This window comes from Macrobrachium nipponense, chromosome 11, assembly GCF_015104395.2.
Source record: "Macrobrachium nipponense isolate FS-2020 chromosome 11, ASM1510439v2, whole genome shotgun sequence".
NCBI lineage: Eukaryota > Metazoa > Arthropoda > Malacostraca > Decapoda > Palaemonidae > Macrobrachium > Macrobrachium nipponense.
In genome coordinates this window covers 45,360,865-45,431,665 of record NC_061087.1, presented here as the reverse complement: position 1 = coordinate 45,431,665, position 70,801 = coordinate 45,360,865, and the positions used below count along the sequence as shown (strand labels likewise).

Sequence of the window (70,801 nt, the reverse complement as noted above, 5' to 3'; positions counted from 1 at the left end):
GCCACCTCCCCGTTGCCGGAGCACTTGTGCTTCGTTTCGAATGCATAAAAGTTTAAGGACTCCAAGTACACAGATGGCGATCAGTATAGCGCATAACATGAATCATTACTATTGGTATAGTATAGCGGTCATCGAAAAAAAAGGTTCATCTTCACTACTATCTTCGAGTGGCGGGACAAGCAATGGACTCCACTGTAGGCGGGATTCGAACCGCCTTATGGCTTCCGTGAAGGTGTCGGTGAAACACCTTTATCGACGAGTTGTAGACACGCCGACTAAGTACCATGAAGAAGTCTGTAAGAATCCTGCAGGAACTGTCAAACAGCTGGGATCCCTGTAGAATGAGCGAATTGTTGTCTCCGTTGCACATAGTAGAAATCTTGCATCTGATGCAGAAGACCGCTGTCGTCATCTCCGTCGATATTACTTGGTATGAATCGGGAATTCTCTAAAGTCACAATGAGTCGGTTAAGTCCTCGTGAGCTAATTCTAGTTCGCAACCTGACAGGTCAATACGTCGAAGAGTAAATATCCGACTTTCACACACATATTATCGTAAACTAACACACATCCCAGTTCATAGTCAACTGCTGAGGACTGGAATTCCTCACCTAATATATACATAACCTCTACCCCGTCCAAACCACTACCGTCCCCTGGAAAGAACTAGGAAATGGCCTAAGTATATAACTGTGAAATGGTTTTTATCGCTAACAGGTATGGTCAACAAGTAACCCCTTATCAGATAACTGTACCTTTAAAAACCCCATAGTATCTATGAAGTAATTCCCCCCACCCGTAAAATTATATTTGATCCCCATTCATATGCTGCGTCTTTTAAGGTTGACTCCAAAGTTCCCAACGGCAACATTTCCCTCGAAATTTTCCTTTTTTGTGAAGCTGCTATAATTGCTTCTACTTGACTTTTGATCTCATTCAACAAAGATTCTGTTTCTTTTTCAATATTCAACAGTGTAGTGTGTATAGTGAAAAATGTTATGGTGACGTCTAGGTCTTCTCGGATCCCTTTTACTGTCGCGTGTAATATGTTACTTGATTTCCTCAAGTCATTAAATCCGTTTTCTAATTTCTCATTTCTCCCTCTTAGAGAATTCAGAGCTTTCCCATGTTCGGCGAGTTCCGCCTCTAATATTCCAACCTTCACCAAACTCGCTATTGCCACTCCTGCTATGGCTGCAATAGCTACACCCCCCGCCGCCAACAACTGCACTGCCCTTTTCTGTCTTCTAGGCGGGTCCCTCCCCCCAACTGGTTTTGTCTCTGGGACCCAAGTGAGTGTTTCCCGATCTTGCCTTGGACCCTGTTTGCAGTTATTTTAATTTCCGTTAAAAGACGTCCCAGTGATGCAGACAAGTTTCTTGTAGTCTCAAGTTCGTCTAACGTGTTTATCAGTCCTTCGACTCTGCTTCGCGATCCTTCGAGTTCTAACCTGGCTGAACCCAAAACTTTCGAACTCGATGCTCAGCGTAATTTTATTTTCAGATGATAACCATACTAAGTGGTCTTCTTCAATTAGCACTCCGGGACCCAGGCGTACTTTCGTCTTTGCAAGCGCCACTAATCCCAGGGCGACGATTAAACAATATTTCAGCATCTGACAGAACGAGAAAGAAAAGAAAAGGAAAGCTGTCAGTTGTTTAATCATCTCGGACGACGTTAAGAAAGAAAAAAAAACATATATAATTCAACATCTTTTCCCAAAAAGGAATGTGTACCGTTACAGAATCTGCTAGCGCAGCAACCCTATCGACAAGAAAAAAAATCCCCTTATATGACACGTTCTCGTGAAATGTTTCATATCGGCATCTCCGAAAACCGTGCAAATCCGAGTCATCAATTCCAAAGGGAAGGTTCGCAACCGGACTCCTTACAGCAACTTCAGCAAAAAAAGAAACCCACCTATGAACACGTCAGGTGCTTAGCATTGCAGCATAATCAGACCCGCGACGCTAGAAACTCATGATTCTCAAAAAAAAATGTTTAGTACTGATCTTCGTAAGCACACCCCCCAGAACCATCTCATTATACATAAACCATCATCTTAATAATAACACCACTCAGGTGACATAAATAATTCCTCTATTTAATTACTGACCCCACGCTAAAAAAAAAACCATCCCGTTTCTCAGCTAAAGCAAACATTTGCCGAAAAATATTCACCCCGAAATCTTACGCCAAAACGCCGCAGACTTACATACAATAAGAGAGAAAAACATTCGAAGGAAACAAAGGAGAAGGAAAAAAATTGCAAAGCCATTCTGTCATCAAATTACAAAAACAGATAACAAGAAAAAAAAAGGAAAAATGAATGCAATTGCACGATCATATATTAATTGCCACAACCAATTCTTTTCAATTTCGAGGTATGTGTTAGCTTCGACTGACCTGTTCGTTCATTTTAAAACTACAAACCTATTTTCCAATTTTCTCTTCAATGACTTTAAAAGGACCTTCAAACTCGGGCCTAGTTTGTAATTTAAACTCATTTCTCACGTTAAGTTAAAAATACCTTATCACCGACATTGATCTTGGGATCAGATGATTTACTAATACTCTTTTGAACCATATCTCTGGTTGTGGACTCGAGATTACGGCTAAGACATGCGTGTCTCTCTCTCGCTGTGGATATCAGCGCTTCAACTGTATCCTCCCCCTGGGGAGGCGTAGTTAACAAATCAAATGTGCCTCGCGCTGGATAACCAAACAAAGCTTCAAAAGGGGACATTTTAATTGAATCGCTAACCATGGTGTTAATGCTATGTCTAACAACGTTAATATATCTGTCCCAATTTCTATCATTACCACCTACCGTTTTTCTGAGCGCTTCGAGCACTTTCCTGTTCGCTCGTTCGCACAACCCATTAGCCTCGGGTCTGTATGGAATAATTGTTACTTTCTGTATTCCCATGAATTTAGCTAAACACTCCAAGGTTTTGTTCACAAATTCCCTCCCATTGTCGGTTAATAGAACTTCGGGTGAACCGTATCTGCAAACGATACCATTGAAAAATGCTATGGCTACTTCTTCGGCCGTTTTATGCTTAAGAGGGAAAATTTCTACTATCCTTGTAAGTTCATCTATTATCACTAGCAAGTACTTGTTCGCGTATCTAGACTCACAAAAATTCCCTAAGACGTCCATATGTATTTTTCTGAAAAGGTTTACTCGGTATGACGTTGTCCTAGCAGGCTTACATGCGTTGCACACAGCACAATTCCTTACGAAATTTTCCACATCTTTACCCATATTTTTCCAAATGTATTTAGCCCGAACCTCATCATAAGTTTTTTCTATTCCCAAGTGAGGACTACCGAACCTGCAATGAACTATATCTAAAACCAACTGGAATTAGGACTTTCGGAATTACGATCTGTGTCGTATCTCCTTTACTTTCACTGGTTCTCAACTTATATTTAATTTTCCTAACCAACAGATTTCCTCTAACTCCAAACCCGAAAAAGGCAAGCTATAACGTTTCTTGACTAATTCCCTTTTTTCCCCTCTCAGAAATGCTTTCGCACTGCTAAGACCTCGTCTTCATCTTGCTTTAGCTCTATGAGGGGTATATCCCATTGTATGGCTTCGTTAGTGACCTGCGCGACTTGGAAACCTTCTGCGTCATGAAAACTCCTGCTCAAAGCGTCCGCGACAACATTAAATTTGCCCTCTATATATTTGAGCTTTGTATCAAAATCTCTGATAGTTAGAAACCATCGAGCTCTTTTGGGAGACAAATCGGGTTTATTAAAAAGATCGAGTAACGGTTTGTGGTCTGTAAGGACTTCTACTTTATTCCCCATCAGTAACATTTTAAAATGAACTAAGCTCGACACTATTGCAAAGGCTTCCTTATCTATGGTGGCCATGGACTTCTCGTTACTGCCTTTTGTCCTGAACTTCCTGCTATAAAAAGCTATAGGATGAAATTTCCCATCAAACTTTTGCATAAGGCATGCACCTATGCCTTCCTGGCTTGCATCAGTCACTAATGTAAAGGTTCCTTAAAATCTGGAAACTTCAAAACCGGGGGATTCATTAGCGCATCTTTAAGTTTTTGAAAACTCTCCGCCTGGGATTCCTTCCATTGAAATTGAACGTCTTCCCGCAACACATCAGTTAGGGGAGCTGCTATGTTAGAAAACCCTTTTACGAACTCCTGAAGAAACCGGCGATACCCAGGAATGACTTAATCTCTTTCTTTGATCTGGGGATGCGAAAATTCGCTATTGCTTTGACTTTATCGTCATTTACTCTAACCCCTTCCTTAGATATGACGTGACCTAGATATGTGATCTGCTTTTTCAAGAACGAACACTTGGCTAACTTGATTTTCAACCCCGCTAATCTAAGCCTCCTAAGTACTTCTGTAAGCACTTCCAGGTGTTGCGCGATCGTGTCCGTTGCGATCAGGATGTCATCCATATACACAAAAAACATTTTTGCCCAATAACCGTGCAAAACTGTGTTCACCAACCTGGTAAAAGTCATCGGACTGCCCGATAAACCGAAAGGCATTCGCGTAAATTCATAGTGTCCCTTTTTGGGGGGGCACTGAAAAGGCGGTATATTCCTTGCTACTCTCGCTGAGAGGGACCTGTAAGAAACCTTGCGCCAAATCAATTGAGCTATAAATATTATGTCCCCCAATTTCGACAAAAAGAATAATGGCTATGCACGCAACTGGGTGAGCGGTCAGGGATCGTTTTCTCATTTAAACGTCTAAAATCGACGCATACACGGACCGAACCGTCTTTCTTAGGTACCGCTAACAAGGGAAAGTTGTAAGGAGACACACTGGGTCTAATGATTCCTTTTTCTTCCCATCTATTAACTTCTTTCTCTACCCGTTCTCATGATTTGAAAGGTATGCGATATGCAGGAATATAAATAGGTTTTGTGTTGCTCTCCAAATTTACCTTATGCTAAATAACATTAGTCAACCCCAATTTATCACCTTGCAAGGCTACCGTATCCCCAAATTCCGCCAAGAGCCCGCTATCGCTTCAACGTGTTCGCTATATCCGCATTAGCCCAAATGTTCACTAAATGTTTGTTTCCTTGATTGTATTTCTGCCTCCGAAACTCAGGTTTCCCCTCTACGATAGCCACAGAACCACTATCGCATGTCCAATCATGGGAGTCTACTATATATGTATTTTTCTGGTATCTCCTAACTGTATCATTACAGTTTAATAGCTCCACCCACGTAACCCCATTCTTGGATACACTGTTCACTGATGCCGTGCTAACAACTCCCCTGAGCTTTTCACTGTTTTCAATAACACACACATCTGTGGGTTTTCTCATTTCCTTCAATTTAACTTTTACCATAACCTTTGAACCTAATAGTAACATAATGTCTTCAAATAAAACACCTCTATATTTGTGGTTAGTATCTCCCCTTGCCACCGCCCCATATCAAAATTTTACCACCCTCAGTATCTGATCACCAGTATTTGTTAGTGATCAGAAACAACATCCATATTAGTATCATCACCAGTATTGTTAGTATCATTGTTACCACAATGAACTCTGATAGAACACCCGTAATCATCTCCCAGATCACCAACGTGTGTTTTAACATAACCTTTCCCCATAACACTCGTAATCACCGGCAAGAATTAATACCACCGAAGCACCTCTCCTCTTTCAATAACCTCCATGTCCTCCATTCTATTCACGTCCTCATATGGTATGAGGTAATTCATTTTCCCGATTGTTATCCCATTAGCACCCGCATGCCACCACTATTACACCCCCTTTATTCCCTAAACTACACAAACTGGGAACTCTTACCTGTTGCCAACGGTGCCCTGTCTGTAAGATGTCACGAGGCTTATTAAGACTGCGTAAATATATAAAAATATCATTTATTTCCCAAAGCAATTGGTTATAACAAAGAACAAAATGATTAACAATTCATAATGGCATAAATACCCAAATCTGCCCATGAAGAAAACCAATAAGATAACATTCTACCTTCCGGACTAAGGTTAACCTCTCAAACCCCAAACCAGTCACATTGTCTAGTATTAGTCAGTTATCAGTTAGAGAATCCCATTCCTAATCAACCATGAAATCGGACCCATCTGTAATAAAGATAATAGTTATATAGACACCCCACGTCACTCTTTTCAAAGTATTTACGTAAAGAGAATATTTCCACACTTCTCTCTCTTTTCCAAAAGGTAACAGATTTTCTAAGTTTTTATAGAACGTGACTTACCTTTTCGATGGGCGTTTTCTCCCGACACTTCGAGCAACCTCTTGTTCTCTCCTTTGCACAAAGAATGCGTCTTCCACAAGTACCCTGAACCAGTAGGCCTGTAATACGCGTACAAACGAATGCACATGCCTCGCAAACGGGGAACGACCTCTGAGACAAGTTGCTTGTTCAGCAAATACCCTTCTCTCCCATGTGAACTTTGCAGTGTACCACCCCTTGTCTCTAGGCAAGCAGAGCTATGTGACTTTATTATTATATAAAACACTTTAAACATATTATTAGCCATTCCCCTCTTTCACCTCTCTCTCTCTCTCTCTCTCTCTCTCTCTCTCTCTCTCTCTATATATATATTATATATATATAGATATATATAGCTATATATATATATATATATATATATATATATAGATATATATATATATATATATATATCTATATATATCTATATATATATATATATATATATATATATATATATATATATCTATATATAGATATATATATATATATATATATATATATATATATATATATATATATATATCTATATATATATATATATTATATATTATATATATATATATAGATATATATATATATATATATATATATATATACATATATATATATATATATATATATATATATATATATATATATATATATTGTGTCTATATATATTATATTTGGCAATGTATGTATGTATGTATGTATGTATGTATGTATGTATGTATGTATGTATGTATGTATGTATGTATGATTGGTATGGGCGGCCGGGCTGTTGGCCTGACGGGACTGAGATTTGGAATAGAGATGGGTTTCCGCCCCAGGAAGGTCGAGACCTACGTTCGGGAGCCCGGAAACCCCCAGGAGCCTGGCTCCCAAATTTCTACTTCCCCCCCTCCGCATGGGTGAGAAGGGATTCCCTGAAACAAAGCTGGTTCTGCCCATGAAACAGGGCTGGCTATGCCCGTAGACTTAGTTACTTTACTTAGTTACTTTCAGTTTCAAGCGCCTTCAGTTCCCAGTCAGGTTGGCTTTTTGTCATGACTATCAATAAAGCCCAGGGACAGTCTCTCAGAGTGGCTGGCATCAACTTGGAGCAACCTTGCTTTTCTCACTGGCAGCTTTATGTGGCGTGCTGAAGAGTGGGCTCTCCGGAAAAAGAAAGAACAAAGTCTACCAAAAGGCTCTCCGGTGAATTGGAATCTCTCTGCCAACACCAAGAATTTTTCTTTCCATATATGTTTATGATGATTCATTTTGATATTATTTTCAGGATGTTGTTTGTTTTGTCAGATTTGCAATCCTCACAATTCAGGTCGTAGTACTGTATTCAATTGTGGCTTGATTTATCTATTTTCTTTTCATATACTATGCTCTGGGTTACACGGACCAATCTAAGTGACCCGGCCGTAGGGATGGTAACCAGTTACATATAATATATATATATATATATATATATATTCTATATATATATTATATTTATTATATATATACATATATATGAATCTATATATATATTATATATATATATATATAATATATAAATATATATATATTATATAGAATAAATTTTATCACATCACTGTGATTCATATACAAGCATACAAGGATTAAGCTTCAAGCATTAAGGTTTTTAGCTCGTCAATCCATCGTCTTTCTTCACTTCCTTCCCCTGCTTTGTTCGTAATCTCTAGGGACCCATTCTGTTATTCTCTTTGTCCATCTATTATATGTCTTGCCCACGTTCATTTCTTTTTCTTACTTGTTGTTAGAGTATCCTCTACTTTAGTTTGCTCTTGTATCCATGATGCTCATTTTCTGTCTCTTAGTGTTATTCACATCATTATTCTTTCCATAGCTCTTTGAGTTGTAACTAGTTTAGTAAGGCTCCAAGTTTCTGATGCATAAGTTAATGCTGGTAGGACCATCTGAGTAAATACTTTTTTTTTTAGAGAAAGTAGCATTTTACTTTTCATAACCTCATTTTGTTTACCAAAAGCTCTCCATCCCATGTTTATCCATCTTTTAATTTCGGTCTCATGTCCTTTGGAAATATTTACTGTCTATCCTAAATTCGTATATTCATTAACAATCTCTAGAGGTTCGTCTATATCCTTAATTTGTTGTCTATCTGCATTTTCATTGAAAATTATCTAAATTTTACTCTTATCCATTTTCAGTCCTACATTTCTGCTTTCTCTGTTCAGATCTTCTATCATCTGTTGTAATTATTCCCCTGATTCACTGAATAGAGCTATGTCATCTGCAAATCTCAAGTTGTTAAGGTATTTCCAATTAATGTTAATTCCTACACTTTCCCAATCTAAATTCTTTAAAACTTATTCTAGGCACTCTGTGAACATATCAGGAGAGATGGGGTCTCCCTGTCTAACTCCTTTCTCAATCAGAAATTTCTCACTGTCTTTATGTAATCTTAGGATTGTTGTACTACCCGTATAGATATCTTCAAGTGTTCTAACATAAGATTCATCTATTCCTTGCTTTTGAGGGGCTTTCATTATTGCCAAATTTTTGATAGAATCAAAAGCTTTCTCATAGTATACAAATGCCCTACATAGTGGTTTGTCATACTCTGTTGGTTATTCCTTTAGCTGGTTAATTATAGTATATATGGTCAGTTGTTGAATACCGGCTTCTAAAACCTGCCTGCTCTCTTGGTTTAATATATATATATATATATATTTAAAAAATCACAGTAGATGCACGTGACTTCATAAATAAGCAAATCCCACAGGAAAATGATAGTCAGAAATCCAAGCGCTTTCGTCTTTACTCAGACATTGTCAAGGAGCTAATGAAGTACAATTGGAGAGAAAGGTCTCAGGTACAAAACAAGTTCAAGAATACCAGATGGTTAATTGTCAAAAGAGTAAAAATTAAAAGAGATAATCCAGGATTATCGTATATCACACGGCCACAAACCTAAACAGATTTGACCCTAAACGAAATTACAAAGTTTCTTCACAGTAGTAATGAAAATTGCCTCTTTTGTTCATTACTACTCCAATCAGCATAAAAATGTTAAATTCTCTGTTTTTTCAGGGATGTTCCTGTAGGGCTTTACGTGTCTGTAGCCCGCAGTTTATTGACGCTGAAATTAAAACTATTTATGATATTGCAATGAAACTTAAATACCCAAGGACTTTTGTAGATGTGGCATGGAAAAGAGCTAGAAAAGCATTTTATTCAACTAATGACAAACTTGAATTTAGTAAGCATAACATTCTAAAATTACCCTATGATGAAAGGTTTTTAGATATTCCTAGAATTTTAAAGCTTTTTAACATAAATGTTGTTTTCAGTAATATTAATGTCAAGAGTTTAGTTATCAAAAATTCTCCTAAAGATCTTCCAGGCTGCATATATGAAATTCCTTGCAAAAAGTGTGATAAAGTCTATTACAGACAGACCGGTAAATCTCTTTCACAACGTCTCAAACAGCATCAATATTCTGTGAGAACTGGGCAAATATCGAATGCATTATTCGTTCATATGAGAGATTTAGACCATCCTACTAACTGGAGTCAAGCCAGAGCCTTAATCCCATGTAATGACACAGTTAAAAGGAATATCATTGAATCTTGTTTCATCAAGTCAAATAATAGAAATGTTCTAAATTTAAGTCTTGGTTTATTTAAACTTGATGTCTTCGTAAATATAAGCAACAAAATTAATATATTCAGTTTTTACATGTTTTGGACTGTAAAGAAATTTTGTAATTTCGGTTAGGGTCAAATATGTTTAGGTTTGTGACCGTGTGATATCCGATAATCCTGGATTATCTCTTTTAATTTTTACCATTTTGACAATTAACCATCTGGTATTCTTGATCTTGTTTTGTACCTGAGACCTTTCTCTCCAATTGTACCCCATTAGCTCCTTGGATTTTTTACTATCATTTTCCTGTGGGATTCGCTTGCTTATATATATATATATATATATATATATATATATATATATATATATATATATATATATATATATATATATATATAGTATGTATATACTATATATATATATATATATATATATATATATATATATATATATATATATATTAACTAACATTAATAAATGAAAACTATACTAAGAGATTTCAAAATTACAAAGAAATGAAATTCAAGATATGTCACTTGAATTTGATAAAACTTGTTGAAAAGTGGTCCTGCTCTGAGAAATATGGAAAATCATACATTCAAACAACGCTTAGGTCGTTAAAAGATAGCTAAGCAGACAATGCTGTATTGTAAACAATGCAAATTTTTTTACGAATATATAATATTATATACATATTAAAATACATAAGTGAATGATTGAGTCAGTAAATAAACACATTCAAAAGTACAGACACAGCTTGTAATTCATAAAAGCGCACATTTTTATTCGATTCCAATATCCAGCTCACTCAATCTATGCCATAACACAGAAGAGGAACTGTAAGACAAGCACCGGTGAGACTAGAACTCCCGACAATCGAAAGCAACACGGACGATATTTGACCACTCGGCTGTCTTTTCTTTATCAAAATATTGTTTCCAGGTCATCATATTATTTTCGCAATAAGCATAACTATTATAGGCAATAATACATTTTATTTTGTGCAATTTGAAAAAAAGTAAACTTTTACATCGTAACATATTCCAGGTTCTGGAAAACGGTGGGTAACATTATTTTTGTCTTCAGTATTCTAACAGAACGTTTGCTATTATTCTGTCAGTGTAACTGTCTGCTAGAAGCTATTTATCCATTACTTTTAGTAAATTAAAAAGAATACTTTTTTTTTTAAATTCATACCTACTAGTCTTCATACACCATATTATTGTTCTTTAGCACATACGTGTTAGAAGAGCTAATCGAAATGAATATTAAAGGAAGTAGTTTAATTAAGCCATGTGTCCATAAGATGAAAATGTCAAAACGAAAACTAGTCTTAATAAACAGGTCTAATTTTCATCTCTGTTTTCTTAAGGGAGTAGTAATAACCAAGCCATGCGGACCAGTTTACCCCATCGGCATAAGATGTGTGGTTTCCAGAGAGATACTGCCCATTAAGGTTCGATGCATGGCAAGACGTGTACCACCAGGCCCCTTTGTACCTGAAAGTATTAATACCAACATAATAAGCACCAAAGCTATACAGAGAAAGGATATTCATATCATAATAACTTCATTAACTTAATCGTTTGAAATGAGATTTAGTAGATATTGGTATTAAAACTATTACTTATCATGTCTCATCATCTTGCTCAGTTATAAATGACTAATTTAGGAAAACAAGATCGGTCTGTTCAGCATGAAATGGAATGACTAGAGCCATTTTCATCAGTATAGCAGTGACCTTACACAACTGAACAGTCTTCTGCAGGATTTCCATTGTTGTCGATGTCTTTGGCCGAAAACTTCGCTCCACTGTGACTTGTAAAGGAATCGCCGGCATCTCCACTGAATTCCACAACCTCCAGTTTGTAAGACGTACTTCGGTCGTGGACATAGAAGAACTTGTAATTGGCCCATCGTTTATTGTCCTTAAAGTCAGCTAAATCAAATCTTATTTCATTCAGTGTCTGATCTGTTAAGGCGTGGATGTTGTCATTTCCTAACCAGAATTCTCCCTTCAGGTTACCAAAGCCAAGTGCATATTCCATCCAGGTGCGATAGAAGTCTTCTCTTGGTTCGATGTCAACCCGACGTTGAATGACCGCCCATCCACCTCCATCTGTCTCCATATCACAGAAGACCTGATTTAAAAGAATATTTGAAACACTCTCGAAGATAGCAGCAACATAAGAAGTCTACAAAAACTTCTAACTATAACACATTTATGCTGAAGGTATGTTACAATTATTTTACCTGAAGAGGGACATCAGGACAACATTTGTAAGGAAAAATCATGTAGATTCCACTAGTGGTGTTGCCTTGTCTTTGTACATCTCGACAGTTACGAATTTGTGGTCCGACATCAAACCATAGAATCTGAGATTTTGGGAAAGCAGAAACCTTCTCGAAATTCATGAGTAATACCATTGTCACTACTAAGGTTGTTTTCCATTGCATCATAAACATCCTGTACAAAAGAAATAATTCAATGATGATACTGATGAAAAAAATGAGTCAGGTTCTTAGATTTGTGTACTAATTTCTTTGTAGGAACTCTTTCACTAATTTGCACAAATATTATTTCGTACCATTTATACAGTTCATGGTATCTCACAGTGGTATGAACATTATCAATAAATAATCTTTATGTAAGGATGCAAAGTAGCATCAAACAAAGATACTTGTAGACTAAGCGTAAGTCTACAAGTGTCCTTGTTTGATGCTGCCTTGTATCCATATGTGAAGGTTATTCATTGATAACATCCAGGCCTCTGCGAGATACCATGAATTTTATAAACATACACACATACACACACTACGCACACACACACATACACACACACACAACTGCACACACACACACACACACACACACACACACATATATATATATATATAATATATATATATATATATATATATATATATATATATATATATGTATAATATTATATATATATATATATGCCAAAATATTCTTGCCTTCTGCTCACTAGAAGTTTTACCAGAACTAATATACTTTTCAAGCTCTCTATAAATGATTATGTTATTAATATTCTTGCCTTCTGCTCACTAGAAGTTACCAGAACTAATATACTTTTCAAGCTCTCTATAAATGATTATGTTCAGAGCTTTAGACCAATCTCGTGTGAAACCAAAATGAATAGATATATACCAGATTCAGGTTGTATGAATACCCAAAATTTCTTACATAGAAAAATATGAGAATTTATTCTTCCCACACAAACTCTTCTAAAGCACTGTAAACTCAAAGAGGAATAAGAAATTACTAAACTTCATGAAAATAACAATATTTATTAATGAATTAAAGATAGCCATCAATGATAGCTGGGGCTAGAAACTGCTTTCAACTACAACAACAAAACACAAGCATTGCCCCCATTCTCCTACACTAACATGTATACCGACAGGAGTAGAGAAAGTTACAGAGGGAGGAAGAAAAAACAACAAACTCACGGGTATTGAAAAACAACACAAACATATGACAGTACAAGGCAAAGATAAGAAAAACAACCCTTATTTCTATTTATAACAACCAAACTCCTGAACCTAACTTACAGTAATGATATAAATCTTTAACTAACACACATATACATAAATCCAATACTGTAGACTATACTTGAAGCTGATACTGCTAATTACCGTCAGCAACTCGAAGCGTCTAATACACCTGAGCGTTACACGTCGATTAAACACTGTTCATTATATGCGCTTATGGGAGGTAAGTCTCCCTACATTTATCACAGTTTACACTTCAAATCGATACTGCTGAATATCAACAATCCGGTAGTGTCAGAGGCACGACAGCGTCGATATTTTCTCTAAACAACTTTGAATAGCTATGCTTAGAGGAGTCAAGTCCCCCAACGAAGAGGTCTGAAAAAAGCTGCTGCTGAAGTGAACGTCATGATCAAAGCTTGCACAATAAATGATGACAGTGCCCTCACACAGTACAGGACTCAAAAGGGCAGACACAGACTACGATTCGTTGAATATTATCCTGCCGCAGAACACCCACAGGAAGCGACCAGTAATAAAGCAGAGTCAAGCTGTGATGCTTTATATTACTATTATGGAATTTATGCCTGTCAGTCACGGCCAAACAGCTGGTTCGATGAGCATGAAACTTGACAGGGTTATAGGGGAGACCCCCAAGTTGGTTTATAATGGGGTTTCATCCTACCTACCCAACCGCCCCCCCTCCGATGGGGGTGGGAGTGAGAAGAGATTCCCTCAAACGGAGCTGGTTCTGCTCGTGAAACGGGCCTGGTTATGCCCATAGACTTAGTTACTTTACGAATTTATCATACATAATTTCTGTATGCATATGACTTATTATTTGGAAAAGAATACTATAGGATAAACATCAATGACATCAAAGAGGGTGGAGTTTGAGAAGAGGGTTGGAAGAGAGAGAAAAAGAGGGAAAGGAAGTGAAAGAGAGTAGGCCTGGTATTGGGGAGAAGAAAGAGGAGAAAAGACAGGGAGGGTTAGAGAGGGACAGAGACAGAGAAGAACGGGTGTTTGGGAGAAGCGAGAGCGCAAGAGAGAGAGAGAGAGAGAGATGGTATTAGTGAGAAGAAAGAGGGAAAGGGTAGTGATGGTTGGAGAGAAGAGAGAGAGAGAGAGAGAGAGAGAGAGAGATATTGTGTTAGTGAGAAGAAAGAGGGAAAGGGTAGTGATGGTTGGAGAGAGAGAGAGAGTTTGAGAGAGAGAGAGAGAGAGAGAGTATTGTGTCAGTGAGAAGAAGAGGGAAATGGGTAGTAGAGTTGGATGAGAGAGAGAGAAGGTTTGAGAGAGAGAGAGAGAGAGAGAGAGAGAGAGATATTGTGTTAGTGAGAAGAAAGAGGGAAATGGGTGTGGTGATGGTTTGGAGAGAGAGAGAGAGAGAGAGAGAGAGAGAGAAAGGAGCCATAGGGAGAGGAAGAGAGAGAGAGAGAGAGAGAGAGAGAGAGAGAGAGAGACCTTACCTTACAGACCTTACATCTTGTTCGGGTTGCCCCAGGTCCCTCAGTGTGAGGCACCTCTAATGTCTACCAGAGAGTTGCTAGTACATCTTCCGGTATATTTTGCATCTTCCAATCTTGGATGGTCTGGGATGCAGTTTAGATATTTGTCGAGCTTATTCTTAAACACATCTACGCTCACTCCTGATATATTCCTCAGATGAGCTGGCAACGCATTGAATAGACGCTGCATTATCGATGCTGGTGCGTAGTGGATTAATGTCCTGTGTGCTTTCCTTATTTTTCCTGGTATAGTTTTGGGCACTATTAATCTACCTCTGCTGCTGCTCTTTCTGATATTTTTAGTTCCATGATATTTTCTGCTATTCCTCTATCTGTTTCTATGCCTGAATTATCATGTAGCGTTCTTCTTCTCCTTTCTTAGACTATATTAATTTTAGTAAGAATTGTAGTCTTTCCCAGTAGTCAAGGTCTTTAACTTCTTCTATTCTAGCTGTAAAGGACCTTTGTACACTCTCTATTTGTACAATATCCTTTTGATAGTGTGGGTACCATATCATATTGCAATATTCAAGTGGACTACGAACATATGTTTTATAAAGCATAATCATGTGTCAGCTTTTCTTGTTTTGAAGTGCCCGTAAACAACAACATTCCCCTTTTTGCTTTACATTTTGCCAACAGAGTTGCTATTTGATCATTGCATAACATGTTCCTATTCATCATCACACCAAGGTCTTTAACTGCTTCCTTATTTGTGATTGTCTCATTATTAGGTCCCTTATATGCATATAGCTTTCTTTCTCTGTCTCCATAATTTATTGATTCAAATTTATCAGAGTTAAATACCATCCTATTTACCTCTGCCCAATCATATACTTTGAGAGAGAGAGAGAGAAAGGAGCCATAGGGAGAGGAAGAGAGAGAGAGAGAGAGAGAGAGAGAGAGAGAGAGAGAGCAGAGGGGGCATTAGGTAGGAGAAAGATGTAAAAAGTGTGTGTGTGTGTATGGGAGAGAGAGAGAGAGAGAGAGAGAGAGAGAGAGAGAGAGAGAGAGCTGGCATTAGTGAGAAGAAAGAGGGAAGGAGACAGAGATGGTTGGAGAGAGAAAGAGAGAGTGAGAGAAAAGAGCAAGAGGGAAGGAAAGAGAGAGCGTAGAAGGGGTGTTAGGTGAGAGAAAGATGGAAAAAGTGAGTGAGAAAGAGAGAGAGAGAGAGAGAGCAACTTTATCAGCTGTCATTCGAGGTTATCCAAGGAGGCAACGGCAAGGCTTGAAACATGCAGCAGACCTCTCGCTCAAGCAAACTGGGGCTGAACTCCTTTGACTCAAAAATATTAAAATAAAGGAAATTTTCCCCCATGGGTGTGTTTCCGGTAACAAGCGAAACACCCGATGTTGGGAAAAAAGGACAGCCAAAACCTTCATTTAGCTGCAAAAAAAGTAAACAAAATTGAAGCATAAGAGTTGTGTTCCTGGGCTTAAAATACTTGTGTTAACTTTTCATGATAATATACATATCTACATACATACATACACACACACACACACACACATATATATATATATATATATAATATATATATATATATATATATATATATATATAATATATATATATGACTGGTAAAAGTGTTCTGTAACAACAGAATTCCATCTAATAAAAGGAGCCCATAAAAACACCAAAATGTAGAGAGAAAAGTACTATATTTCAGAGACTGCTGTCTCTCTCTTCAGGTATATGAATGAGAAAAGTTTACAGAAAAGGGGTGGTATTTATACAAGAGATTCGTCCACAAGTAAGCCAATTTAGGTCACCCCCGCTGATAATCTTCCAACGCTTAAGAAAATTAAAGGAAGATTATCAGCGGGGGTGGACCTAAATTGGTCTACTTGTGGACGAATCTCTTGGTATAAATACCACCTTTTCTGTAAACTTTTCTCATTCATATACCTGAAGAGAGAGACAGCAGTCTCTGAAATATAGTACTTTTCTCTCTACATTTTGGTGTTTTTTATGGGCTCCTTTTATTAGATATATATATATATATATATATATAATATATATATATATATATATATATATATATATATATATATATATATTATATAAACAAATGGGGGTCTTGGAACAACTATACTTTTGTAATATATTCTACATTTTCAAGTTCACACTGAATATAATAGAAGTTGAAAGACATTTATTTACAAAAACAGAAAGGGAGGCGGGGTTACAGCTTGTTAATCTGGGTGGCGTGTTCTTTAAGCGAAAGAGAAAACGAGAGGGGATCGAGGGAAAATTCAGGAAGGAAATTTAAATTCCTTGTTGACGTGGCTTCAATAAAAATGGATTCCAGCAGATTCCTTTTGGCTGTGATCTTTGACATTGCAGATTATCGAGGAATTATCCCAGTTAATAGCATGGCCTGTCTTAAGTCAATGATCAGCAATACTATTATTCGTTAAGCCTCATGATGTGGCATATTTGTGCTGAAAGCTTTTCCCCTCTAGGTCTTTGGACGTTTGTCCTACATCAATTTTATTATATTGTTATATTGTTTGAATTTAATGGGCTAGTCTTGCTTAGTTTATTTCTCAAATTATGATTATATATAAATACTAACTTAATATCAATAGTTTTTAAAATGGGTACAGCAGGAAGGATATTAGGATGATTGGTACACAGAGAACAGTATCAAGTTCTTTATTTACTAAAGTTCCGATTGATGACTCGTTTCAATATTTATCACAACATTTGGACTTGTATAATTTAGAATTACTTACCTTACGTCATTAATAATTTGGTATCCCTTTGTATAATAAAGTGTAAATTCACATTCAATGGTAATTTTTATGAACAAATATTTCGTATGGCTATGGTAACCCTCTTTCGCTAATTTTGCCTAATAATTACATGGAGTTCTTTGAGTCTAGATTTATTCCAAGAAATTTATTCTCTGAGGTATTTTGGGTTAGATATGTAGATGAAGGTTTTTGTATTGTAAAAGAAAATGTAAATATTCCTGATTTCTTGCATACAATTAATGATCTTGTACCATCCATAAAATTCGCAATTGTATGAAGAAAATAATTATATACCATTTTTGGATGTCTTAGGCATTAGCAACAGCATCATGTTTTGTTGTAAAGTATGTAGGAAACCCACGAATAATTTATCATGCATCCATTTCTACTCTAACCATGCTAAACAAATTAAGGCGTCAGCATTTTCCAGTAAGCATCTTAGAGCTCTTAGAATTTGTAGTCCTGAATTTTTGGAAGACGAGTTTAAAATTATTGACAAAATAACACATTCATTGTGTTAACCTCCACATTCTTTGGATATTTGTAAAATTAAAGCAAAAAAGACATATGACAATCCAAACAGTGTTAACAAGGAACTTAATAATATTCTCTGTGTACCACTTCATCCTAATTTCATTCCTGCTGTACCCATTTTAAAAAGTATTGATATTAACTTTGTATTTAAATATAACAATAATTTGAGAAATAAACTAATTAAGAATACCCCATCAAATTCAAACAATATTGTATACAGCATTCCTTGTAAAGAATGTTATAAAATTTATGTACGGCAAACATCCAAAGACCTAAAGGGGAAATGTTCTTAGCACAAATATGCCATATCAAGAGGATTAACGAATAATGACATTGCAGATCATTGGCTTGAGATAGGCCATGCTATTAACTGGGATAATTCCTCAATTTTCTGCAGGGTCTAAGATCGCCACAAAAGGAAACTGCTTTTATTGAAGCCACGTCAACAAGGAATTTAAATCTCCATCCTGGATTTTCCCTTGATCCTCTCTTTTTGTCTCTTTTGCTTAATGAACACGCCGCCCCTTTAACAAGCTCTAACCCTGGCCACCTTTCGGTTTTTATAAATAATGGTCTGTCAACCTCTATTATATTCAGTGTGAACTTGAAAATATAGAATATACTATGAAAGTACTTGTTCCAAGTCCTCATCTTTTCCCTCACCTTTCTACCGTGGATTTAATGATATTCCTAAGCACGTGTTCCTTCGTGCTACATTGGAGATATAGATAGCGTGAATACGTTCGTGAATCGGTTAGTATAATGATCAATTTTCAGCTAGTTACAGGGATGACAGATGATGGGAACAAACCAAAGTAGGTTTTGCTATCAGGTAGGAGTTCTCTCTTTTTAATTAAATGGGTCTTTTGACCCCTAACACACTCACACACACACACACACACACACACATATATATATATATACATATATATATATGATATATATATATATATACGTATGTATGATATAAGTATATATATATATATAGACAGCCCTATACAGATATATCTACTCACTATATTAAACCATGAAAAGTTTAAATCGTTATGATTATACTATGAACAAAGTTACAGCCACGAAGAAGTGAAACTATTGAGATGCATGTACTCTCGTCTTATTACCAAGACATGGTAACAGCAAAGAAAGATATACAGATGCAAGGGCATATTTAATATAAATGGTGAATATAAGTCCTGAAGAAATACAAAAGTTTGGAAGGTTACAGAAGGTTAACGGATCAACATCGAAATCTACCTTTTGGTAATCCTCTTTATTCTGTCTTTCAAATCCGTTTGGAACATGTATTTTATTACAATGTCAAGAGAAAAGTCCTTGGGTTATATTTAGGTGCTTCTACCAGGTCAACTAAATCATAAACGTTTCTAACAAGTTCCTGGAAATACTTTCATTACTTTGTAATACCAAATTAATTTGCTTCCAGTTTATTCACTGGGGCATTTCACTTAGATGCAAAAACAGAGGATTATTATGTCTTGGTAATAAGACGTGGCTATGGGTTCGAGTCTTTCTCCGATCTTGAATAACATTTTTGTGGAATGGTTTGAAACGGAAGAGGTGGGTAAATTAAATAAAGTGAACTTTACTATTATCAAATGAATAAGATGACATCTAGATTATATATAAGGGAGAAAGGGAAGAACTACACAAGTTCCTACAAAACATAAGTAAACTAAATGAGCAAATCAAGTTCACAACAGAAGAAGAGAAAGAAGGAGAAATGCCTTTTTGGAAGTACTGGTAAAGAGGGAAGGGGAAGGTTTAAAACACAAGGTGCACAGAAAGAGGACACACACCAATTCAGACATATGTGTATTCTCAGTCATAGGAAAGAAATCAAAATGGGAGTAATGAACGTTGACCAGTGGGGCTTATAGAATTTGTGGTTCCGAATTCTTGGATGAAGAGCTGGAATACCTGAGGGAGAGTTTTAGGAGCTAAGGATACGTTAATTATTGTTGGGAAGGGTACACATTAAGGCAAGAAAAAAATAATTTGGTGAGAGGCAAGGACTAGAATAGGAACTTTTGAAAGGGAAGAAAATAATTATAGTCCCGGGCAACATCAATACTACACCCATCAACAGGAAGCTAAATAATTTCAAAGTGATAGGAAGTTACAAAAACACCACTAGAAATAAAATAATTGGGAATAAAAAGTTGGTAATAGGCTTGAAGTGTTAGTTTATCCAAACAACGTTTGTGTGCTTACGCTTGTATGAATAGGGATCAGTTTAAAAAAAAGCGATAACCACTAAACCAATGATACGACTATGCTGATGTGTCCAATCAGCTCCTGTGAAATATAAATGAATGTGAAACTTACAAGTATGCACGATTTTAGTTAGACTTGTCTCATTCTTCGTAATATAGTGCTAAGGCATAATCGCTGGAACACCGAGTCTCCGAGCTTACGTTCAAATCTTTCTGCGGAAAGTGAACAACCTTTTTCTCGTGTGGGATTTATGCTTGTCGTGGTCACGCATGCGGAGGACGAGAAGTTCAGGGGTAAGCGGTCGGCATTTAAAGACTGGCAAGCTTTGGACAGCAATAATTTTTTTTTACCTACGAAAACTTATGAATATCTAGAAGTTAGCAAATCATGTGACTATTACAAGCTTTTGTATATATGGTAAGATATTAATAATAGTAATCAGTTGACTGTATATATATATATTATATATATATATATATATATATATATATATATATATATATATATATATATATATATATCAGACTTAAACCATAGACGATTAAACCATATTATACTTTGATGTGTCTCAATTCGGACGATATTTGTATGTAAGCCGGAATAACTCGTTTCCTTCCTCGTGGATATCTTTGACTCATTGCGGCTTTCTGGGAGCGGGCTTGCATTTTGCCGCTGGCGTCAGAATTTCTTCATTTAAGTCTTCATTTGGAACTTTGGCTTCGTAGTGACAAGCGGGAATCGAGAAGTTAAGAAGTAATTGTGGCTACACTATGGGGAATGTATGTGCATTTTAGCATTTATTTATTCCTATAATTAAAATATGAGGTAGATTAGCATTTGTGCAGGATTTAGTGAAAATGAAGGAAAAAGGTAGTCCAGATAGATACTTAAAGGCAGATCACCTGTGGCGAACATGTAAAAAGTACTTCGTTCATTATTCCATATTGCATTTATGGTAAACTGTATTGAGAAGGCCTGTCCATGTACAGGCAATAATCTATTTTAACACCATCTTCAGTTACACAAATTTTAGGAAGCCTTTTATCTGAGAGTTTTTTACTAGTTCTCTGTCTCGCCAAGACACTAATATTGCCTGGTATATACACTGAACTAATTTAGGAAAAGAACCATTTACATCTGACAGTCCCCACCTCTAAGCAGGGGAAAGTAGCTTACATTTTCTGGCAGGTGTACTAAGGGTGGATCTTCCACGTAACTATCCTTTGTCCTTAAGTCAAAATTAAGACCCTCCTTCAGATTTGCAGCTACTGATTATCAGTGGAGAACTAACAACTCCAAGGCAGCACTCTATGTTCCTTGAATCCCTTGTACCCTGTATGTGGGATGAACTTCTCATTACTAGCAACTACAATTATTATTCAATATTGCCTTTTGAGCCCTCCTACTAAACTGGTAGTCGGACCCTAGTGAGTGGTCATCCAGTATATCCATGACAGGAGTCACCTGACGAAGAGACTAGCCGTCTAAGATACCATCAGTTAGTTGGTGCAAACTTTGACACTCTTTCATGAAAGGCAGTTATGGACCAAAACATCTACCAAGGCTATGCTGGACATATTCTTCTTACAATGGGGAATTTCACACTGGCACCAAATCCCAGTTATGACTGGAAAAGTACTGCATTTGTTTGTTCCTGGTGAGGCGTGAAAGGAAGGGAATATCTGAATCGGGGTTACTGCCCATCAAGGAACTTTGAGTTCCTTGCGTATGACAAATTAATAGTAGTGTCTTGGTTTATTATTTCTCAGCATTTTCAAATATGACTTACTATCCCAAAATATTTTAATGGATTATATTTTTTGTGGATGCCATTTGCCTTTGTTCAAAGAGTGTCCAAAGTGCATGTAGTACCTAATACAACTACAATGTGAAGATATGATGATGTTGAATTCTGAATGAATTGTGACCTGTGATCAAAGATCTGTGAAAGATGAGTGTTTTTCTTTTCGGGTTTAAATAACTTTAGCAAAGTTATTGTGAAAGGAAATAAACTAAACTTCAGCAAGACGGACAAACTGACTAGTTTAAAATAATCATGAGTGTCAAAACGTTAAGCTTTAGAAGTTTAAAAGCTACGTATATGCTATTAGAAATGATAAAGTTTTGTTTCTCAACTCTAAATCATATGTGATTATGATACTCAGGTTATAGTTTGTATTAGTTACATAATGCTGATATTCAGTTTATTTTAGTTCACCTTGAGTATGTTTTATTTGCTTTGTAAGTCTCATGTTTTCATAAACACTAACATTTATATTATCATGAATATTGATGTTGCGAAGCTGCATTTTCTTTTATATCTAATATGCAGGTCTATAATATTGTAAATAATTTCTTAAAGGAATACTGGCACACATTTGTGTATTATCTTTTTCAAAAGTATTACCTCTATCTTATTGATGGTACACTATTGTTTTATGCTTAGCACGTTGGAACTTCTCGAAGCCGTTAGCTAACTTCAGTATGGCTATTTTTATCATGTCATCTTTCTATTATACATTCTTACAGTTACTAAAAGCCAACTGATAAGGGAGATATAATCTCTACTTCCAAACCAATAAAGTTTAACATTGGTTATGGGCCCAGTCACAAGTGAAGAAAGACAGTTAACGGTACCGGCAAACTAGCCTAAGGCTTGGTAATCGATTGTTTTTGGAAGGGCTGTGATTTGAAAGAATATCATGGCTAGTGATAGGCTGAATTAGTGCAGAGCCTTATTAGCAGAGACACAGTTGTATGCCACAAAGAAACGTTGGTGGATTACTGTCATTTTTGGTGTGCTGTCGTCATCCGTGGATGTCAGTTGAATCCTGTCATCATCGACTGCTGTCAATTTTTTGGTGAGTTGTCGAGAGAAGATACCCAGCCATGGAGCCCGGTAAGGTTACCTTAGTACCGTTAAATGAAAAGAATTATGAAACTTTGAACGTGTAGGTAAAAACGCATTTAGTAAAAGATGACTTGTTCAAAATTGTGGAAGGGACAGAAGAAGCTCCTTCTGCAACAGATGCTGCAGCTGTTCGTAAGTTTGGGTTGAGAAAAGACAGAGGTTTAGCTACAATTGTGTTAGCGATAGAGCCTAGATTTCTTACTTCATAGGTGATCCTAAAGATCCAAAAGTGGTATGGCAGAAACTGCGGGATACATTTCAGAAAAAGTCGTAGATCAATAAATTCAGGTTTAAAAGTAAATTATAGTCAGAAGCTGAAGCCTGGTGATGATTTACAAGTGTATATTAAAACTTTTGTGGAAAAAAGTGAAGAATTGGGTTGTTGGTGATCCAATAGCAGATGAAGATAAATTTATTAGCTTTAGTGACAGTTCTGGAAGCTACAGAAAAAAGTTCCTTTATGGGAATCAGTCACTTAGAAGTTGCTCCATGCAGAATATAAAATTAAAGGTGATAAGCCTAAGTTTATGCAGGAAAGTGAAATTAAGTCTTTACTTGCTAAACAGAAAAAGAGAAAGTATTTTGAATATAACAAAACAATTCATGCAAGAAAAGAAAAGAGAATAATGAAAAAAGTCAGGATCATAAGGTTAAACAAAGCCTATTTCCCAAAAGGGCAAGATAGTGATGATGGGGTTAATGCTTTATCTACCAGTGGTACATGTAATGACTATTGGGTATTCGATTCAGGTGCTACTCATCATATGTGTAATAAGTCTTTCTTTTCTAATTTTGTAAATCTAAGCTCTAATAATAAAGTAGAAAATCGTATACTTGAAAAAGTTTTGTATGTACATTAGAAGACAACTTGAAACAATTTAATTAATGAACATTCTTGTAAGATTTTCAGTAAGAAAAATAAGTTGCTAGCGTTGGGAAAAAGTTAGGAGAATTATATATGCTTGACTGTTTCCAAAAGGCAGCTGCTCATTGTTCAAATGTATTTCAGATGAAGTCTTATGTCATAGAGGATTTTGTCATCTTGGAATGAATACAGCGAGAAAGTTGATTTCCAAAAATGTGGTTAACGGCATTTATTACAAAATTACTAATGACTCATATGTCTGTGAAAAATGTTCTGATTAGTAAAATTCATAGATCCCCATTTCTTACCATCATTGTTAAAAATTCCTGACAATTCGCATTACTGACTTGAAATTTTATATCCGTAAAGCTCTTTCTTTACCTGTGTATATAAACAATTAATCAATAAGTACGCTTTTAATACAATACGGTACAATACACATCTAGCTATAAATGTGTGTAAGTTAGGGTAAGATTCTCGTGATTTTGCATTTAGATATAAATAAGCACAAGTGTCGTGTAAAAGAGAGCTTTTTGAGGAAAGGAAGGAAAAGAATGCATTATTAGCAAAATAGACGCCCTGATCTTTATGGTTAGGCATAAGTAACCATTAATATTGTGGATCACAGAAGGTTTTATTTTATACTGTTTAGTGTGTTTACAAATAAAAGCATGGTTTAGATTTGTTTTAATTTGTTTTATTTGTGATTTTTTAGTGTTTGACAGTTGCATAACAAAGTGACTGAAAAAATTGCAGAGCCCCACCCTCGCTGTTTGCATGGTCGTTCCTCAAGTGAAGAATTTACAGTCCCGACACTGCGTTTTTCACACCTACGAACCATAACCCCTTTGCAATTTTTCTGCATCCTACAAAATGATAAAATTGCAGTATTATCTAATTCTTTTTAAATTTCTATTGTAATATTGCACTGACACCGACTTTGAACATATACACCAAATCTGGGAGAAATTAGTTTGGTAGAAGTAGGTAAAAGATTGGTTGCAAATTTTGACCGAAACAGACACAGACAAACAAACAGACAGACAAAGAAATCAAGTTAAATAAAGGCGCGCAAAAAGTTTTTTCAGGAGCCTAGAGAATTTAGAGACAAACATAAATGTTGAGCTGACAAGATACTCAAGCCTTGATTACGAATGGTGACTGAATGTGACCTTCCGTGTGAGAGTGTATGAGAGATTCTAGGATCCATCAAAATGCAGTAATTCTTGTCACTGTTCAAGCCCGAGGCTCAACAATATGTCGATGAAATGAAGAAACTATGTATAGCAGCACTTAATATAATGACTAACAGGCAAGAAATAATCCCCTGCATATATGGGACTCACCACAGGAGTGGTCCCACTTAAATATTACCTCCTCCTCCTCCACCAAATCAAATCACTCCAGTGAAATGTGGACACAAAACGCAGTGATAAATCAAAAGATTATTCATAGTAGAAGATGGCAAGCAGCACCTTTCCCCCACACAGCGCCAGTCTAAGTACCATGTTGAGTGAGAGTGGATCTCTCTGCCCACAACAAGAAAGTGTAACCCCATTAAGAATACAAGACTCAGTGTAAGCCAGTGCTGGACAAAACGAACGTAAAATTACATGATGAGGTTGATACCCTTGGAAATAATTTTGATATTCAATGAGGACAATGAAAGTGTGATGGGTCACTTAAATTACATAAATAAAAAATCCTTTCGGTACATAAAGAGAAGGCCCACTCAACAGATGGCATCAATAACCTAGATATTATGACTCCAGTATTATTAGCCATAAACCAGAAAAATTATTCTCAGTTGAAGATGATGTGAGTGTTTCATATATAAAGTAATCTTTGTCCTTGCAGTACCCATAATGCACTGTTTGTGCACAAAGTTTCCTGTACTGAGCCCATTGGTGATGTATCAGATGTTGGAGATATTATTCTAATAAGGCGAATCAGGGGAACTGTTGATTTAACATTTCATAGATTTAGACATCACTACAGCCTCAGAATAGTCCCACACTTGTCTTTATGGATAGTTTACAACTGAATAAAGTCCAGTTATTATTTGGAAACGAGGTTGCTGACAAGATACGATGCCTTATCTATGCCAATAGCCATCTCTCAAAACTGAAGTCCCAGATAGAGAAAATACCAGTACCTGGAAAAAAGACTGATCCTTAGTGTCTTAAAATTCAATAACTAATGAATTCGGTAAGTCACTTTAGGGGTGATATCTTATGAAAGGCAGCAGATGTATCCAGAACTTACAACATTAGTCACCAAAGCAAATATTTCCAAAGACCATACAAAGCCTGTGGATGAGTGCTAATGTGAATTGGGTGATCCTGCTTTAGATTATCTTGCAATGAATAGACAAAGAAGAGATAATACATTTGGTCCATGTGCAATCCATGGGATGTCTAGTTGTATATAAGGTTTAGAGAAATATGTTAGCATTTCTAGCCAAACTTCAACAGACCTGTAGTAGGTATTGATGTAGGTGGAATCCATGTCAAGTGACTGGGAAAAAATCCAATCGATTGGACTTGAAAGGACCTTAATTGCAACTGATAAAATAATGGCTTTGCCAATGTGAGGCCGAAATATTTTTACGTCAGGTCTAATTAGGTACAGATTTTTAAACATATACAGGCTTCAGCAGTTTCCTTATTAGTCACATATTAAGAAATCACAAATATACTCACGTGATTTTGTTTATTGGCTGAAGCAACTGGAAAAGCTTGAAAACAGATAACAGTGTTAAGTACTTGAATTTAATGAACACATCTCTGTGCCCAGAAGATGCTTTAATTATACGAAAATTCGTGGAACTCTGTTACTTTTTTTTCTAGCATTTACTGTGGCTTCAGCTAGCTAACACAGTCTCACACATGTGTGTGTGTGTGTGTTAGTTCCACGAATTTTCGTGTAATTAAAAGCTACCTACATGCTGTATTTGTATATTTTACTTTGTATTTTTTAGCCTTGAGGATGAGACAAGGATTTCGAAACGTAGCCGACGAATAATGGAAAACCATTTGCCAAGCTCTGCACTAGTGCCTTCGTGTATACACACACACACACACACACACACACACACACACACACACACACACACAACACACACACACACACACACACACATATATATATATATATATATATATATATATATATATATTATATATATATTATATATATATATATATATACCCTAAGTCCACGGTAGAAAGGTAAGTGAAACATGGACTTGGAACAAGCACTTTCATAGTATATTCTACATTTTCAAGTACAAGCAGTGTTTTACGGATATCCCCAAGTGCGTGTTCCTTCGTTCTACATTGGATATATTCATACATTTGTAAGGTCTATTATGTATTGCATTTTGGTAATATTCCTTTAGGGTTGTTTAGAGTTATATAAGGGAGTTTTATGTCCATTTGGTTACATAATTCCGTCTTGTTATTATTATTATTATTATTATTATTATTATTATTATTATTATTATTATTATTATTATTATTATTATTATTATTATTATTATTATTATTTAGAAGATGAAACCCATTCATATGAAACAAGCCCACAGGGGAACCTGTCTTGGACTTTAAGCTTCTAAAGTGTCTGCTGTTCAGTAAGGAGGAGTAACAAGAGGTCAAGGGAATGACAGATGTTCTCATTTATCAAAAAAAAAATTAATTACTTCATAAATCAGTAATTAGATAAAAATGTATTAAAAATGAAGGAGACTGTTATTAGCGTAGTAATGCATTGCATCTTCGCTTGAACTTCTGAGAGGCTGTTCCACCACACTCCACCGGTGTAAGGAATAAAGAAACTCTGGAACTAGGAAGTTCGACAGCGAAACACATTTACTGCATATTGGTGCTGCTGTTCAGGAATTGTGAATATAACTATTTCTGTTAAAATACAACTTATGAAAAAGTGATAAACAGTAATAACTGCTAATATTAAGAAACAGAAACCTCCCACTCCGAACCACTCATCAAAGTCGGAGAACAGAATTTTAGTAAAGGAGGTACAATTGACTTAAAACAGCTTACATTGATAATATCACTGTTATAAACATATGAAGCCTTACAATCAATACATAACTATCGTGCGGCATTTGCTGAAACTTTCATCAAATGTTTCTTAAAATTAAGATGTGAAGTAGAAGATACAACTAGAATAGTTAAAGCTTCAAAGCTCATTCAGCAGAGTTCAATCCACCTGAAGGGGGAGGATGGGGTGGAAAATCTGTACGAGACCTGCTAATCAATAGTGTTATCAGTTCACTGGGTTTCAGCCTCGTACTCCACCGACTACACCATTCCTTGATCCGGTATATGTCCCGATTGAGGTTGGGGGAAGCTTCATTTCTTTTAAGCGGAGACTTTACAACACCAGCAAGTGATGCCTCGCCGGCATACTGAACAACCCTATCACTTGTATATGATAAAACAACAGTGTACCAAGAACACTACCCTGATCAAACTCCAGACACAATAAGTCTCGGTTCACTAAAGATCCCATTCACAGAAATACATAAAACATCCACTCACTCCAAGATTCTGAAGTTTATGGATAAGTGCCTTGTGATTTACTAAACCAAAAGCAGCACTAAAATTTACCTGAATTACTCTGCATTCAAAACCATTATCAAGGTTCCCTTGCAAATGTGGAAATAGCATGTCAAGTCTAAAGAGCATCGCAAGTATGTAACTGCTTTTTGTATGCATATGGACACTCAGCTGACAATCCTTTAGGTCCCATGTAATTATATAGTGGCTTAAGAATAAGTTATTCAGCAACTTTACAGATCACAGGGAGAATAGTGATTAGCCTGTAGTTACTGCCGTCTGCAAATATACCACTCTTTGGGACAGGTACTGTATTACTAAGCTTGCGCTTATCCATAAAGATAATAGGCCAGCATAAAATGATTGAATTTACTAATCCTGGGAGACAATACAATAGAAACTTAAAAAAAAAATGGAAGAAACCGTCGGAATCATCTCCATCCCAGCTATCAAGATTATCAGGAACTTTCTTAACATCGTTAGAGCAAAATGAAAATGTTGTAAGAATAAGTTCAGGATGGCAAGTGTCAGGGAGAGGGACATCCTCAACTGATTACTTTGATTTAAATGCTCGGTGAAACATTTCAGCCTTTCCTTACGGCCAGTAACCAATCTACCATCATCCTTTAGTAGTGGTGGAATGGAAGACTCCACCAAAGATGAGGCTAAGTAATTCCTTCAACTTTCCTCTTCAAGGAATTATTGTAATTTCTCTCGACTGTATTGGAAGCTCTATTCGCAGCCTGGTGAGACTCAACAAAAACGGCGTAATTCTCATTTGAATGATTTCGTCTCAATGGTAGGCTTATCTACATGTGTCATCCAACCATGGCTGGTCATTTAACCTAATTTTGATGACCTTTCTAGGGACATATCTTGTTAAAATAGCCATCAGCATTTCATTTAACTTCATCGTTGGATAAGAATCAATTGCCAGAAATGTGCGTGGGTTCCTCAGTTAGCTGGACGAAATTGGAGGATACACAAAACTCAAGAGCAAACCGACCATGTTGATCTGTGGAATTTGAATTCAGGCACTCAGTGTGCTTTGCATTGCAGTCTCCACAATAACGAATGAAGCTTTTGAATCCTGTGGCTAAGCCAAACTAATCCTTTCCTTAAGATTAATAGAGGAAGTAAACGCACTATTTACATATTTCTGTAATACCCTTAGCTAAAATCTTCTAAATGAATAATAGTCGTATCGATGTGCTAACATGTGTTATTTTTCTTTTTCATTTGTTAAATACAGCCTTTGCGAGTTTTCAGAAAGCTTACACTTTATGCCAATGAATGTCTCTAGAATTTTTCTGATTGTAGGGCATTCGGCACTAACCATTTTGGCACGTTCCATACACATTTATGATGGCGCACAGAGTTTGGTCGCTTGAAGAACATTTCCCATTATTTTTTCCTTCTTTTCACAGACATGAAACTTACCAGTCGTAACTTTTTGCAAGGTGTGCATCATGTTATCTACTAGAAAGTTATTACTGCCATCAGTGGTCAGCAAGACGTCACTGCAGGACTAAGTAACCAAAGGAAAGTAAGTAACTGGCCATACTGCAAACGAAACATGAGTTCATTTGATGATAAGTTAGATGTATAGTCTAAATCTACTGCACACATTGATGTTCATTTGATGATAAGTTAGATGTATAGTCTAAATCTACTCCACACTAATTGGCGTAGTTAGATTCCAGAGAACAAGCAGGTCGTGAGTCATATGGAAAATTGGCATTATTCGAAATTTAGTCAGCAAAATCTGCATTAGAGTTTATTTTAGAATACTATACAGTGTTCTGTTACCCTTTATGAAGTGAAATATTTCTTCATTAACAACATTTACAAATTTTCATAACTATCGTAATGTTTAAGTTGAATTCCTGCCATTTACTCCTAGGTTAACCTTGAATACTTCTATTAAATGTTTGTTATTTTATTTCCTGCACAATAAATGCTTATTTAACGACATAGATTCCTTTTAGGCATTCTTCACAAGCCTTATCCGTTAAATCTTATTTTGTATTCACAGACCTTTTACTGCAAACCTCTACAAAGGGTGCTTTCCTAACTCCTTTTTGTTCAACTGGTAACAAGGAATAATTGATTAACACACTGTCCTATTTGTATACATAAAAACAGAGATAGATTAACGCACAGGTAATTTGATGTAATGTTTATAATGTTCCTAATGTGGTAGAGAGAGGGAGACAGGAAGAGGGCTCAAAGAAGACAAATCCAGATTCAAGGGATATCGTATAATTTTTTCATGATTTATGCTGTATGAGAAGTGTGTGAAAATGTAGGGTAGTAGAGCCAGAAGGGCGTGTATGTGAATAGCAATCTTAAGAAATGAGAAGTTTAGTAAAAAAATTTGCGTGGGCTTTCAATTAGCAGAGAGAAAAAAATAGAATAAATTATGCAAATGGAGAAAATAATATCTGAATATGATGTAACATACGTTGGAGTGATTATATTAGATTTACTGAGTGCAAAATATAGAAAAAGAGGCAGAACTTATTGATGTAATAGTAGCTGGGGTTAGTGTATGTTTAAGAAATCTATGGGAAGGTATTGTTGAAGACATAGAGTGGGCAATTAAGGGGATGAAGGCCGGACAGTAGTTGTTATGATTGCAAGTGAGATGCTGTGATAGGGTATTGAAAGGTGAGATTGCAAGTCTGACGATGATGAGTAATGTAAGTCTGTATAAGAGAAAGGTTTTAACTGAATGGATGAGAGGATTAGTAGTTCGGTCATATAAGGGTGAAGGTGATAAATGATTATGATATAAATGATAAAACGGCAATGTGGTTGATGCTGGGTATGCATGGCATTCACGAAAAGTTGCTGAAGAAATAATGTCTTTATGATAGAGGTTAAGCAATAGTTAAAGTTTGTAGGTTGAAGAGTGGTTGGTATGATGTAAGAATTGGGTAAGATAAGGATGTTATGTTCTTTTTGGCATTTAATATCTTTAAGAATAGAATGATATCTGAAGCCGGAGAAAGGACAGATGTAGTTGTATAGTTGTATGGCAAGACTATGATGAGTCAGGAACCGAATGTGGAATGGCTGATATTTGTGGATGACACAGTAGTGATAAACTGCAATAGTGAGAGAGTTTGGAAGTGTTGGTAAGAGTGAGGTTATGATGGTAAATGGAAACCTGGAAGATGACACCATGAAAAATAATATAAATGGGTGAAGAATGACAGCAGTTGAGAGAAGATGAGGATCGCAAATAGGTGAAGAAAGGAGGGTAGTGGCATATTTGCGAAAGACTAGGAGGTAAATGGGAATGGCTGAGGGGATGAAGGTTGGAATGTATGAACGGGGCTTTTACATCAACTTTTTCCATGGAAGTACACTGTGGATTCGAAGGAAAATTGGAAGCAATAGTGGTGTTTTTTATGATGTATATATGGCAAAAGAGATGAGATGTGTAGAAATGGTAAAACATTAAGTTGAAGAGCGAGAATGGATCTGTGTTTTGAGAGAGTTCAGTCTGGTAAAAAGATTCTAGAATGGTAGGACGTTAAAGGAAACCATAAACATCCGGCAAGCTAGACAGTACATGCACGATAAGTGTGAATGCTGTGTACAGAAGGCGTTTGATGCTCTGATAATATAATCATACGGTCCACAATCACTAATTTCTTGTCCAAAATAACCTTGTTTTACACAAGTCAATCCTTCTGTTGTTCTCTCAGTTACTCTTATTACTTCTATCCTAATCGAAGTTGTATTTTGTACTCCTTCAGCTTTTTTCAACTTTCCCTCATCTCAACATACAATGCAGCCACTTGTTACAAACCTATTTACTATGGCATTACCAAGTTTTGTCAAATAATCAGTTATGCTATTCTATCTAAAAACAAAAGTTGGTTGCCATTACGTCTTTACAGTAAACTAAGTATTAAACTAAACTAATGTCCGTCTTGAATAAGAAACTTGTTATTTGCTTGTTGTGAATAACAATAAAGATATACATACGTCTTGTTGTCAAGCAAATTTCAGACGATCAAACCCCGGTGATGTAGAACTTCGGCCAAGAACAAAATCGTACTGAGAGGCTGTGCCTCAGGAAGCTCTTTATATGCCCTAAGTGATCAACAATTGCAAACCTCGAAACCCCTAAACAGATGGCTGATTCTGCGGTTCGCTTCTCATTGAGAACACCTGTTTAATTTGTTTTATTTAGACTATAATGTTTCAAAGAACTTTATTCTAATTAAATAGTCTATCAGATTACTATGGAGTTACGGACAAAGTTTCTTTCATGATCAAACGTAACCTGATATGACGAATAATTCCTGTGGAATTATTCGACTGTTTTCATCTTCATCTTTGTTTAAAGTTTTTAATTGATATTACGGAGTACGTCAGGCGATAGCTTGTTGATTTGTTGTTTTTAATACACAATGTTTATTATTAAACCCTTATATCTATAATGATATCCACTTTTGTAGTCTTAATTACTTACCTTTGTATATCAAGGCGGTTTCTTGCGACATTCATAACAATTATAAAATGTTTTGCACCTAGAATTAAAGTAAATATCATGCATACATTTCTTAAGTAGATAATTGCAGTGTTAATACATACAAGATTGCAGATTGCATATCTTCACGCAAGATTAAACATGGAATGATGAAAGGCTTAGAGTCTGAATATTCCTTACGTTATCAAAATAGAAGAAAAAGCATTCACATGAGCGGTCCTTGTTAGGAGGAAATAACACGCAATGTCTTCACAAACGTTAAGCCACAAATATTCATTTAATATAGATTTCCTTACACAACCACTGTGAGAATGTCCAGCGGAATAACACATAATATAGGACGCAACAAACTTTTTATCTTATTCTTCTAATGGTTATGGTCATTTGCCAAACGGTGGCCGTATCAAAATGTCCGTCAGTCTTATCCACTCGACGAATGAGATGAAAACACACCGACAGTTTCATTCATGAAGCAGCCGGGCGCCGACAACCAATTACTCACAATCCATGGGTTGGAAAATTATAATTTCTCATGGTTCTTGTTGTTCAAATTTATTACTTAATTCACGGTAAATATACTTCAATATGCTTCCTTTATACGGATTACATAAGAGTTACACTTTTATATATCATTGTGTTAATGAAAATTTTCAAAGCATTGGTAGAAAATTTTATAAAGGCCTTTCACGAAATACACTGAACATCATGAATCTTTTTAACCCAACATGTACTATGTCGGCAGCAATATCTACAGCTACTCCAATAGATTTCCGGGAATAGGAATAGAGCACGTCTGAGCGGTGTTTGTCAAGGGAAAACTATTAGTAAGAGGTTTCCAAATCACAAAGGTAACATTGTAATAGTTGAAAGAAATTCAACAAATGACACTTGAATTTCGTAAAAGTACCCAGCTCCGAGAAATATGTAAAGGCATACTGTGAAAAACAGTCAAGGTCCTGGGTCAAGGTCCTTGAAAGGTAGCTACGGAGACAATGTTGTCCTGTAAACAAAGCAAAATGATACAGTCAGGAAATGAACGAACATATTCCAAAGTACCGACACAGCTGGTAATTCATAAAAGTGCACATTACACAAAAAAACATGAGCTGTCATATGCCTAAACGGACGTTACATATGCACGGAAATATAGAAAGGAATAAAATAACGCAAATTCTCTTTCATATGGATTATTTGCAAATAACTATTTTTTCTTGACCAATAATATATGCAGTATATATACAGTATAATATTATATATATATAATATATATATAATAATATATTATATATATATTATATATATTTAAAATAATATATATATAATATATATTATATATTATAATACATAGATATCATATATATATAGATATATATACATAGATATATATATATAAATAAAGGTTTTTTGCCACGAAGGAAAAAATGAAAAAGTGAGATAGCCAAGTACTTTCGGTCCTGTTCGGACCCTTTACTGAGGCAAACTGATTTTACAGAGAACAATATAGTCAAAAGAAAGCTTAATATACAAACTGACACTACAAGATTAGCAAGCAATAAGGGCGATTTTCCCTCTACAGAAGGGAGGAGCCGCCTGAGGGAAGCCACACCTTGAAGGATACACGCAGTAAACAAGTGATTTTCCCAGAAAACAGTACAATTTGTTTGAAAAAACACGGGAGCATATACAATTTAATATCATGAATTTTTACACAAATTTCCCCCCACCCCCCACAAAAAAATAAATTATTGTTAATGAAAAGACGAAACAAACAAAATATAAATATATATTATATATATCGAGCAAGAGAAAGAGGGAGAGAAAATATCGAACCAGAGATATATATATGATATATAATAATTATATATATATATAATATATATATATATCTATATATTATTATATATATATATAGATATATATATAATCTGTATATATAAATATATATATATATCTATATATATTATATATATATATATATATATATATACGAATAACATATATATATATTCTATTATATATATTAATTATTCTTATTTTTATTATTATTATTATTAGTATTATCATTATTATGATACATAGTAACTTGATTTTATATTGCTTTTTATTTGATATAATTTTACTTTTTTGGATACTAATTCTATTCTCTCTTCCTATAGGTATGGCATCAAGCTTGTGTTGGCGTGTGATGCCGATACGCATTACATGTGTAATGCGATTGCTTACTTGGGGAAGGACACAGTCAGGGTGCCGAGAGGACAGAGGTTGGGAGAAGTTTTCACGACAGAGCTTGTGCGACCTTTTCGCCGAAGGGGTCGAACAGTGACGATTGATAACTTCTTTACGACGTTACCTCTCGCCTTATCACTCGATGACGATGGCATGTATTTGTGTGGAACCATTCGGCAGAAACCTTATATTCCTAGGGAACTTTCTGAGTGTGTGTTTCCCGTTAAGGAACTCAGTGGCCGTGTTCAAGTACGAACACAATGTGACTCTCCAGTGTCAGCAATTCAGCAGGACTAAGAAGGTGATGCTGTTGAGTTCCCTGCATCATGATCCGTCTGAAATCGAAAGACGTAATACAGACATTCAGATGTTCTATAATGCAACAAAAGGGGATGTAGACACATTCGATCAGATGTGTTCTACATCAAATTGTATTCGTAAGACACGACGCTGGCCACTTTGTCTTTTCTACGGGATATTGAATATAATTAGGTGAATTCTTATATTCTTTATACGTCCCTGCCATCGGCAAAGAGTATGACAAGGTGAAGGTTCCTCAAGGAGCTCCCCATTGAATTTTGTGCTCCCCTAGTAAGTCATGGGTATTATACGTTGACCCACTTGTCAAGGACCCTGCATATCCTGATAGCGATTACGTTCAGGTTGGCTGAGCTGGAGCATAGACCTCTTCCTGCCATTGGCCACGTGAAGCTGCCCAAGCATGTTCGCTGGCAAAGCTGCCCATCTAGACAAGACCAAAAGACAAACACAGCATGTTTACGATGCAACAGGCCCGTCTGCCTATAGCATTAAACTGTCTTGTGTCCAAAGTGTATGCCTTCTACGTAAGTAAGTTACATCATGAAACTTTTTTTTACTACTTGTTTGCATAAATACTATAGTTTTAATCTTTACAAAATATATATCATCCATTTTTTATCTAAAATATTACAATAATGTTTTCTATTTTTGCCGACATAACTGAAAAATAATGTTCAAACATCCAGCAAGCCACCATAAAAGTTCCATGTAAATCCACGAATAATTAGATAACTAAATAACACCTTGAAATTGACACGCCCTTCTTCCATTTCAGGTTGCAAATTTGGCCGTCACACTTGGCGTGGCCGGGGCTATTTTGTGTATGTATCTGAAAGGTAAGTTGCCATATCGTTTTATATTCTTGCTTTCAATAGAATTTGTGATATTCTGGTAGATTTCCACACATAAATATCATATTTTATACTAATTACAACAATGTTATAAGAAAATTTCCTGGTGAAACAAGGTCAACAAAGGACCTTTACATTGGAGTAAGTTTTTTGGGTCAGATTTTTTTGTGGCTGCAAAATAATGTTCAAACATCCAGCAAGCGGCCATAATAGTTTTATGCAAATCTGCACATAATTAGATAAGTAAATAACACATTGAAATTTATATTCCATTCCTTCATTTCAGGTGGTAGATGTGGCCGTCGCACATGTCGTGGTCGGGGGCCATTTAGTGTTTATATCCGAAAAGTAAGTTGCCATATCGCTATATGCTTTTGTTCTCTATAGAATTTGTGATATTCTGGTATATTTCAATGCGTAAATATCATTTTATTCTAATTACAATGATGTTTATAATAAATTTTCCTGGTGAAATGAGGAGGTTAACAACTGACTTTTACACTGGAGTAAGTTTTTGGGTCAGATTTTTTTTTTTTTTTTTTATGAGTGCAAATTAATGTTACAACATCCAGCAAGCCACCATAATAGAGTTATGCATATCCACTCATAATTACATAAGTAAATAACACATTGAAATTTACATTCCATTCTTCCATTTCAGGTGGTAGATGTGGCCGTTGGAGTAGGTTTTGGCTGCGGCCATTTTGTTGGCAGATACAAAAGGTAAGTTGACATACCGCTATATATTCTTTTTCTCTTTACAATATGATATAACTGCTAATAACATCTTTGTCCAAATATTTTTACTTAATTCCGTTCTAGGATAATATGATTTTATCCTACAAAAAAAAATTTGCCAATTCCTATTTCATTTAGGTACCAAAAAATTTACCCTTTTTTCTCTTTTCAGATTTTGACCTCTGTGGGTTTGACACCTTTTCTGGCAGTCACATATTGTAAATAGTTGTTTTAGGAAGGATTCCCTCAATTTTTTTTTATATATAGCTTATTTTGTATTTTTTGTAAATATTTTCGTAAATTATTTTTTGTATATACTTATTTATTTAAATATTTGTAATAAATATTTAAGTTGTAGATGGGTATTATTTGTCTTTTCAGTAGTGTTTGTGAATGTTGAAATTGATTTTAGAAACTAAAATGTACAGCAAAAATGAAGTTAGTGATTTTTGGCAAATTTTTCTAGACCCTCGGGTCGAGCTCGACCCGCACGCACCTGTAACGGGGTACCAATATAGCGAAACGTATCCAGGGTTAACGATGGTTTGCTTGTTGGGTGATCGTTTTGGGTTGTCTGCTGACATGGTTGCCAGGTCATTCAGTGAGTCAGTCTGGGATGAGAAATCGTAGAGGACAGAGTTAAGGCAGAGTCTACTGATGGTCAGTTGTTATTGTGCGATTTGATTAATATTGATATTGTATAGGTGTTGTGTGTGTGTCTGTCTGGTTGTTGTTGAGCTAATGAGCGTCTGTTGTGTTTGATTATGTGTTATAGTGTTTGTGAGTTGTTTGTTGAAGACAGTGTTGGCGGTTGTTGTTGTATTGGTTTATCGAGTTGTCTTTGATGTTGTTGGTGTTTTTTGTACAGTGAGCTGTTGTGATTCTGAGTTGTTGTATGATTTGTTGTGTTGTTTTCAAGTTGTTGGTATTTGTTTGCCTAGTGATTGTTATGTTGTTTTATTTTTGGAGTTCTTGTATGGTTTTCTTGCTTGTCCGTCTTTATGTATTGAATTCAGCAGCTGTTGGGTCTTGACAACTGTATCCAGCAGATGGCACAGTGTCTCGCCCTGAGTGTCTCAAGTCTAAGGTGAGTACATGTGTTTGTGTTTTGTGTGTTCTGTGTCATGTTAAACCAGTTGTCCTGCATAATTAGTAATGTAAAGGGGAAAGCGTGGCTGGGGAACTATTTGTCAGTCGTGTTCGATAAAGTGAATGTGTGGAAATCTTGTAGCTTGCTTTGCTTTGCTTGTGATCCTGCCACACAGCCTCATAGTAAATTACTAAGGATTGAAATTCTTCACCTAAAATTAATATGGTTTCTATCTACTGACACCATAGAGGTACTAGAAACAGACTTTTATCATTAACTGGCACCTCAACCATTCATCCCTTGTCTTACTGGTATATTTTTCAAAACCCTGTAATATTTCTACACCTGATCTCCAGTAAATATGATGTCTGAACCCCCATCCATATGCTATGTTTTTCCCCCTCCCCCTCTCAAAAAAATTCCGCAACACTCCTAAAAGCAACACTTCACACCCCCAACACCTCCCCCCCACAAAAAAAAAAAAAAAAAATGAACCATGTAAAAAAAAAACACTAACACCACTTAATCCCGGTTACAGATTTCCTTGAATAAAAATTCAGATTTTTTACATTACAAGCGTAGTTTGTATCATACAAAAAATTAATGTCACAACCAAGTCAGTTGCAACCCATGCATGCATGGCATCCTTAATTCTTCATAAAGGAACGTCATTATCTAAAATGCTATAAAGAAGTAAAACCCTATGAGCATCCAAACTCCAAAGGAAAACATCAGCAGAGGCGTTATTTACAAATTCTCTACCATTGTCTGAAAATAAAATCTCGGGTTCCTCTTAACGACATATAAATCTATTAAGAATGGCACAGCCACTTCTTCTGCTATATTATGCTTTAGTGTGAAAATTTCCACAACCCTCGTTAGTTCATCTATTACCACCAACAAATACCTGTAGCCAAACCCTGATTCACAGAAATTCCCCAAAATATCCGTGTGTATTCTCTGAAAAGGTCTACTGGGTATCGGACATGGCACTAATTTGCAAGAAGTCACCCTTGCAGGTTTGCAGGCATTGCACACATACACTTTTTCGCAGAATTTTTCACATCTGTCCACATGTTCTTCCAAATATATTTATTACATATCCCATTATATGTTTTTTACACGCCCAAATGTGGACTACCAAACTTGCAATGTACTAAATCTAAAACTATAGGAATTAGGACTTTCAGAATCATGATCTGTGTCGTATCCACTTTACTTTCACCCGTCCTTAAATTATAATTATAATTTTCCAAACCTGAAAAAAACAACTTATAACTATTCCTGACTAATTCACCTCGAAGGAACGCTCTTGCGTCCGCTGAAATTCCATACTCATCTTGCCTTTGCTCTATCAAACTAATATCCCACTGCGTAGCATCACTAGTAATCACATCAACTTGAAATCCTTCTATATCATAGAAACTTCTGCAAAGAGCATCTGCTACCACATTATGTCTGTCCTCTTTGTACTTAAGTTTTGCATCAAAATCTCTAATTGTTAGAAACCATCGAACTCTCTTAGGCGACTGATCTGGCTTATTAAAAAGAATGAACAATGGATTGTGGGCTGTAAGGACTTCTATCTTATTCCCTATTAACAGCATCTTAAAATGAACCAGGCTACATACTACAGTGAAAGCTTCCTTATCTAAGGTAGCCATTAAACTTTCATTCCTACCCTTTGTCTTAAATCTCCTGCTATAATAACCTATTGGATGGAATTTACCTTCAAATTTCTGCATAAGGCAAGCCCCTATACCATCCTGGCTGGCATCTATCACTAATGTGAAAGGTTCACCGAAATATGGAAAATTCAGGACCGGGGATTCATTAATGCATCCTTGACTTTCTGAAAAGCTACCTTGTAGTGGCTCCCCCCAGGAAAATTGAATATCCTCCCACAACACATCTGTGAAAGGAGCTGCCAAAATAGAAAAACCCTTCAAAAATCTCATGAAAAACCAAAAGGCGTCCGCGTGAGCTTGAAATGTCCATTGGACAATGAGAATACGGAAAATTCCTGACTATCTTCATCAAGAGGAACCTGCAAAAATCCCTCCATAAGGTCTATTGAAGAGTAGATATTATGTCCCTCAATTTTAACAAAAAAGTCTTGCATGCAGGCGACCGGATAACGGTCAGAATTGTCTTTCCATTCAATTTATGGAAATTTTCACAGACTGACAGAACCATCTTAATTAGGGACCGCCAACAAGGGGAAGTTGTACGGGGACATTCTGGGCCTAATAATTCCCTCCTTCTCCCATTTACTAACCTCTTTCTCTACCTGTTCCCTGATTTTGTAGTGTATACGGTACACGAAAATATAGATGGGTTTGGTCCCCTCTTCTAGATTTACCTTGCGTTCCTAACTTATTCCCTTTTAGAGCAACTATATCCCCAAAGTCAGCCAGAAGCTCGCTTAAAATTTTTATATGCACTTTGCAATCTGCATTAGCTAAGAGATCCCAAAAGATTTTCCTCCCCATTTGTATTTAAAATCTCCATTTTTCCCTCTACAGTAGCCACTGAACCACTATCCTAACTGTATCATTATAATTCAATAATTCCACCCATGTGACACCTGTATTTGATACCCTGTTCACCGTCACTGTGTTGATAATTCCTTTTAATTTTTCTCTACCCTCAATTATACCCACCTTTTATGGCATTTTCACTTCTCTCAACCTGACTTTCACCATAGTAATTGTACCTGGATTTAAAATAACATCTTTTTATAAAATGCCTTTATATATATTATCCCATGTCCATCATACACAGCACCCTCTTGTGACTGGTTTTTCACCTCATGTTCCACATCCACATGAATATCACCCATATTTATATAATTATCCTCATACCATCAACTATAACCTCCATTTTAGTATCAGTATCACCATTGTTATCAATATCACCTTATTAACAGTACCGACATTATTACCACCATTATTATCACCAATATCGCCATTATTATCACCAATATCACCAATATAACCGCCATTATAACCCATGTTAAGCGCAGTATCCTCATTTACCTCAGTTCCATGTACATCCACATATGGAATAAAAACACCCGGTATCCAACAGTTATGCCACTAACACCTGTATGGACTTATATCCTGTTTCTCCTACCTATTATAATTGAAAAAAGGCAACTGTTGCCCTGGATCCATAGTTCCCCTATGATATTCTACTTTGGTACACAATTGGGGTAAAGGAAACTTAAATCCCTTTGTGTTAAGTTCCATGGACCAGTCCCATTAAAAAAATGTGCAGTCCACTGTGGGGTATTTGGACATGTGCTTCTCAACCTAAGAATAGATAAATTCCTCATCTGATGTAAGCTCAAACTTCTCATCAAAGCTGTCTATAATGACGGCTGGGATATCATGTAGAAGCTGGAAAAAATGCAACACTGTGCAAGTCAGCAAGGGAGATATTACCATTTACCTATGCGGATTTTAAAAATTTTCGTATCCATTCTCCTGCTGCACCAAAAAGCTGAGAGCTATGCTTATCCATGGTCTTCTGACCTTTCCTAATCTTGTAGAAATCTCTCAGGCCTCTCCATATCCCCGTGTTCCTTTGTATCATAGGCTGCCCTCAGAAATGCTTGTAGTTCGGTTGATAACCAGCGTTTTGTATACTGAAAACTGCGGCGGCAATGTGCTAAGTCCCCTTTATTGAAATCCAACAAGGCTTTTGCCTTTCTGAACGCCTATGCACATCACTTGTAATTCCCTTAGTTTTTAAAAAATGATTAACTCCTTCGATAAAAATCTGCACTGGCTGAGAAAGAATGCCATCCACAGTACTCTGTAAAGGAAAAGCTCCCTGTGCAATTGTAGTGACTTTATGAAGCAGTCTGGTCATTTTTGTTTCCTTCCGCCATTTTGTCTAACTTACTGACCCTCAGTATTTAGGATTCGACTGGCTCTTAATATCATTTGAATACCAATAATACTCCCCAAATTCGTTCACAAATCACCAAAAAAAGATATATGAATATGTGACACTTAAATATTCCCAAAGTGAATATTCCCTGCACTCTACCAAAATAAGAAGAAAAAAAAAAACTTTCTACTCTCATGGGAAGGGCTCTCTAACTTTGTCTCGTTGCTATCCAAGAATTTCTGCTGATCTCGCCCAAACCTTAGGTGCCCTTAGACCCCAAGCCATTAACCCGAACAAACCCCACACCTCTTGTACTCACCACTCGTCGAACATCGCACCAACAGACACTCACACACAAAAAATTTAAAAAACGAAACACATCAGCGCCGTATGTTACCTTTAATAGGTTCATCCCCTGTAAAGGCGGTTCCAAAGAATACCTCATAATATATTTTAAAAACTTAATGCATTCTGCTCCCAGAAAACAAACTAAGCAGGGCGATTAAAAGCAAACATCTAAACTGTCCCTTTAATTCCTCAAAAAATTAACTACACTATTGAGAAAATTACCAACATAATAATAGACAAATAAGAAGAAATGATACTGAACACTTACATCTTCATTAAATGGACGTTACGAGATACTCTTAAACACTGAGGCCATCTATTCACTGCACTGGCACGTATATCTAACCACACACGCGACCACAGATTTCTATGGGACCCACAACGACCCTCTTGTATGCACAATTGATCACCATAAATACCTAACACCCAGGAAAATTGTGGTAACCACACCGTATTTATTACACATGTCGTATTAACACACTCCTTAAATCACCACTGCCTTAGGAGACTTCTCAGTAGACAGTCTGCTGACTCCAGTCCAAAACACGTCTTCTCAGCAAGAGAGTACCACCTGACTGACTCTAACTATAATCCTTTCTTCTAACATCTACACAATTTCTTAATTCCTGTGCACACCCCCAGTCTCTCCAGAGGCGTAATCCATAGGCCTCATTGCTCTTTCCGCTGCCACCACTGTAACGAGGCGTAGTTTTGGCCTTGTCCAAAAAAAGAGAGAGAAAAAAAAACTTGCTAACGCCGACCTCAACGAACATCTGGCACCTACCTTAGAAAGATAACTGTCAGCGGCATCCCTGCTACTATTCTCAAAAACATTAAATCTAGTGCTAGACCAAACTCCAAGATACAAAGATAGAATCTTTATTTCCCCAAAAACTAACATGATTAAAAAATAGAATTAATTGAAAATGACCGCCCCTCCCAACCCAACAAAAAAGTAATCAGAGAAAAGTCATCTCAAATGATGACCATACCAGCTCCTACATGAAGTCACAATAGTTCACTTAGATATCACTATGTTCCCCAAACTAAGAAATGTAAACATGTCAGTAAATAAAAGTCAGAATTCCCATTTTGGAGATAGTGAATCCACCTGAGAGAAATGAGGTTATAACCTTCAGAAATCAAAAATATAAATAGATGAGCATAAAATAATGGGAATAAAAATGGAAATGTTTCTGTATACATGGGAGAAAAACCGACGAGAAATTTAATGTTTTTCGTTTTTCACTGCACTTCGGCTTCTCTCGAGGCAACTGTAAATATTCTTAACTTAGGGAATGATTCCAGGGACGTTATCAATTACTGTTTTTTTTTTTTTTCTTGAGGAAGTCTGCCATCTCGGTTCTTTTTCTATGTTGCTGAAGTGATTCTTTTCATCCACGATCGGAAGACTGAGAAATTTGAGACGGGGTTTTAGTGTGACGGATTTATTGAAACACAAAACCTAGAACTTTTTGTTTATTAAGAAAATGTTGGATTGCGACTGTAAATGTCTTCGGGAATGGCACTAAGAGTGTTTTTTGACTTATTTAATGGCTTGACTCATGCATTTTCGGAAGTCAACTATAGAAGTTATTATTAATATATTATTATTATTATTATTATTATTATTATTATTATTATTTCTGAGGATGAAACCTATTTACATGGAACAGGCACACAGAGGCTACTGACTTGCAATTTAGGCTTTCATAGAATGTTAATTTCAACCTCTCACCGCTGACCCCAAACTGCAGCAGTAACTGATCATGATAGAGAGCCAGAGATTTTTCTTCGGCCTGGGGGAGACGCGAACCTGCGACTTCTGCTCGGCATTCCACGACACTAACCACCAAACCAGCGGATCAGCGGAAACCATAGTAAAATGTTCATAAGTGGTCAGTTATAAAGATATAAATATGCCTGATTTGACTAACCTATTCTCTTCATAGTAATTTCACTGCAAGAACATGAAGTAACCACAAGCCATCCTTTAGCAAGACTATATATATTAGAATGAATCATACAGGTTTTTCATAAAATCTCCAATCAAAATTTAAATACGAATGTATACTAGGCGTCAAGTGTTTTGTTCTGTATGAATTAGGATTGTCATCTTTTCTCCTCACTATCAGGCCAATTGTACATTACAGCTGAATTTACTTAATAGACAATACATTTTCTTACTTTTCAGCATTCATTTAAGAACTGATTACCTCTTTATTGTCTTGGGTATTAAGTAAGGAATATCAGTATAATTTAATGTACGTTTCCAAAAAATTTCAATCATTCCAAGTTCACAACAGACTTTCAATTACTCTCACCTTTCCGGGATTATATTTTGTTTTGGACCTGGTAATCACCTTCTTAACGAGAGAGAGAGAGAGAGAGAGAGAGAGAGAGAGAGAGAGAGAGAGAGAGAGAGAGAGAGAGAGAGAGTAAAATCTAAATAACGCATGCATGTTAAGAGACAAGGCAGAGAACAAATAATATGCATATAAACAACCACTTTCACATTTTGCTCAAAAATTCCGTTTTTATATTTGTGGATCCGCTTATGGCCAGTCAGCTCCGAGGAACTATCTTTTTTTTTCTCCCTTTTTTTGGTCTGCTGGAGAGTGGATGGGATGTGAAAACTCGCCAAGCATTCGCGATATGCAATGAGTGCATTACATGGAAACAAAGGCGCTAAATGTGCTTCGTCACCCTGAGCACGCACCGTTATTAGCCTCCATTCACGTTATTCTTGTTTACTTTAGTTCTCTATAAACCATCGTCATCTTCATATCTTTGCAACCCAATTTAGGGATGTACAGCGCACAGGTGATTTGCTCTCTATGAAATATTTTCTTCTCACTATCAGACCAGTCGTTTATAGAGACAAGTAAAAGGAGGCAGGAAAAGCAGCGGTGGCTTTTCAGTAGTTATTCGCAACATTTCATCTCGCCACATTACAAGACTTTTATCATCAGCAACATTCTTGGATATGGGATATTTGGAAGACCTGGAGGAGGAGAAAGCCAGGGATTCAACAGGAGAAGATAGTGGGTGAATGTGAACGAGAGATTAACCGATGCTGGTGCACCACTTTCTTCTTTATTACTGTATGATATGCATTGTTACTCCATATCTCTTAGAGAATGCATTACTACAGGTGACGAGTGACAATGATATTAATCAAATTCCCTGTCTGCATACGCTTGAGGTAGATTCTAAAGATTTGCAAAAGAAGCTCGGTAATCCATGTCAATATCCTTTTGCCTCTCATTGGTTAATCCAGTACCAGACTTAAGAAAAGACAGGTGTTTGCAAATTGGAGAAATAACATAAATGTATTGATCTACGTATGTGTGCACTAAAATATTCATATGTTCATAGAATCTTTGCCGTTATTCGTAAAAGCACTGTTTTAATTTTCTTGTGGCCACACAAAACACACATACATACAGTGACACGCACAAACACACACATACATACATACTGTATATATATATATATATATATATATATATATATATATATATATATATATATATATATATATATATAATTTGATTACCAGCATTAGTTATAGTGAAAATATAAAATCTCCTCCCTCTACATTATGGGAATTTGAATCGAATTGCATGATGCTTGGGAAGTGGGGAGCACAAAATCAAAACTTTGGAAATTTGATTCTCTAAAACTCCCTTTCTACTTGAAGCTTTCCTTTCTTCCTTTCATCTGAGATTCTTCCTTTCTTCCATTCATGACAAACCTAAATCTTAGATAAATCCTTTAGTCACCCACCACACTTTCATCTCTCTTCTTGAAATTGTCTTGTGTACATTACAAGGATGTCCAATTTTCTATTTTCTAATATATTTCTTTTGGTAATCTTTCCGTAGAAGTTTTGTAGTGGCCCAGTGAACTAGCATGTAAATAAAAATTGTAAAATGGAGAGTCGATCCTATTATTAGTGGACGTTTCACATGAAAATATATATTTTTTTCATATGGCTTACTGAGACCATTAGTTTAAGTTTTTCTTTTCCTTGTTATTTGCGATGACTAATACTCTTCTCAATCAATTAATGCTTTGTTTTGAAAACAACAGCAATAGAAAGACTACCAATGAAAACAAATTTTGAATTTATACCTGTCAAAAACATAGATAATTTTTTACTCTGTAGCCTTCTGACTAGTTCTAAAGTTTTTCTCAGCCTTCTGCAGCATAAAAAACGTAAATTAATAATAATGGAAAATGGGTTTAAAGAAAAATTTAATATTACTCCAACGAAAATATAAGATTTCACAATAAAAAGTAATCGAGACCAGAAAACAATCTAATTATATCTAATGGGAACGAGTTACTGCGAATTAAAAATTGACGCTGATATCGTTAGGTTTTGAAATACTTCCATTAAAGAAATGTGTAAGTATCTGCGAAGGTAAATAAATAACTGACTGAGGAAGAAAGTTTACCCAAATGCTGTCCAGTCCTAACACTGGAAGCTCACTGTTCTTATGATCACAACGAGAGAATTTTCGTACTTCAAACAGTAATTATAATAACGTTGCTATCAATGACCAGGTGAAAGACTTAACCATCACAAGAGGGTTTTCCAATGTAAAAATCGGCGTTTGTTCTTCGACAATCAAAGATCTTGAGGCGCTGAGCGTTTATGTGAAGAAGCAGCTATTCATAGGTGATCCACTTCCTCATCTACCTCAACAATGAATAAGATAATTGTCTCAAGTGAGAGTATAAATGATTCGGAGGAGCTAAATTTCTTCACTGCTGTACCCGTCTTCACAGAGTCAAGAGGATAGAAAGGTGTTGCCTTCGCATTTTCTCAGGTAAGCGCGCACACACACACACACACACACACACACACACACACATATATATATATATATATATATATATATATATATATATATATATATATATATATATATATATATATATATATAGAGAGAGAGAGAGAGAGAGAGAGAGAGAGAGCTCATTATTTATGGCTTGCTCTCAAGTTTTGTAGCATGCAGAAGGATTTTTACTCCTGTTCTTCACTTGATTGACAACAACACTGTCTTGTCTTTAATTATCCACTAACCTCCAGCCTTTTGAAATGCAGCATTAATCAATTGTTATATATATATATATATATATATATATATGAATATATATATATATATATGTATATATAGATATATATATATATATATATATATATATATATATATATGATATGTATATAACCTTGTTGCTCTCATGGCTGTATAAATACATCCCTACACACACACACACACACACATATATATATATATATATATATATATATATATATATATATATATATGTATATATATATATATATATATACATATATATATATATATATATATATATATATATATATATATATATAATCATATATTTCTATTTATGTGAGTAATGACATTGTTACGTTTTCAAAATGTTGCAATCTCAAAATGAAATGGTTGCGTGTTAAATCTTTCAACGCTGGAGTCAGTTAATGGTGTCAGTGAAGACACGACAGCAACAAGGTTTTATGTTGGTGTTTAGTGTTCTGAAATAACAATGGAACTTTGAAAATCAATGAATCAGCGCAAAAGACGACTTACTTGAGATATTCTTAATGATTTTAGGCTCACTTTGATTTCATCTGCGTATTTTTTCAAAATCCTGTAATCTAAATTGCTTTACTTTACGATATAAATGCAACGGCGTATTACCTCTGAACGACTCTGTAACGTCGATATTATTTTGTCTGTATCTTTTTTTTACCGCAATGAGTGTGCTATCGTTTAAATCGTAATATGAAAAGGCTACCTTAATGTATATTTAGGATACTTTTAATTTTAAGATTGTTGTACCCTAAGAAGCATATACCCATCTTCTCAACTCGTGTTAGTTTAGATTTTATTTATTTTTTGTACGCTTGAAACTGATGTCCTAAATGACTTCTACGAACGTTATACGTGCCACCACGGCTTTATTTCTTGTTGTCATGTGAAATAAGTAAAACAAATAGCAAGGATTGTTGTGGACAAGACATGAACTCATATGATGCTTTGTTGGATGTTGAATCTGAATCCTCAAACCCACTCGTGGTTAGGTTCCGAAGACGAGGTCGTTAGGGTAAGCAGAGATCGTCATTATTCGGAATTTAAGGTTAATTTCTCTGATGATGCTTTAATCAACATGGATATCATTGTAACGCAATTTTTTATCATTCTTTATACAACAAGCAATACTATAAATATCATGTTTACTTATTCAAAACTTCTGTAGTAATTCATACTATTTAAGTCCAAGATGACCTACAATAGCGCTATTGAATCTTGATGAAAGTTTGGTTACCGAATCAGTGAATTCTCCTTAAGCTTTGTGTAAAGTCACTTATGTTGTATAATCAGACCTTTCACGAAATGGTATCTTTTCTTAATAACAGCAACTGGTAACTAGAGGAAGCATTACGCTGGCAATGGCTCGTACAGACATTTATGTAGACACTAGATAAGATTTTTCTTAAATTATAAAAAAAAACTAAAAAAAAGGGGGGGGGGGGCTGCATTTTAGGTATGTAAGTGACGGACACTATTTTTGGAGAGAAGGGAGCTCTTGGCTCTCTCTCTCTCTCTCTATTATTTATTTATTTTTATTTATTTTTATTTATTTTTATTTTTATTTATTTATTTTTATTTATTTTTATTTTATTTATTATTTTTCATTTTTATTTTATTCTCTCTGCAGGCAGGAAGATATATTCTGAACTCTTTCTTCATATTCTTAGTTTGGTTGAAGGATGTCGTGGAAACACGGAAGTAGTCAAAAATAGATATATCTCTTAATGGTTACATCGTGATATAGTTTGCAGAGAAGAGCTTGATGTCTAAGACAGACGAAGGGAGAAGAAGTGATCTCTTACAGAGTGACTTACAATGCAATAGGTTAGAAACCCAACAAAAGATACGTGTGTACGAACGAACACCTCTTTTTAGGTTAACACTAGTCATCATTTTAAACTTCTCATGAGAGCCACATGTAGGTTCCCATCCTCGGGCATCGTAGTGAATCCCTCAAAAAAGAAAGCTGATGTTTGTTGTTATGTTTAACTGGCCTTCACACCCATCCCGTGGCTGTGGTTTTGGCCATTCTTTCATCCACGACCTCTGACCTGATTAGGAGTTATGCGTTTAGACTAAGGAAATGTCTACATTTCTTTTTATCATGTAATTGAATATTACACATATACGTACATGCACACACACACACACACATATATGTATATATATATATATATATATATTATATATAGATATACTAGTATATATATATATATATATATATATATGGCGCCGCGCCTCCCCCCCACCTTTTTTTTAGATAATTTAAGAAAAATCTTATCCAATGTCTACATAAATGTCTGTACGAGCCATTGCCAGCGCAGTGCTTCCCCTCTAGTTTCCAGTTGCTGTTATTAAGAAAAGATACCATTTCGTGAAAGGTCTGATTACAAAAAATAAGTGGACTTTACATAAAGCTTGTGAAAAAAAAACAAAAGAAAAAAAAGGAGCTTTCACTAATTCGGTAACCAAACTCATCATAATACATACATAAATATAATATATATGATATATATATATATATATATATATATATATATATAGTATATATACATATATATATATATATATATATATATATTATATATATATATATATATATATATATAATTTATGAAAAAGCAAAAATATGTAGACAAGCCCGATTCTGCGTTATATAAATATATATATATATATATATATATATATATACTATATATATATATATATAGATATATATATATATGTGTGTGTGTGTGTGTGTGTGTGTGTGTGTGTGTGTGTGTGTGTATGCATACATGTAACGCGGAATCGGATTTGTCTACATATTTTATTTTTTTTTTATAAACTACTATTTTTTTATGGAATGTGGGGTTGGGGGTGCTAGCCCACTGAGTACGGGAGATAGTAAGTTGGGGGAGAGGCTGCAGTAAGTTTAGTTTTGACCCGAAGCATATTTGTCATGCAAATGTCAGCGTTTATGAATTTCAACCAACTTTAATATCATGCAGTGACGTCATCAGTTTTAGGATGTATGGCAACGTATACATTTTTGGAAAGGACCCAGTCGCACCCATTTTGAACGTTGACAGTTCGAAGGTAAAGTTTCAAGGTTTATTCAGAACTTTTCTCTGGATTCAGTTTATTAGTATACAATATAATGTATTTGAATTTAAACTTTCTTAAAAATGGTGTGCTAATCTGTAATGTACATTTGACTGAAGAATATGGACATCTTTTCTATAGCAGTTCATTAAGAGTTACTATATTATCATTTGCCTTGACGTCAGAACTAGGACCAATAACAGAGACGATAAGCGCCGACGCTCCTTAAAAGGAGCAGTATGCAACTGATTCTAAAGAAACAAACACGGGAATATTTGACTGCAAGAAAAGATGGGAGAGCTGTAATTCATTTTACTGTAATTCATTTTGCTATGATTTTTAATTCCAATTCCAATTATGTTTTTCTTTTCTTTTTTCAACTCTTGACTATTGAAGTTGAAGAAAACATGGAGTAAAAAAAGAAAAGAAAATTGGGATATTGTTGCAAAGGAGATAGAGTGTTACCAACCCACAGCAAATCATCGAATATCATCGTACGGCTGGGCTGTGTAATGAACTAAACTAGTTTATTTTTGTTGCAATTCTACCTCTTACCAACACCGATCACTCCACATCTCTATGACGGCAGCCACTTCAGTTGGCGTTTAATGGTAAGACACTAGCACTTAAATACCGACCATGACCGGTTTAGTCTCACTACAAGTACCATCATTTGGAATGGAGGAGACTAAAGACATTTTCTCCACTGCATAGGCTAACAAATTTACAAATTAGAGCACTAAGGGTTACCGAGCCAGAGGCAACAATAATTTGCACACGCATAGACATAGTCACAATAATGACTCTCGCATCTGGATATAGGTGGAAGAGATATGGTTGTCGCCATTAATGAAGCCATTGCTGCTCGCAAGAAATAGCAAAAGAAGAAGTTCTTCGCTTGAGAAGAAAACATCACAACAAACGAGTTGTTCATCTTCGTTTTTGTTTAGACACGTGTTCCTCACTACAGCGGTGAGAACAACGAGGTTCACATACGCGACTCTTTATAAGGGCGAGAGCAGCCTCAAGGGTTCTGAGAAGCAGTTCGTGAGATTACGAAAATAGCCTGCTAGGAAAAAGTTTGTAACACGATAGACGCTAAGTTCATTTTCTATAAAAAAAAAAAGAAAAAAAAACTAGATTTATATTTACAAGTAAAGGATAAACGTACAAGGGTATTCTTTAGGGGAAAAATGTAAATAAAAAGAAAAAGTATATAACCAATGGTCTCTCTTAGTATGCTCACACCATGATTTCACAAAACAATCTATCTTAAGTTTCAATAAAAAAAAGTGGATGGCAGATTCGACTAATCCATTCGGTTTGAGATTAAATTTGCCTGCTAAGAAAGACTTGTACTACTAAATACGAAAAAATGCAAAGTTGTAATCACGCTTTCTTTGAAGTATCGTTGGTGAAATCATTGCGCTTAAAGGAAGAATGAAATCCATTGAGATACCTAAAGTTATCGAGAGGATAGATGCTGAGAAACTATCCGCTTATTTATTCGTGATCTCAGTAAGCTTGATATCAATAACTATGTTGAATATAGATTATAAAATAATCACGATTTTTATGTTACGTCTAGGATAAAACAGCTCCTCAGTTATTCAAATACAGAGAAAGACTTCGTACTGTCTTACTTGGCCTTTTGTTTCTTTATCAGGTTATCTATCTGTCCACAAACCATTTCAGAGTTTTACTGTTGAATTTCAAAAAATAATTAGGAGTGTTCCTGGCCTGGAAGCAGTTAATTAGTTTCTAATATGACTACGTAGTGGGATTCTTTTTAGTTTGCTTAATAGGCTTCAAAGCTGAAACCCTAGGCTATACACCGAACCTTGAATTCAACAATTGCCTCCTTCAAGGAACTCTAACAGAAGTTGTATTTCCCAGTCTACAAAATTTAATGCAAATCCCGAGAACTAACCGGATCCGGTTAGTAAAAACATGCACTCATCCATAAGGCTGGTGGTGTTTGTCGTGGCCGCTTTTTATGGACATATTCTACCGTTACCTTAGTTCCCTCAAGCCTATTGTGTTATGTAGAAAATTTCAATTTCTTTTTTATTATTTCATAACAAATGTAGCTCATTATGACGGCAATGAAGATTAATATATCTTTTGTTGTCAATAATAATAATAATAATAATAATAATAATAATAATAATAATAATAATAATAATAATAATAATAATAATAATAATAATCAAGACCAAAATATTAATTCTGGTATTCTCTGAAATGAGTGGTTGAGGAGACCGGGGCTAGTTGCATACCAGTGTAGGTTGATACACTGTCAATATCTTCCTCATATAGAAATAGTTGGTGCCAAGGTTCTCCACACGATTAGGCCGGAGTCAGCATCAGCCTTATCCTCGTTGAGTGAAAAACAAGTTGATCACCCGTTCACGAAACTACAAGCAAAAAACTTTTTGTATACCCTGAGTAAATATTTTGACCTTTCGTATTATTTTCATAGACCTTTATGAAACTCGTGTTCATGAATAATTATGTGATTCTTTAAAATAATTGTCTTTATGCTTCATATATAATTAGACTTCATTTTCCCTTAATTCAAATGAGTAGCAAAATTTATGAGGAAAAGGAAAATGATTCGCTCGGGGCGAGTTGTTACATTCAGTAACAACTTGCCCCGCATAATATATAGTTGTATCTGGTCGTCAAAAAGAAGCCACATAAAATAAGCAATGAAACCAAAGCAAATGATGAATGCCCGTTACAGCATACTGAAGTTTGCATAGGCTACATGATACCTACCTGTGAACCTCCTCAAGACCATCTAAATCCCCAGTACATAACAAGCCTTTCAAAATGATTCCAGACCCTGTTACAAGCACAAACATGGATGGTTTATATAGGCCTTACATATACAAATCACCTCCCTCTATAAAGACAGAACAAAGATCTACAGGAGTTATCAAACCCCTAGAGGAGCTACGACCTTTTAAAAAAGCTAGCCCTAGAAAGACACAAAGATGCAGAAAAGGAAGATGAAACTACAGAAGCACAACGAGGATTCACAAGGAAAAAGGCTCAAGAGTAAAACAGTAAAAGAAGTCAATAACAAAAGGTTTCTGAAGTCTGGTGGAAATAAAAGCAAAAAGAACACTGAAGATTTATTATTGGTGAAATAGCCAAATACAGCCTCAGGGGAGTAATGGGTGCAATGCATCAAATGCAAAGTTTACGTATGTGAACGCTGCACAAATGAAATTGCTCATTATGCATATATGTGACCTGCGCACAATCAAGTGTTAACTGATTTCCTTTGGTTTATAAAGGATGTGATTTTTTTTTATATTTTGTAACAATATACCCCATGGACTGTAACAACTTGCCCCGCATATGGGGCAAATTGTATACAAAAATATTTTCTGCTGTTTTCTATTATATTACAGGAATTAAAAACTATATAACCTTTTGTTACATGAGTATGATAACACATATAATAATCTTTTCACACCATAAATTTGTTTAGGTTTCCTTCATTAGATATTGAATTAGAGGTAAAAATAGTAAAATTGTAACAACTAGCACCGGTCTCCCTTGATGAAAATTATTATTATTATTATTATTATTATTATTATTATTATTATTATTATTATTATTATTATTATTATTATTATTATTATTATTATTATTTCGGAGATGTTGACAAAAGATGAAATGTTATTTTCGAGTATAAACTCGAAGAAAAGGTTTTAGAGAATACTTGCATTTTCTGTATAAATTACGTATTTGTACAATTAGGCTATTCGTACACGGTGCATATGTTAAATCAAGGAGAGAGGCACTTCGTAGATGCAGCAGTATGGAGTCTAATGAGAGCTGGTAAATGGCGGAATCAGAATTCATGAAGCTGACAGCAGTTTGTTTACACATGAGATCCAGCGAATAAACTGAACAAAAACCTTGCGTGATGACTGAAGTAAATGCGTTAAAAAGAAAAGTTGTCAAACTGACCTGAGTTCCCTTTGTTTACCTAAACCACGAAAGGCTCATCGCTGGTTTGACGATATTTTCTTTGAACTGCCATTAAGTGGTTTAATGACATAATATTAAGTGCAATACTTTTTAACAGATTTTCCTTCATCACTTTCTTTTCATGATTTTTCTATCGAGCTCATCTGAACAGTAGGTCTTACGGAGATAGAGTGCCTTGAGCACTAACTTAATGCATATAGAGCTGGTTTCTGGGGCATTGTGCAAGTGTAGTTATTAGTTCTCCATAACCCCCGCATTGCGTATGTCAATTTCATCTTCTTTGTGCGTGTATGGCGCATCCATCCTTTTCCTATTTCTTTCCAAATAACAGTTTCTTAACCAACCGAAGGACCCACGAAGTATCTTCTGTCAGTCCTACTGTCATCCACCTTACAAACTTTACCATTCGTATAGTTTCCTCTTCCATCTCCTCTGATTTATATAAATGAGCAGTTAATTCTTCTCTCGTCCATTCCTCTGGAACTTTACCTCATACAGACATAGCTCTTACAGCCTGGGCAGCCAGTTGAAAGAGAGAGAGAGAGAGAGAGAGAGACTTCGTGTGGCATTCCAACTGAAAGTCCTGGCGATGCTAATATGTTAAATGGTCACCTTTGTCAGTAACTCACTTTCTCAGTATTTTATTAAAAATGTCGTTTGTTTCTCATAACCAATAAAAAAATTTTTCCACTTTACGGAAATAATAGAGCAACCCAATTTACACAGATTACAGCATGGTGGCATTTACGCTGAAAATCGTTGTCATCAGTGTTATGGCATCCACTATCGCTAATGATGTGGCTTTCGCATATCCAAGATCTCACGTCCTTTGGTTCGAAGTAGGACCTCCTATTCGTAACTGCAAAGACATTCAGAAGCAAGGAAATGGCACCAGTGGAATCTACACTGTTTACCCTTATAACTGCTGTCCAGAGCTCCCTGTGCAGGTGAAAATGTCTTAGCTCTATTGTATAGTTAGTTTTCAAATACTGATTTACTTGAACTCAAAGCAGTTGATAGACATAGGGTTTTTTTCTCTACAGGTTATTCTTGATTTCCATATATTTTTTACCCCTTACCTTTTGTGTCAGGTTTTCTGTGACATGGATACGGATGGTGGTGGGTGGACCGTCATCCAACGACGGGACGACATTGAACCGAGGGAAGATTTCTTCCGTACGTGGATAGAGTACGCCCTTGGTTTTGGTGACCTTAAGGGTGAATTCTGGTTAGGAAATGACCACATCCACGCCCTAACGGATCAGAAACTAAATGAAATAAGATTTGATTTGGTTGACTTCAGCAATGAAATGCGTTGGGCAAAGTACAAATCGTTTTATGTAAATAACAGAGGCGCGTCTTACAAGATGGAAGTAACTGGGTATAGCGGCGATGCTGGAGATTCGTTTTCTCCACAAAATGGAATGAGATTCTCTGCTAAGGACGTAGATGTAGATATGGCAGATGATCAATGCGTGCATAAGTAAGTTTTAATACATCTCAATACTCTTTTCCATATTTACTACACCTCTAAATAAGTAACTTTTCTTATTACCTTTTATTTTTGTCATTCACTGAAAATACTCTCTTGATATTGAGAGCGTTCAGAATAAATTCCATTCCAAAAAAAATTAAATTAAATCTTCCTAACAGACTTGGACCTGTGAGTTTCAGGAAGAAATGTTTAAAATGTGTACAAACATTTGTCTATTTGCTTTTCTCAATATTTCATCTTTAGATTATTAACTCACAATCCATTTTTATTTTCCAGTTTCAAAGGTCCTTGGTGGCACTTCAAATGTCATGAATCAAATCTCAATGGACTATACCTTTCTGGAAATCATACTGACTTTGCCACTGGAATCAACTGGAAGAGATGGCACGGATATCATTATTCCTTGAAGAAGACAGAAATGAAGATCAGACCAATGTATTAATTTAGAATACTATTGATTTTCACACTATTGTTTAACACCACATTCAATATTGACATTATGGTTTCAAAACAAACACAATAAACGTAGCATATGGAAATAATGCTTATGTTGATAAAATGATATCCATTGTAAGGGATGTGGATTTGAGTAGCGCTAAACTCCTATGTCACTATCCTATTAGTATGATTATCTAATTTTTTTCTGGTGTTCCCTTTATTACAGGTATATTTATTACGATGAATCGCTGTGACATTGAATGCCAGTTTTTTTTAGTTTTTTTTCTATTTTTTATTTTTTTAGCAACAGGAGTTGAAAATCGATGTCTTAGAATATAATGAAACGCATAAGTGGGCTCTTTGCTTGAAGGGTTGGAGATATAAATATATTCATCAATAATTGTTGTAGATTATTCTTATGTCAATTCCTCTGTCATACAAGCAGCTACGATCAATTATAGTGTGATAAAGATTGTAGCTTAAAGCCACTTTACAGGAGACTAGACTTATCTGTTAATGGAACACGCTGAAAAATAACAATTGGTCGTCTGTTCTTTGAGGTAATTAAAGATATCCCGAGTTAATATAAGAAAATAAAATCATCGACTATTGAAAGCAGAAAAAAGAAATGAATAGAAGACAGTCCTTGTAATGAGTAGTTGGATAAGTATTGTGGTACTTACCAAAAATGATTTTCGTTCACCGTGGCCGACAGTGCAATTCATACCAAAGAGAACTGAGGAGTAACACCAGATGCTTGTGAAGGACTCAATCCTGGGAAGTTTACACCATTTTGACTCACCTTGGTTTCCAGGCTCCACCACATCACGAGTCACTAGGCAAGAAAATGAAGTCTCTCACAGATATCTTAAAGCGATATTTTGCTTCTCTTTTTAAATTATAAATATCCCAACTTCCAGAAAATTTATACATACAACTCAACACATAGTCGTGAAATACAGGGTTAAAACCTTCTTAGCTTCACGGTGAGACAAGATCTTATTTCGTTACAAAATTTAAAGCTTAATAGAGTTTTTAATTTTGTTGGAACTAAGGTCATCAAATGCACTATAGATGCTTACAAACATTATGACCACGCAGGAAAGTTTTTTTTTTTTTACCCAAACCAAAAAAAAAAAAAGAAAAAAAAATGGGAAGTGCTATAATACTCTGTGGCTTCCTCAGGTGCCCATACTTGTTCCTTTGGGTACTAAAATCACTTGAGAAGCAAATTCCAGGAATATACTTTTCTCAAGTCCTTTGTGAATGGCCTAAGAGATTACTAAGGCATCAGATTACTTAGGCATCACAATTATTCTAAAATACACTTTGAAGTGGAATGCAGTTGCCTGTTAGGCACTGGGACCCAGTGCCACACAGCCTCTAAAATGGCAAACGTCAGTCTTGGCAGAAAATGGGAGTGAGACAGAAGGAAGCAGTTTAAGGAAGCAATTAATATATATATATAGAACTATACTTGAAACGTCTGTTTCAGACATTAGCAACATAACATGAATGTTTAAGATGGACCCGTCATCTGCAATTTGGCAACTTACAAAGAGTAATGAAAGTCATCATGCGTAATCGCCTCCACAGCTAAGAATTGACATTAATTAAAATTGATATTTTGGGGGGCTAACAAAAAGACACCGATGCTGTGATTACTTTGAGACTCGTCATAGTAGGATTTGAAGCTGTTGGGACCTAAGTTGGGAAACTTGTTATCTATTCTTAGTGTGTTTACAAGCACTTTAAATTTTTTGCATCTTTTTACGGCATCTATGGCGGTACCACCTACAACGAGAATCTATTAATTGTTTCTTGGGAAACCATTAATTATAAAGGCTAGTAAACAATGTAAGTGGCTGCGCTTCGTCATACCTGAAGCTATTGTGACGTCCATTCAACTAAACAGTCATTACTAAAACTCTATGTAAAAATTCCACAGTGGCCAGAAACACCATTTCTGTATTCTTGATTTCAAATTACCGCTACTAAGGGATTCAGAGGCAAGTGTATGTTTTATAACCCTCCTAATTTTAACAAGTATTGTTTAGTGACTAAGTTCGATATTTTTTATATTTATAGAGTAAAATGAAGTCGCTGATGCCGGAACCGAGAAAATCACTGAAAATGATTCTAAAACGATTCGTGACGTAAACATATGACGTCATGAGGCTCCGCCCATCCACCAGGTAGGCTGTAAGTCACTAACAGTAACAGGTAATCAGATATTCTAAACTTCCTTCTAATTTTCGGAAGTACTTTGCATCGCCATATGTATTCCATTAACTTTTTTACTTAAGGAAATGTGATTAAAGCTGCGCTTACCCACCCGACCGTCCGCAAAAGTCGTGACGTGTATCAGTGACGTCGTCGGTATAGTGTATCCTCTACTATACCTTATTAAATAGTTGTCTGACTTTTAAATGTCAATTTACCTATTCTGGCCAATACGATTTTTTTAAAGCAAATCAATTATATTGTATGATGATATACAAATTGTTTAAATAATTATGTTTTAATCTATAGGTAAAGAGGCTGGCTCTGCGTAACAGGTATGTCATAAAGCCCCACTTGTTCGAAACGGACTGAATAAAGCAAGAAGTTGGTCATTTTTCTAAGAGTAAACGGCTTAAATAAGCTGATCTGTCAATTCAGTGTACTACCATTAATTAGGACAATGTTAGAAACACTCAGTGATTTGGTAGCAACGAAATTAGGACAGGTAGCTGGGTACTGAGGATTTATTTACAGACGAACAGTGTTGACATAGACAGGTGCGGACGGATAAGTAGTACAGACTCGCACCAAGAGCAGAAATGACTCTGAGACAGTAGATTTGTGTTTTCTTACAAACATATATTTAAAGATAATAAGGCGTACAAATAACGGAATTACATGTGTTATACATCGGCGGAAAGGCCGCGGAACGCTCTATCGGATGGAAGTAAGAACAACGCAACTTGATGATTGGATACAATAAAAATAGGGAAAATGTTAGAAACACTCAGTGATTTGGTAGCAACGAAATCCATATGACAGTTTAAAAGTTGCTTACAAAAAAACACTATTTCATTGGCTCTGGAATGCAAAGTAGGTTACAACAAATTCGAGAAAGGCCAGCAGGATAAGGAATTGCCCCCGTGTTTCCAAGGCTGCATTTGTGCTACGGCTTCTCACAGTGTGTATAAGCAATCCTCGTGGCAGGAGTAAGTTCCTCGCTGGACGAGTGGTTTTCGCGCTCGGCTGCCAATCCGGTGGTCCGAAGTTCGAATCCCGGCTCGGCCAACGCGAAATCAGAGGAATTTATTTCTGGTGATAGAAATTCATTTCTCGCATAAGTAGGTTCGGATCCCACAATAAGCTGTAGGTCCCGTTGCTAGGTGACCAATTGGTGCCTAGCCACGTAAAAATATCTAATCCGTCGGGCCAGCCGTAGGAGAGCTGTTAATCAGCTCAGTGGTCTGGTAAAACTAAGATATACTTAACTTTATTGGCAAGAGTGAGAAAACCCCTTGATAGAACATTATTTCGATTGTGGGTAATAGTTACTACTTGGCAACACTTCACTCTTGCTACAGCAAATAGAAGGCTATAGTGTCGAAACCTGAGGTAAAACAGGTCGGTTCATTATATGGATGAATTGCATACATTGAAAAATTTTTAAAGTAGAAACAATACGAATTATCAAGAAAATGGAAGAATTCCAAGCTCACAACTTAGTCCCAACAGCTGCTGTGGAAGTTGGGATGAAACCTCTACAAAATCATAATAATAATAATAATAATAATAATAATAATAATAATAATAATAATAATAATAATAATAATAATAATGAGAATGAGAAAGAAAAAGAATAAAATTACAAGTATCAAGACTAAAAATAGAAGTAAGAAGGATATGGGATATGCCAGAGTAAATTTTACCCATTATCATAGGGACCCTAGGCACGATCCAAGATTCCTGAAAAGTAACCTGGAAAAACTAGATGGTGAAGTAACTCAAGGACGCAAGCAGAGGAGTGTGCTCTTATAGTAGATTGACATCAACCATGCATTTGATGTCTAGGCCAGTCCCTTACGACGTTCTGATTAGCTTTTGATAAGCCAATCACAAGGCTGGAAACTCTCAGTCTCCCGAGAGAGTTCACATAGGCAAGATGTATGTTCCACCTCTCCTGAGGGATACGTTTTTCAAAGTATAGGTAGGTTTACACCTATCCACTTTTGTGTTGCGGGCTGTTACGGCATGGGACCACAAGAAACCGCACGAAAAATGACGCGGTGGGGAGAAAAAATTACCGTTATTGGGCGGCGTTGCGCGGACCCATGCGGTGTGTTATGGACATGTTACGGCGTGTTGTTGTGGTGACGTTGCGGTGTCTAGCGGAGTGTTACAATGTTGGTGCGGTTTTATGGTGGTTGTTGCTATGCCAGGGCACGCACTCTTGCGGCTTTGTTACTCCATGTAGCGGTGTGTTGCGGGTGACTTGTGGTGTTGTTGCAGAGTGCGCGCACATCTGCACGTGACACGACGTGGAACGGTGCATGATTGTTGCACATGCACCGTGCCACACCGTACCAGGTATGAACCTTGGGTATATATAGAGGCCTGCCAAGCACATCCTTCATTCCACACCCACCTAGCATGCAATATGTACCTCAACAGACTCTCACCCCAGGAGACCCAGAGATTTTTGGTAGCTGTCCTGTGTCTCTGCGCAGTCCAGGTCATTGGCGGGTTGAGAAGACGTACTAGAGTGCCACAGCCACCTGCACTATTATGCAGAAAGGGCGGCAGGGCAGGGCGGATTTGGGCTCGGGAGTAGATGACATGGCGACAACTACATGGAGACTACGACCATCTACTACAAGAACTGAACAAGGAGGACCGCAAAGGACACAAGAACTTTCTGCGCATCTACCCTGCATTGTTCGAGGAGATGGTCGAAAGGCTGACGCCCATTTTGAAGAAGGACACGAAAATACGGCTTGCACAAGAGGTGGGACTCAAGTTGGTGGTGAATCTCCGCCACCTGGCAAGTGGGAACGACTATTCAAGCCTCCAATACAGTTTCAGGGTCTCCAAGAGTTCCATAAGCCGATTTATACCATTAGTCTGCCAAGCCATAATCGACACATACAAACCAGAAGTGATGAATTACCCCAAGACACCAGAAGAATGGAATGACGTAGCAAAACAATTCGCCTCAAAGTGGAACTACTTCAACTGTGTGGGAGCCCTGGATAGGAAGCACGTTGCGATCAAGAAACCCAAAGGTGGAGGATCACTGTATTTCAAATACAAGAAGTTCCACAGCATCGTCCTCATGGCCCTCTCCGATGCAAAGTACAGGTTCCTGTTCGCCGACGTCGATGCAGAAGGAGGTGCTGGGGATGGAGGAACCTGGCAGAAGTGCAACCTGGCCAGGGCCATCACAAACAACCGAGCAGGACTCCCACAAGACAGAAATCTGCCCAACGATGACGAACCCATCCCCCTCCACATAGTCGCCGACAATGCCTTCGCTCTCAATCCGTGGTTGATGAAGCCCTACTCCCACCAATCACAAGATCCTACCGAACGACTATACAGCTACAGATTATCTCGCGCTCGTCGTGTGGTGTAAAATGTATTTGGCCTGCTGCAGATGAGACAGCGAGTCTTCAGGACGACGATGCAACAGGATGTAGAGGTGTGCAAGAAGTTAACTTTGTGCGCATGTGTCATGCACAAGCTGGCACTGCAACGCTACCCATGTGCTGGCACCGACGCCGACCATGAGGACCAACACCATAACATCGTACCAGGTACTTGGAGGCAGGAGTCGCTGAACCTCATGGAATGACTCATGGCAAGAAGGGGACCAAACTACACACGTCGAATGAAGGCCGTCAGAGATTACCTGGTCCAGTACTACTCATCGGATGCAGGTGCAATGGAATGGGAAGAGCGAATGGTGTTTCCTCAGGGACGACCAGCTACTGACGAGTAGAGGACCCAAAGAACTCTGTAATAAAACATAACCCAACCAATGTACATAATTGTAAATAAAGATCATGATGTATTTCTCATTGTTTTATACTCCCATACCTTTTTATTGTCATAATAACAATATTAATATAATAAAGAATATTGGGATGATGATTGGTACATATAAAAAATGATATTGGGAAATAATTAACTGAAAGTAATAAAAACATAATTTATAATAATGAGACAAATAAGAAGCAAATGATGGACATAACAAAAATACTTATACTAAACAAGTATGTATAGCATAGAAAGTAAGAAAATTAACACGAAAAGCATAGAAATTAAGAAAATGAACATGAAAAGCATAAAAAGTAAGAAAGTGAACATGAAAAGCATAGAAAGTAAGGAAATGAACATGAAAAGCATAGAATGTAAGGATGAACATGAAAAACATAAAAAATAAGAAAATGAACATGAAAAGCATAGAATGTAAGAAAATGAACATGACAAGCATAGAAAGTAAGCAAATGAACATAAAAAACATAGAATGTAAGAAAATGAACATGAAAAACATAGAAAATACGAAAATGAACATGTAAAGCATAGAATGTAAGAAAATGAACATGAAAATCATAGAATGTATGAAAATAATATTGGGACTTGGCTTATACCATAACATTTTCAACTGAAAATATAATATATTATCAACTGAGGTCAATATGTCTTTAGTCTGCTACTGATTTTTCATTGTTCCCCTGTTTATAACTATGTCCAGTCAATGTTAATTATTGTTTCATTATCATATTTGTATGAGTTCATGTTCATTTGATCAAGTTCTCAATATTATATTATTGCTCTTTACCTTGTATGTTATTATATCATTTGATGGCCATATTTATTTCATGTTACATTTCATTTTATAGTTCAAGTTATTTTCCGAGTTCTATTTATTTCATATATCATATTTCATGTTAGATTTCGTTATATTTCTTCATGTTATTATTCTTTATGGCCATGCTCTTTCATTATTCAATTCATTTTATAGTTCAAGTTATTTTCCGAGTACTATTCATTTCATATATCATATTTCACCTATATTTCATTTTATATTTCCTGTTATACTTCTTCATGTTATTGTTCTTTATGGCCATGCTTTTTAATTATTCAATTTCATTTCACCCAACCATATCATCACATATATTGTCATGACATATAAATTATGCATCAATAAGGAAAATGTAAATGCAAGTCAGTATTTCAACATATTTATTACAAAAAGAAACATTATGAATGTTATACAATTGACAAAATCATTTACTATCACAAAAAAAATAAAAATTCAATTATTATTTAAAAAATAACATTATTTTATTTACATTATTTACAATATCACTCCATTGATTCTGGGTCAATGTCCTCCTTTTCACCTGGGGAGATGGTCAGGTCGTAGGTGGAGGGATCCTCTGCGGCAGTAGGTTTCAGTGTCGAAATAGTGGCGCCAGGGGTAGGGAGGGGGCCGTAAGTCTGCCAAGAGATTGTTGACCAACGGCGACAGCAAAGGAGTGGAAGGTCGAGGAGCGAAGTTCAGTGGTGTCGACCATCCACTGGGGAAGAATGACGGTGTTGCTACCCATGTCGCCTGTGTCGAGTACACCTGCTGAAGAGATACCTGCTGCTGCAGAGGTTGCTGTTGAGGGATGGGATTATAGAACAACACAGGTTGGGGTTGAGACGTGAACCATTTGTGTGATGCTCCCCGAATCGGTTGCAGTGCAGACGCTGTCAAAGTTCCTGGTTTGGTCTGCATTTCTTTATCAACTTGTGGGGGCATCCCGTAGGAACAACCCCCACGAGCCATGGCCTCCTTCGTCATGGCATCCTCTTCCTCTGGTCCCTCCAAACTATGGCAAAGCCTGATGACTTCATCGAAGAACGGCTTCTGGTATCGTCGAGGCATGTACTCCAAGCATTGAGTCAAGTACTGGACGAATACGGTGATGTCACGATGCGTATTGTCCTGTGCTTGTGGCATCAGTGTGTTGATGCTTGTCATAATCTGGGTCAGTTGAGTCTGCAGTCCTTCTGTAGAATCAACTGTATCGGTGGATAACCGTCGGTCCTCTGGCAAGTTGGTCATTCTCTTCTGCTTCAGCCGCCTCCTCCGCTGGATTGAAGCTGCTGACAGGCCCGACATGTCAGCACTGGAGGAATCCTCTGCATCGGTTGTGTGGGACGATACAGGTGAGAACCGATCGCTTGCTACTGTGGGTTCGTGGGCGATGTGACCTCCCAGGAATGCCCACGTAGTCATCACCTCCTCCTCCCGTGGTGTCCCATTGCAACCCACTCTTGTACTCCCTCTTCTCTATCTTCCTGAAGTCGGTACGGCAAGCCTCGAAGTACTTCCGAACTTGCTGGAAGGTGCAATTCATGAAGTTCGCTGCCAGGTCACGCCAGAGTTCCTCCTTCCTCCTCAGATTCGACCATTGCCTGTCCTGCTTGTCGTACAAGGTAGGGTGTACCTTGATGAATTCGACGATATCCTTGTCCTCTGGTGTGAACGGGCAGTCTTGTATGTCCTTCTTGCTGGGGCGGTACCGTTTCTTCGGCTCCACAACGATACCACTCGGGCCTGCGATGTCCTGGGTTTCCACAAGCGATAGGGTCGGCTCAACAGGCAGCTCTTCATCGTGGTCGGGGTCAGACATCTCCGACCGTTGTGAAGGCTGGATGTCCTGGGTGTCCTGGGACTGCTGGGTAGGCCTGGGGGTGGTCTTCTGAAGAGGCATCGTGTCACGTCGCTGGATGAGCATGGCTGGGTGAGTGTCGCTGGGTGAGAGTGGCTGGGTGAGCGTCGCTGGGTGAGAGTGGCTGGGTCACAGAGTGGCTGGGTATCCATGTCGACAGGCTGTCAGAGTACGAATGATGCCCCGTGGTCAGTCAGGCCCCTTTTATCCTCCCCAGAATGCACGGCAACCTTCCATCCATCCAATCGCCCTAGGGAGACGCTGTAACATGCCGCACGCATGCCCCGCAACATGTGCGCGCCATATATTAATCGTGTATAATGGCGCCATAAGGGCACTGCACGGTGCTGTAACATCACGCCGTAACACTCCCTTGCGGGTGGTACGACGTCGCACCACATCACACCACATGCGGTGTGGTGCGGTGTGGCACAGCTCCGTGCGGGTTCTTACCTCTTTTGTTGCAGCACCGCGCCACACTGCTTACGGCTTCGTGCAACTTCATCACGCCGCCAGATGCCTCGCAGAAATTTGAAATGATTTAAAATCCGGTCGGCGTTGTGCGGCTTTAACGGTCCGCGCCAGCCACCGCCAGCGAGGTGGTGCGCTTTTGGTGCGGTTTTGTGCCGTTTCTTGCGGTCGTACGCCGTAACAGCCCGCACAATAAAAGTGCGTAGGTGTAAACCTACCTTATCCCTCAGGAGAGGTGGAACTCTCTCGAAAGACTGAAAGTTTCCAGCCCTGTGATTGGCTTATCAACGGCCAATCAGGAGCGTCATAAGAGACTGGCCTAGACAGCATGACGTCATTTGGGTAACGTCACTATTGCGTTCAAAACCATTACCTGCTATTGTGATGGATCTGGCATAGGAAACTCACTTTTACTTTGATAAGTACCAGAACTATTCAACATAGGTACAAAACAATAATGGCAAAAAATCAAGTGGGGTTATAAATTATACACTTGCCAGCTTTTATCTTTATCCGATGCTTTGATAAAAAGTTATTGTCGAAAAACAGTGTTCCAATGGTTCTGAATCCCTTAGTAATTTATATCTTTTCTCTGATAAAAGTTGCTTTACACATATTTCTTTGGGTAAAACGCATAAAAATAACATAGGTAGTATAAAGGACACTAAGAACTATATTTTTCAAGATCATACGGGAAAAGTTTACTTAGAGAAGCTGCTTTACCATTAGGTTTGAATTTATGTACATATAAATTCTCCACTGTTAAACTTAATATCAAGTCTTTATTTTACAGTTTCTCTTATGAATCCTGCGCAATAAAACTGCATAAAAATTATCTAGAATAATTTAGCTCCAGTTACAAGTGTTGGGATGTCGCCTATTTCTTGGTCGCACAAAACTTACACGATAATGATGAACTCGCGCTGTTACTGATGAAGATGTCTGGGTTATCAACACACTAACGCATGCCTCGAAGCAATATTATTAGCCACACGACAGTTTATTTTCTAAAGTACTCTTCAGTATGCTACCCTGTGTTGCCAAAATAAATAAACGCATATGTTGCAGCATACAAGGACAAAAAAAACGTCTGAAACCTATAAGACCGGACACAAATAAAACATCTGAAACAGAAATCAAAGATTAATTAATGCCAATGCAAAGCATGTACTACTAATACATGAATGAGGCATATATATTATTTAAGAAATTCAAAATATTTCTCTAATTATTGAGATCTATGAGAGGCATTTGAACGTAATCAGTTGCAATAAAGATGCAGTTCTTGCAAGACTCAGTCAGCTTCATATGTGCTGCGTTTTCAAACTATTTATGTTTGTTATCTTGTTTTTAAGTGTGAGTGGAGCCTCTACTTTTTTTTCTTATAGAACGTTACAATTACTACACAAGACTAAATTTAATCAAGGCAGGTTTAGAAAAGAAAGTTTTAAAAAGGCTCTAAATTTCGTGCTCTAGTATATTTCCATTGACGCACAGTTAGATTTTTCTCGTTGTTTAGACCTTCCGAATGATGTCAGAATTAATACTGTTTTATAAAAAAACTAGAACTCGTCTGACAGGCTTGTACGAGATAAAAAAATAAGTTGACAAAATCCAAAGAATACTGCAACGAAAAGAAACGAGAAAATAGATTCTCTCTCACTGTTGACAATGATGTGACAAAAACAAATGATCATAATGTGACTTTTACTAATCAACGTGTGTTGGTAATAACGATCTAAGATTGTTGTCAATTATTTATTTTTACCGACGTAATATCAGGTAGCCTTCAAGGTGTCGACAGAATACTACCTGCAGGGGGAAGTATTTACCATTTCTTCTTTTTTTTTTTTTTTTTTTTTGGGGGGGGGGGTTTTTTTTTTTTTTTTTTTTTTTTTTTTTTTACATGTGAGCAAAACCCTTGATGTACAGCTATGCTCAGAACTGATGCTACATGATAGCGTAGGATTTCGTTCAAATTCACTAACTGGCAACCTAACCGGCTCCATATTTATCTATTATTTCAATGCGAAAACACGATTATTGCATACAATAAGGCCATAATATATTCCATAAGAGTGAAATCTGTTATATAACAAAATTTAAAGAAAAACACTTACGAAACATTCTCAAAACTTTCGTTCAATCATCCCTGATGCATTTGACCAAAAAGAAGTCTTTGCCAAACCTCATTTCAATTGTTAAATAAAAAGCATTCATATTATTTAAAATAGTCCTTTTTGATTGTTTTTACCGCTCAGCGCTGAAAATATAAATAGTATGTAAATACAAAAGTAGAATGCGCCCACTGATAGCAACACGTGATTGGAGCGTGTTTGACGCAACCTTAGAGTGGCGGTGCAACAAGAACCACCCAGTGTAACATACGTAGGTCTGCAATGAGAAGCGACAATGAAATTATCTTGAAAACATTCATATTATATTTGTTAGAGGAGTATTTGGATTTTCATACAAATAGGATTATTTATGATATACTTCTTAACCACTTCAAAAATGATGGCTTACTAGCAAATATTCGCCTATGCAATTTTCTTTTGTTAAAGCTAAGATTTTGTTCCTTGGCCTACGTGTGTTAGATTAATTTTACTTTACACTTATCATTCACATCTCTATATTAACAATTCCTGGCCAGAAAACAGATGAGGTTATCTACACATTCTTGCACTTCAAGTTACCTTATGAAAGAATAAATTATGCACCAAAAGCGAGCACAAGGACTTTTAGGAAAATTATACTTTAAGCCAGTTAAAAAACAAGTGTTCCATACGCCTTGATATTTATACTAATAGGTGTTTCGATTAATAGCCATCTTCTCCATATGATCAAAATCATCTTCATCTTGTACTCCTCAAAGAACAGATAATCTCTACAAATAAATCTATTAATAACTGATTACATCTCAGAAGGCTTAGATATTATCAAAGACTCTAACGATGAATGATCTTAATTTGACTACTAGAGATTAGTATATATGGTATGCATCTTTTTGCTATTTTCGCGTGCTTTTTCCGAAAACCGCCAAAATTTCCAGTAAGAAGTGATCATTCATTCGCGTCTTGTGATATGGTTGTTGCGATCAGAGTCAAAGTATATCGGGTCTGCTCACGAGGCGGTACTAAACCTATCCCCGCCCCTAGTGAAACGTCATCAGTTTCCAAAGGACCATATCTTTATGAAACTATATTTACCAAACCATTTTTATATAACTATTTTTTATGATGGCTTTTTTATGTAAATTCTCATCTTATTACATGTTACTGTTTACTACGTTAAATTACACAGAATGCCCTTTCAAATGATATATGACACATTACAATTACGATTACTTTCAAACCCACAAGCGCGCATAGAAAAAATGATCTACGCACACAAATACGTGCAATTACTTCAACCTACATACATTCACGTTTCGTAGCGTATCTGACTATGGGATTATGATAGAAAGAAACTGAAAAATGGATTAGAAAGCTGATAAGATTTACTATATAATGCATAAATAAAATTGATGAGTGGTCGAAGAAATTTTCCGAGGAATTCTAGGTCAAAGACGGACCATAAATTTTTAAATTTTATGCAAATATTTACCACATTTTTCTTGCATAAATTTTCATCTTATTACATTTTGCCATATATCACGTAAAAGTGCAAAGAATGCCCTTTCAATTGGTATATGACACATTACAATTACAATTATTTTCAAACCCATAAGAGCGCACAGAAAAAATTATCTACGCACACAAAAATTATAAAAATTAAGCGTTCGTGGGAGATCTGAAATATAGTCCCGCCCCATGTGAGACGTAATCAGTCACATTCAGCTAGACTGCCGCCAGACTAACGAATACCTTTTTGTACTTTTTTCCGAAAATATTATAATCGTTTGAGGCATGCATAATTATTGCCTTTATGTATACAGTTTGTGTTATATGTAAACTTACGTGTTCGGATGTATATTTATGTGATATGAAGTGCTAATGAGAAATTTCCTGAAAAAGTGTTCTATGCATCATCGTCTTCGTCATTATTCGTTTGATACCTTATATCGTATATGATGTAATTCTTATACTTTTGATATTATTTTCTTTTTTGTGGTCAAGTCGTGCAAATGCATCTGCCTTTTTTTACACTGCCTGTATCCAAATTTTCCATATATCTATTGCATAACAATTAGTGTTTATAATAAGATCTGGAAAATATAATTAATGTATCATTCTAACCTTTAGCATAAATAAAAAAAGTTAGATATGGACAATACAGTTCGACAATTTTCCATCATATAAATAACACGCACCATACAATGGATAAGAACTCACCCGAATTTTATAAAATAGTAGCTGTCAACACAAATGTCAGATGGTAGAATCTCCACTGATAAAACCACAAGATAATAGGATCAACCTTTCCAATGAAGCCTGGAACTCTGAACCATATACACAAGATCTTCCATAAGGCAACAATGATGCGGATTAAGGCAATCAACATTATCAACTTCGGCTTAGTGGTGCTTTAATGGGCCTTTTATACTTTATATATATATATATATATATATATATATATATATATATATATATATATATATATATATATATATATGTGTGTGTGTGTGTTCTTATGCTGTGGGTTTTGTAATGCAATTATGGTTTTGGTAATACAATTAGTTACCC

At 36.3% G+C, this 70,801-nt stretch overlaps 3 protein-coding genes across 3 annotated transcripts; 2 read left to right on the top strand and 1 right to left on the bottom strand.

Moving 5' to 3' along the window:
- Window positions 1-10,616: 10,616 nt before the first annotated feature.
- Window positions 10,617-32,891, bottom strand: LOC135205630 (techylectin-5A-like). The gene is made up of 4 exons (XM_064236429.1): window positions 32,784-32,891; window positions 12,126-12,339; window positions 11,619-12,013; window positions 10,617-11,371 (listed from the first exon to the last, which is right to left on the bottom strand). Exons 2-4 carry the CDS (start codon window positions 12,336-12,338, stop codon window positions 11,206-11,208), a joined length of 774 nt encoding a protein of 257 aa, XP_064092499.1. The 5' UTR covers window position 12,339; window positions 32,784-32,891; the 3' UTR covers window positions 10,617-11,205.
- A 14,632-nt stretch (window positions 32,892-47,523) lies between these two features.
- On the top strand, window positions 47,524-57,321 carry LOC135205621 (techylectin-5A-like). The gene is made up of 4 exons (XM_064236418.1): window positions 47,524-47,600; window positions 55,713-55,933; window positions 56,078-56,469; window positions 56,758-57,321. The coding sequence occupies exons 2-4, from the start codon at window positions 55,721-55,723 to the stop codon at window positions 56,921-56,923; spliced, it is 771 nt and encodes a 256-aa protein (XP_064092488.1). The 5' UTR covers window positions 47,524-47,600; window positions 55,713-55,720; the 3' UTR covers window positions 56,924-57,321.
- A 4,429-nt stretch (window positions 57,322-61,750) lies between these two features.
- Window positions 61,751-62,551, top strand: LOC135208592 (putative nuclease HARBI1). The gene has a single exon (XM_064240947.1). It carries the CDS (start codon window positions 61,751-61,753, stop codon window positions 62,549-62,551), a length of 801 nt encoding a protein of 266 aa, XP_064097017.1.
- The last annotated feature ends 8,250 nt before the right edge of the window (window positions 62,552-70,801 follow it).

Excerpts from the sequence above, each read along its gene's own strand:
- LOC135208592 (XM_064240947.1), top strand. The coding sequence starts at position 61,751 with ATGACATGGCGACAACTACATGGAGACTACGACCATCTACTACAAGAA.
- LOC135205630 (XM_064236429.1), bottom strand. The coding sequence starts at position 12,338 with ATGTTTATGATGCAATGGAAAACAACCTTAGTAGTGACAATGGTATTA. Across the intron at positions 12,014-12,125 it reads GTCCTGATGTCCCTCTTCAG|GTCTTCTGTGATATGGAGAC; the intron begins GTAAAATAATTG and ends CTTTTAAATCAG. Across the intron at positions 11,372-11,618 it reads GCAGAAGACTGTTCAGTTGT|GTACAAAGGGGCCTGGTGGT; the intron begins GTAAGGTCACTG and ends TAATACTTTCAG.
- LOC135205621 (XM_064236418.1), top strand. The coding sequence starts at position 55,721 with ATGGTGGCATTTACGCTGAAAATCGTTGTCATCAGTGTTATGGCATCC. Across the intron at positions 55,934-56,077 it reads GTCCAGAGCTCCCTGTGCAG|GTTTTCTGTGACATGGATAC; the intron begins GTGAAAATGTCT and ends CTTTTGTGTCAG. Across the intron at positions 56,470-56,757 it reads GATGATCAATGCGTGCATAA|TTTCAAAGGTCCTTGGTGGC; the intron begins GTAAGTTTTAAT and ends TTTATTTTCCAG.